Below are 72089 nucleotides of genomic sequence, written 5' to 3'. Positions count from 1 at the left end.
GATTTTTTTTTTAACTAAACTGACAAAACTTCAAATTGACTTTTCATGTTACTAAGATTTTGATTTGTATTAATGTTATTAGTTATAAGGATGTAATATATATAATTAATAATTGTTTGTTTGAATAAATTCATATATCAACATTTAATATTTCCTCAAAACAAATGTGTTGTATATATATATATATATATATATATATATATATATATATATATATATATATATATATATATATATATATGAGCAGAAATTTCACAACGTATTTATGGTCTTTACATCAACTGGTAATTTAAATGCGAAAAGCTATGTGAATTGATTATTAATATACTGTGATTCATTTTAACAGATTTAGATGTGATTTTGTTACGCTACTGTTTTCAGTTGAACTTTAGCAGACAGCTAGGGTTTGCTTTTTGGGCATTCGATGCATTTATGATTTCAATCTTCCTTGTTTATATTCGTTGTGGTCTTGACCGGTTGTGTTTGCTTTCGCAAATGTATCTCCCATGACCTATTTGTAGGTAGGTCACATGGGCATGCATTTCATTGGGTGAATAAAGTAGCTCCACTTATGATCATACCCGGCTGATGCATGTTCTAATGCCCTTCATCACGTGACAATTTCGTGACACAACTCACTGTTCTTTTTCTTACACATTAATCCTTTGGAGACTCTGTTGAAAATAAATGTAAAATACCATTCTTATCAACACACTATAACGCAATTGTGTCTAGCAGTACATTTGACTTGCTTTTGAATAGCTAACGAAAAAATTGGTCTGTTCCATCCGAAAGTGGAATATGGCATTTTTAATCTTTCTAACAAAACTACTAAATTCTTATCGTACTAGATAACAGCGTGTTTGTCGTCATTCGCGTAATAAATTGCGTATGAACTTTTATATTTATAAAAACAAAAAGAATTACTCTGAAAGTATCTTCTTCATCTCCAATACTGAAAAGCCGAGTTCCGAAACCGACCGGTAGGGATAGAAAGGGTGGGTAGCAATACTACATATGAGCTCTGATTTGTCAACTCGGTGCAACTTTGTCACATGTATCTATTTGTATCCAAAAGGTACAAGCCAACATTAATTGGATGAAATAATGATGAGCAAAGTTACAGGCGAATCCGCCCTACATCTAATTTAGTGGTGTTTAGTATACAGAGGGCATGTGCAACTTCTACGGCGCTGGTCGGATAAAAGAATTTCAAACCCACGCCATTTGACACGTATAAGGGAATAAAATCGGGTAGGATGCACATGGTCTGATGTATAGCTTCACTTGTTAATCACTGTACCAGGAAGCAATCACCCAAGCCAAGCAACCACTTAGATCCCGATAAAGGGGAACTGGTCTCGAAGGCAGTTTAGTTTGGACCGGCCCATTTTGAAATTGGCTCTGCATAGTGGGGGGATACTGTGACGCGTAATTTCCCAATGTAAAGCTACAATATTATACAGCCAAAACTAACCAATAATCTAGAGTGCAAATGAAAGTCACGTGCTCATTATTCTGCTCATAACACTAACATAATTTATCAATCAAAGGTATCGATGCAGTTGGAAGATTTGATGATCAGGTGCTGATTTCTTATTCCTAATAAAGGATACACTCTTCATCAAATTGAATAAACAAAGAAAAATATGCAAGGAATAGCAGTGCTCGAGGTCTTTAGATCTATTTCATTGAAATTATACTGTTGGTTGGTGTAATGGTATGAACTATATTCATTTGCTGATAATGTGTTTGAAATAATATTACTACTCTTTGATTCACAATATGAAACAGAAAAAAGCAAAACCAACATGCTTTGTAAAATTCAACAAATAATTTATTTCGCTAGAATACAAACTGAAACTTGAAAAGGAACTTATAGTTTTGTGAATTAAATCCCAAAGAACCCTAAAAGTTCTATCACAAGTCCAAATGTATGGAGTGTTTCGAATGAATTCGAATATGCATATGTACCAAGGTCTTGATGTATCACAATAATATGCACCAGGATATCTATGAACAACTTCATAATAATCTCAAAATAGTGCTAATTTAGTCAATGAACAATTTAGTAATTCCAATGAATGATTTAAATAATGATTCATTTCACATTACACCTGAAGGCAACTAAAACTAATCCCAAAGACTGAACTTCAAATAGAAATAAATAAGTTTTGTTTATATCTACCTAATATAAAAATCAAAGACACAATACGATGACCAGGATGTGAGTCATGAATACGCTTCCAAAACATTAAAGAAAAGAAAGACAAGCGGTTCGGAAGAACTGACACATGAGCGACTACTGTGTATGCCTAAAATATATCATCAAAGAGCTACATATAATGGTAAAACAAAACTAAAAAAGACCACCTCCTGCCTCGCAGGTTCAACTTGAACAACAGAAGGAAACAGTCATACGCAGATGTAAAGAGAGCCTTTGTCTAAAGTGTACAAAAATATCGACAAATATAATTTAAAGGGCTCATCTACGGGAGTTACAAAATGAACTAAAGGTTAAAGTGTGACACTAACAGTCTCATTTACGTCTGATGGCCACTAATAATGGAAGGATTGACTGGAGAAAAATGACGTATCAGAACAAAATGAATACAAAATATAAGTACTCTGCAAAGTCGGGCACTGTTCAGACACTCGAAAGGCTACCCTTTGCGTATAATGTTGGATGGACTGGCGATAACTATTCTCTCTTGCAAGAAAAGAAAATATTGATACTGGACAAGCTAACAGCTGGCAAATTTGTCTTAAAACGTAAGTTCTTTTCTACAATTCTATATTTCCATGTTTGTCTTCGTGAGGAATGAATTATGCGAAAAATTTCAAAACATAACAATTTGTAATTGAAACTATCCTTTTATCAGATTTGTTTAAAACGCAGGTCAAACTTATACTTATATGTGCGAAAGTGAAATGTATCACATTATCTATATCTATTTAATGGTGCATATGCAGACACTAGGCATTGCATTCAAATTAATTTATTTGAACAGAGTGTACCAATGTCGTTTTAAAATAAAGCATAAGAGACTATATATATAAAAGACGTTACTCGTGCTTGAAATAGTTTTAGAACGGAGACATTTATAGAATAATTAAGTTGTATAATATTTGTCGAAATTTATCTCTGGCAGTCGTTTTATCGTCAGGTCAATTTATGAGATATACATTTACATTTTTTAAACATCTACTTTTTTAGCGCAACGTATGCAGCCTAAAGGTTATATTTGTTTAGTATTTCATGTGAAATAAATCTGTAGAAAAGAAAATTACTAATATTATCAAACTATCGCTTATTCAGCATAAATTATACTCTTTACATAAATTGCTGTAGTCACATTATTTTGTTGTCTCTATGTTTGTATTGAGTACAGATGTCGTTCCATAGAAATTTGATGTGAGAATTGTATTTTAACGAGTTTTTGGGAATACAAGTAATAAATCCTTCCTTCAGAGTTGTTGTAAGACTATCTATTTTATAATTAGAGTTAATTGACCAAACTAAACTTAAGAAATTCATTAGAAGTCCAGTCAGAACTTGGACTCTTACTACAAGTTTTCTTGGTTTTTAGGGTAGCGTCAGTATAGGATATCTTGCCCTATAGGTCTTGATTCTGCTTTTTATTTAATTAATCGATTATTAAGCGTAAATCGATATTTTTAACATCTGGTAAGGTATATGCTTCTGTGTCACTTCAATGATGTATTTGTGTTTGGTTATGAGAGTGTCGTCACTCTTTATAAAATGTTTCATATATTATGCAGATAGTTTCGACTATTGTTATCCGAAAAAAAACTAGACCGTAATATAATTGTACATTAAAACTTAAGACAAAACTACAATATATTCGTACATTTACCTTTCACGTAGCAAAGAACACAATTACTAAATGGAAAAGCAAGATATAGAAGAGACAAAATTGAGAAGAAGAGATGCATATTATGTTTTTACCTTTACCTCAATGTAAGGGGATATGAACACTTTAGAAATTCATATATTTCTAATATGTTTACAGTTTCTACAAATACTTCCTTAAGTATAGTTAGGCTGATATTAAAGACCAAACAGTTGCAAACGTCAAAAAGAGGCTAATGCTACATACATAAATATATTTGCAACTAACATACAAGACAGCAAAAAAGCATAAGACCTTAAATACCTTAGCAACAAAGAAAGCAAGCAAGCAATAATACAAATCATATAGCATGAAAACAATAAACAGGAATATACAATGATAACAATGAGTAAAGACTAGGACTACAATTTGATGTTAAATAGGTGTCCATATTCAACATAAATTGGGCATACCAAATCAGTATTAATTCTTTCATTCGATTTTTGTTGTTCTTTCTAAAAGAAGTGGTAAATGAACAGAATTAATAGATTCATATAAAATATTAATTCTGAGCAAAGATTCAAAACAAAAGGGTTCCAAATGAATAAAAGAAATTAATAAAGACACCTTTTACAACAAAAGAGAGGAAGCAAAAGGTCCAACAGGTTGCAGTGCACAAGAAAATACAAAAATGAAAATAAAATACTAAATACATGTTCAGGGAACAATTACACATTATAGCATCAATACAAGACCAAGATCCCAATTTACTGTTAAATAGTTTTTCATAGCTACCACAGAATGAAAAAGTGATCGTAATCTATTCACAAATTTTATGTTCTTTGACCAAAAATAATATACTTTAACTGGTAAAGAAATTTGCGACCCGAGAAAGTTGATAATTGTTCTTTGTAAAAACAAATTTAAAAGACCACTTGGCAGAAAAGAAACAGAAACACAACCAATAATTTGTTTTCAAAAATTCACCGTCAAGTGGGACACTTTATGCAAAATGAAATGAAGCAAATTATTCTGTATGGTAAGGGATTAATATATTCACCGTAAAGTGGGGTACTTTATACAAGGTACAATAAAGCAAAATATTATGCATAGTAGTGGATTAACATATTCAACGATACATTTAAAATGTTTTCTCCCCTTCCTAAATAGAAAATAGATCCAGTATGAGATCAATAATTAACTTATTTATATTTACACCATACTCATTTCCTGACACGAGTCACATCAAAATATTTATTAAAGTTATCTTCCATTATATTCACAGTCAATGCCTGAGATTTATACAAAAATCTAACAGAAGTTTAACACTCAGATTGCAATATCTTCTGATATGCTTGAGAATATTCAGGGAATTTATTTTCCATTGCTTAGGAGATTCTAAAACCAAACATCAAAATCAAAGTGAAAATAACATTAGAAACTTGCATTTAAAATATTTAATACATATGTATTGAAAATGAAAACGGTCCAATCATTTAATCTTGCAAAGTAAAACTAGGCTCATCCAATAGGTTTATCTTTGTCTGCCATGGCAATATTATTCGATATTCAAAATTACAACTTCATAGTTGTAAGGCAATTTGCAATCATTATGTGGCGAGACTTTAAAACAGCTTTACTAAATTGCGATAAGATAATGTTGTATTTCATGCATATGTTAAGTTCAAAATCCTAAGCATGATTTCCTGTTTCAGTATCTAAAATACAATCATACGCATCAATTTAAAAGAAGGAAACATAAAAGGAATTTCAAATTCTATTACTTAAAAGCTTTCGTCACCTTCCATATTACTCTAACAAGTATACCCAAGGGACAGGATCAAAGTATCTCTTTCGCTGAACACAACCTGTCTAGCAATAAAGACTGTACCTTCTGAAACAGGCCAAATTTTGGCTCTTTCAACAGCAAGGAATGAAAAAAAGTGTCAGCTGGATAAAGAATTAGCATGTATGGAAAACAAAACAAAAATAGCAATATCTCCAGCCAAAGCAAAAAAATTCAATAGGTATTCACAATATCTATTACCAAAGACAGATCAGGTAAAATCAAAATAAAGAATAGCTGTAAAAGAAATCAATGAAAACGAAATCGAAAGGCCTTATGAAATCTTTTTCAGTGGCAGAGCTTCATAATTTTTAGACCATTGTCAGATATAGTAATCTACAATGTGATATCAATGATTAGCAAATATTTGCCAAGTGACAGCTTAGACAATTTACAGAATGAACCGAAAGATAGTTACAGGACCTCAAAATGACTTAGATACTTCATAGGATTTGTATCATTTAGGTTAGGTTTGCCTCTATTTTGAGTGCTACCATGAAAACGTTCAAACGAATCTTTCTTTTTTTGGGAAAAAGCTTTCTGAATGAGATGTTTTGATAAGGACAAATAAAATAAATGTGTACTTGTCCCTTCCTTGACGCGCTTGTTACTTTAACCACAATTGCTATGTCAACTCTAATTTTAGTAGTGTCCATAAATCATGCAATAAAGACAAACATAGAAAAGACTAAAAATACTCTTCCAAAACCATGCTAGAGGCAATGTGTGTAGCATTCAAATATAGTTTGCAATTGCACTTCAAATTTACATTGGGTTACTTTCCCTACTACATTGAAAATAAATGGATAGTGAGCAACACAAAATGAAAATAAAAATAAAATTAGCAAAGAACCTAAAAATTTTAATTCATAAATACGAAAAAGAACGATAATCTAAAAGACTCTCATGGAGGTGAACTTACAGAATCGCTTGGAAGACGATTTTGAGAAACCTAAAGGTAATATAAAAAACATTAGAATGTTTAAATAAGGAACAATAAAACTCTATAACATCCCACGATACAACCACGTATCATAACAAACTACATGAAAAAAAATGTTACAAGTCCAAAATACTCGATATATTATTTCGTAAGGGGGGGGGGGGTGCAGCTGTTTGAGGTATCCTGTTTATTTCACCTAAAAGTACAATTAGTTTTGCTTTAAATGTCATGAAATGGCAAATAACCTGTACAAACACACAATGTTAGAGACAATGAAAATGAATTTAAGTATGAACTACAGCAAAGCCCATAAGAGATTCAGCATGTCAACACTTTGTATAAATCCAACGATGAAATCAAGACCTTGTCTAACTCAGTCGGCGATATGCTTCGACTATTCAGGATATAAATATCATAACCATTACATGCTGACACATGCTGATTGAGACAATTCTTTTTTTAAATCTGGTGACCATACATCACCTGAATCTTCTTTCTCTGTAGCATACAGTGTGGATTTGAAGAAGTTTAAGATGTCAATAAGTCTGCCATCAAACAGGGTTAACGGAAAAAAATAAACAAAATAATTAGTCCATTTTAGTTTAGCTTACTATTGACTACATGATAGCACATTGACATTTACCTTACAAAAGTGTTAACGCCGTAGAGGCGGAACAAAAATCGAGCTTACATTTAAATGCCCAATTATTTTCTCTTATAAATAGCAGAGCTTTCATCTGCGGACAAAGGTCGACTAAAACTTAAAACATCATCAATGCAATTTATCATGCAACATCAACAGCACATACGTTACAAGATAAAATTGTTATGAAGTCAGTATCAAAGGGATAAACAAGTACTTCTGGATCAAAGAAGAGCTACACTATACCCTTGTTCGCCTTGATCAGCATTGACATTTTCGCTTTTTCTGATGCAGGCCATTTTTTCTTTTTGCCCATATCATCCGCATTTTTGTGGGTTGCTAGAAATACACCAATATCAATTCATCTTTTTCTGTTTATGGCGGTTACGGCCTCAAAAAATGTCACACATATTAATACAGTGGAATTCACTTATGCTTATATTCGCTTTCTTTTTCTCTGACATAACTTGAATACATCACATAAAACTATTGACGATCGCGTAAGGACAGTTATGTGAGGTTTGATTGGGTCCATGTATTATCACTGTTAAGGGCCAATGTATTTAAAGTTTTAGATTATTTGTTCCGCCCATCCAATCCCAACGTTTTCGTACCTGTTAAGCGTGAGAAATTATCTGCTAAAATCTTTGGCGTCAACAGAGAAAATATCCTTTTTGGGTCGAAACGTGTTGTCTTTTCTCTACGAGTTTTCCCAACCTCCACCCCATCATAATTCCATGCGCACAATTTCTTTATATATTATATCATCTATCAGTGATCTCAGTGTTTTCATGTTTGTTCAGATTTGAGACAGTATCATCCGCAATAGCCTTTTTATAATGATACGTGGCGATTACGGTGTCAAACATTTCCTTATTATGCTGTATATTTCATTGTTCCATTTGTTACAACGTTTACACAATAGACCTTGTAAAAATAGTGGTGGTTGCAGCCTCTAAAAATTTCTTCATAATGTGATATGTTTCATTGTTCCATTCGTTAGTACGTTTACGCGATAAACTTTATCGAAATAGCTTTGTTATGCTGTAAATACATAATTAATTTATGGGTCATTGCATATCATTCATGGTCGATGCAAAGTCACGAAAGACAAAAGTGGCTAGCATCAAACACATCGTAGGGCTCTGTTGTATGTATATACCCAAATATTTTTGACTTTATATTCTTGTCTGACTGATCCAGTGACCGATTTCTGCCTTTGCTCTATCTTTCTTCCTTTCTAAACTATCGATGTTGTAAAGTGTATGCTTGTGTATGTGTTTCTGTTTTTCACTATCCCTTCATACAATTTACTACTATAGAATCCAGCTCAACTTACACACACAATTTCTTTCTTTCTGACATAGCTTGTAACATAACACACACACATACATACATAACATACACACACACATAGATATATATATATATATATATATATATATATATATATATATATATATATATATGTGTGTGTATATATATATATATATATATATATATATATATATATATATATATATATATATATATATATATATATATATACTATTAAATGACAGAATTAGCAAGTAAAACAAATTCATTAGTGCCATTGGTGGCTTTAGCTTTAGGTGTGTGTTTTTATCAAAGTATTATTAGTCCTTGTCTTCTTTGTCTTATATATATATATATATATATATATATATATATATATATATATATATATATATATATATATATATATATATATATATATATATATGCTTTCCTCCTGCATTCATCCATTTTAATCTATCTATTTGTTATTACCGATTTAATAGATCGATCGATCGATAGATAGATAGATATATAGATAGATAGATAGATAGGGTTAAGAGTGAAAATTCACCAACTGCTCCACTCATATCCTTTACAATTGGCTTACGATGCCATTAATTGTATAATGCGAAACATAACGAGTTAAAAATAAAATTTGTTACATAGATCGAACACTATAGAGGTGTTATAAAGAAATACAATGCAACTTATAGAGTGTTAAACGGGATAGAAAGTATATTGGAAAAGAGTTTTGCCTGACGTGTGTATAACAACAGCTGCGTTGGGTGTTGCTTGGATAGCTACCGGCGTACTTACTCCTTTGATTTTATGGCATTAGTGTCACATTAATTTGATTTGTTGTAGACGTTTTCAAGGAAAAGCTGATCTACAACAAAAGTTTAAATTGTCTTTGACCACTTGCACCGTATTGAACGCGGGACTTCTGGCGGTTCATCCGTGTTAGCGTTTTCAGGTTTACGTAACATTCCAGACTGAAATGAACGTGGAAATATGCATGAAGATCCATTATATATGACAATCGGTGGATTAAAACAGGAAATCGGTAATAACAAAAAGAAAACTAAGACCTGGATACGTATTGCTTAATAATTGTACCGAGTCGAAGTTATCATTGTCATTGTGATAGTGTTTCAAATTTTAATTTATGAGTTGCAGTTAAAATAGCTAAATAAACAACTCTTCTTCAGTTCAGAGATCCGAAAGTGTTGTTGGACGTTTTAATTCTGTCATTAGAACACAGATATTAGTAAACAATTATGGATTCATCCATGCGCCACCACCTTATTAATTGTTCAGTAGTCCCCTTTCTTTTTAAGTTGCTTTCCTCCTGCATTCATTCATTTTAATTAGCTGCCGCAAAGTATTTATTTTGTTTCAATTACACATTTTTAAAGTTTCTGAGCAATCACTTAGTCATTAAAAAGACTGCGTAAATTCCCTTGAACTCAATAATTCTCTCTCTCTCTCTCTCTCTCTCTCTCTCTCTCTCTCTCTGTGTCTCTCTCTCTCTCTCTCTCTCTCTCTCTCTCATTTGTAATAAGTGAATATAATCAAAGTCCAAATAAATACATTGTTTGATAAATAACTAAACCATGCCATACCAAAACCATTAACCTAAAAAGAATCACAAGTGCTCTAAATCAAATATTCTGTATCGGTTTACGTAATATATACATTACTGTGCATGTGAATGGAACAATACATGTGCCGTCCGTCTTTAATATAAACCTGTTTAATAGGTCACCTTGTGAGATAATAGTGAGGGTGCTTGGCACACATCTTCATGTTTGAACATTAATTGTATTAAATCATGAGTTTCGTTTAAGGCGGACACACATATAACTCTATCCAGGTTAGAACAGTTGAACCTTCGTCAAACAGGAGGTAACCATGTCCCAATCGATCCCCGTAACCGTTTCCAAGTGACAATCTACGCACTCAGACACCAATTTACGGCGTACGCAGAGAGTAATGTGACTTTCGCTATACCTTGGTATATGTTGTGCTTTACCAATCAATATAACACATATTTGGAACAGAAACTTTCACATTTGGGTTGAGAAATGTATTTAACTTAATGATATTTTTTTCAAGGAATTTTCACATGCAAATCCTATTATAGGTTGAGATGAACATATATAATACATGTACGTTGCAAAACTTTTATATATAGTTTTAGCAGTTAGTGAAATCTATGATATACGCAACATGTATAATGTATGATAGTTTACTGATACGGGTTAATTGTATTGACTCCCTCACCCAGATACACACACACACACACACACACGCACACACACACACACACATACACACACACACACACACACACACACACACACTGTGCTATAGGTTGTGATTAATGATTACTGCAGTACAATAGTCTTTTAGGGAACCCATACGTAGAAATGTTTTGAATACGGATTAATATTGTGAGAATACTTTCAAATAAATTATTTTAAAAACTGGAATGAATGTTAGGCAGTATAAGCATAAATGGAATTTATATACACTTACTCAGTTAATCCCATGTAATACATATTAAGATTTTGTACAATATAAAAAGAAACTTTGGGGACGGGAGAGTCAACGCATATGAATATAATTGTATGAGTTGTTTCCCTTTACTGCACGTAAGTCGATGCACTCGGTTAAAATGAAGTCTAATGTCTCTAGTGCACCATAAGTAAATGTATCGTACATAATCCTCTGGTACTGATTCCGGGAATGCGTTCATAAAAAAAACACGGCTAAAGCCAGTTTAAAATTCCACCTAAATGTTCATTTGTGGATTGTGGGTACAAAAAGGCAAGCTAAGACACATAAGTCGCCAGATTCTGGTAGATATTGCCTTTCGTACCGATTTTTAACTTGATGTTGGAAGTAATTCGAGTTTGAAAATGCCCATGACATCACTAACTGGTTCAGTTTTTGTCAGCACGTGTGTGGCTGATTATGCCAAATCGTGCTTTAAACTGTCTATAGTACACTCGATAAGCTGCAGATCAACAGAGGACGTGGATTCCAAACTTCTTTTTTTTCGATTTGGCAGGTCGAAGAATGTGTTGGTCATTGTGAGGTCATGTCCAGCGCGTTTCATGACAAGGAGGAGTCCATTGTTGTTGCATTTGCCAAACCCAGTTTTGCCGATGATGTATGGTGATCTACGCTAATTCTAGCATTACAGTCACCGGGGATTATATGCTTATGTTGTCCGTACTTCTGGTTAAGAATCTCTATGTCTACACATATTTTTTCCTGATTCTTGTCTGGTTTGATCATAGTGGGTGCTGATGCTAGTAGTATGTCTTTTTTAATACAGTCCGAGTACCTTTTGCATTAGTGTGTTATTCATGCCCTGCACGAGATTTGTGAATTTGCTGACTGTGATCAGATGGAATATCCAACATCAGCAGTTTCAGGACGTTCTTCTTTACTTCGGTCACCAAAGAAGAACCTATGGGCGTTTCTTACTTCGAAGCATTGTCACTACTCATCCAGGCGAGTTTCTCTTAGGGCCAATATATCGATGTTGAATCTGGCATTTTCTCTACCAACTAAAACCGTTGCACGCTCTGGTTTATTGTGTATGCTAATTCCAGAGACCGATGGTAAAGAGCGCCTTCCTCTTAGATTTTCGACCGCTAAACGTGAAATTAGAGGCGGTATTCTGACTAGTGTTATGTTGAAACAGGCAATGTTTAAGGCACCTTTTCTAGTCCCTTGATCATGCTACGGAGGTGAACAGCGTGATCTTAAATAGAGCTTATTCGTAGCCGGGGGGGGGGGGGTCTGCCAAGTACCACAGTTACTTCTGTCCAGTGAAAAGCGACCATATGCTTTTGAATTTCATTTGGACAGGACTGCGGTAACAGCTCCCAGTGTCTTTACACATGCTGTTTTGCCGCTAGCCCATGGACATAGAACCTGCAGCTCGCCAATGGACACAGACCTTTCGGTGGGGGATAGATGGGGGTGGTGTGGATAGTGTCATGACGTATGCTTGAGTTGGATTTAAGTTATGTATCTGTCTGAAAAGGTCCAATATTTATATTGTTTCATTTTAATAATAATAATAATAATAATAATCATAATAATATTTTATAATGAGCAAAAATGTAGGAAATTAGGATTTCTCGGCGTTCTTTTCCGTTATTGTGTCTCAACATGATATTATTAGGCTCGATTATTTTTAATTCGTTCTATTTCGATTAAAAACATTTCGACTCCAAGCAGCGTCTGCAAGTTACAGCTCCCAATGACTTGTCTATTCGAGTTCAAATCTCAATAAATGATCTCTGTATATAAACTATGGCCTGAATAATAATTTTATTTCTCCATATATGGTATTATTTGATGTTACCAGTTTCATCTTGGGATAGCATTTTCAGCTCTGTCTAGTGTATATGTGTAACTGTTTATATTAACCTCTATAGGCCTATAACTTGATTTATCCATTTATATTCGAATTGATTGGATTCTAAATGATTAATTCTTCCTCCTGGAAATATTTGAGTGCTCATACAGAATTCTTGAACAAAGATATTAATTTAAATTTTGTTCGGAGATTCAAACACCAGAATATTATTGACTGTGAAAAAACAAAGAACTGTAGACAACAACACAATACTGACTACAGAATACGTCATAGCCTTCCATTTTGGATTCTTTGTCGGGACTCGAACTTGAATTCATTAGAACATTTCATTACTATGACTTCTAAAATTTAATGCGTTGATTATTCTTGGATTATATTTGGATTTGATTCTTAAAACCGTACGTTCTTATTTTTTTATATCTTTTATGGTGTTTTTGCAGGGAAATACAATATTCGTTAAATTTTTTAAAGCTTGTTGTTTTCACTCTTTCTTTTGTTACTGCTTATTCGAGCCTAAACAAGTAACATAAGAATAGGTATATGCAAAGGTAATGTTCTACTTAACGTTCACTAAAATGAACTTTCGGAATCCTATTCAATGGAAGAATTACAAACGTTTTTTTCAAATATCCACTCAATTATAACTCCATGAATATAAAATTCACAACCTACTGAGTGGAGAGCTCCATTACGGTACACATGAGGCATTAGCGAAAGATGATTGGTTCAAATGTTCAAACTTCTATTTTTCAGCAATTATATTGGCCAATACCGTTTTTATTTTAAATCTAAACGGTATGCATTGAAAATCTCTCTGTCTTCTAACTTTTAAGCCATAAGCTTTTGCCACTGACTTCTGAACTTTGGATATACGAGGGATATATGAATATTTTGCAATAATATGTTTGTTTCTTTCAACCTTTGTATAAATTTGATGTATATCGCCAAACCAACAAAAACAAAACGTTCTATAAAGTGATCTGCAGCTGCAAATACGGCATACCGGACATCTGTTTGCCATGAGCTTCTTACTTAACATATTCAAATGGCAGGGATGTAAACATTCCGGAGTTGAAATAATTATGTTCCTAAGCGAAAAGTATGCTGTTAATCCCATGTAGTTCTAATTGTATTCTCTGATTTATATAAATACCGACATAGACAACGTTTACAATGTAATAATTTGTCTAATCCTACAATTTTGATGTGGTTTCATCGTCTCAAAGATGGCTAAGAAACCATGGGTGATGACCTAAGTTCTAAAAGACCGTTGTCTGCGAAAAGTGAGCGAGAAGTGGCTACTTTGGAAAGGACAATCGATAAAGATGCTCGTTAAACAGTGAAATTATTTCTATTATCAAACCGATTCATTCCTCAGATGTTTGTAATATACTGTAGAAGATTTGTTTAAGATGGTTTCAGCATTTGTTGCATGTTGAGCAACATGAGACTCGGGTTGTAATCGCCAAACAACTATTTGCCAAATATGACAAGAGTGATCAGAGATGTTTGAATGCGATTGTGCAATGCGATGAAATATGGATTTAGGTTTTGAACCCCACTCGAGTGAAAAGACAATTTTGGATTTTTAAGAGAGTTTAATACGCAGCTCAAAAAAAAAAAACGGTCTCCGGATTATACAGCTGTTTATGTCCCATTATGATCTAAGACACCAGAACAATATCATTAAGTATCGATGTAGAACCTCTCTGTTCAAATGTTGCATCAAACAACAATTTTCGACTCATGAAACGGTCTGTCAAAATCCCCTAAAAACGTTTCATGTATACTAATCTTCATGAAGACATTACCGAGCTCAAACGATCTGCTTCCAGTTTTCTAGAATCTAGTAATATATGAATTTCAGGGTTATTAAGCATATCCAAACAAAAATGAAGTTCGATCAATTATGGTTGATGTTGATATAATCATATCATCTATCCTTTCTGTTCTTGTTGATTTCCAATAGAAACGATGTCATTTTCGTTTTGAATGCAGACTCTTTAATAACGCAAGAAATGAGCTTTTATCGCAGACCAGTATAAATGAATATTAATTATTAATTGATACTGATTTTTATACACATTTGTCTAGCTACGAACTACACTGCAGAACAAAATCTTTTGATACAGAAGAAAATGCAAACATTTACCTAAATCTTGCCTTCATGCTTATTGATTAATTAATTAAGCTTATAGCAGAGACGAACTTAAAAGTTTAAAACTTGTTTCCAACTCTTTTGCCTGGCGCACATATCTGTGTTCTTCATGTTATATTTACAATAACGAGACATCGATTTTTGCCCTGGTTTGTTGCTGTCTATGTAAATCATTAACATGAGCAATCATAAGCCTAGTTGTTGTTCTTGGTCTAAAAGAATACATATCTCCTAATGCATCCTAATCACTGAAGAGTACATTTTTGTTATGGGTTCCCTTTCTGATGTAATCTTACAAGAATTTAAATATTAAAGTGAATGATAAACGAACGTCATGGAGATTATATGATTTATTTCCTAGTTATTCTCACCACATCCTTCTCGACTTTTCATTTTTAAAACAATTCAAATGACATCATTATCAGAAATGTTCCATTTGTTAGCATATACAAGATTATCCCTAGATATAAAATGTTTGTGGTTAAATTTAAATTTCATTATTAAAGTCTTTGGATGAAAATGTGACTGACCTTACTGGTACAACTATTAGGTTGAAGTTCATTGTATCTATTGTGTTAACACTAGCCGCGTCTCAGTCTGTTCATGACATTAGCCTTTCTTACTCTTACGCATCGTAATTAATTTCTTTTCTCATTACAATTTCCAGGAATCTAAATGGCCAGGCCCTTTTGAATTCCTTTTGTTTATACCTACAAGAAATTTATATAACAAAATATTGCCCCGCCCACTGGGCCTACTGTCTCCATCAGTTGTATACGATCATGTTTACAATATTTGAACGCTACATCGACGTAATCATGCATTACATGAACAATGAAGTCAAGGTGATCGTATCGTGTTTACGGTGTATAATAAATAATGTCTCGAAAAACAACAACAATAATACCATGAAAACGATTCTACTTAGTTTTGACTCTGAGCATTTTCAGCTAAAAGCTGGATCAAAAATGCAGTTAATCTGAGAGAGAGAGAGAGAGAGAGAATCAGTCGCGGACCTTCTTTTGAAAATGTTCTTCCACGTTACATTCTGATAGGTACACTTTAACATTGTTACACATGATCAAGCCAAAAATAAGTCGATTATATGGACAGAACTGATTAGCAGATATCGCCTCGCGATTAGACAAGATAGGATCTTGGCCTATATTCATATTGTTATGTTTTGAAAGAAATTGGAACCTAGAAGAAAAACTGAAAGAAGTTACGATTCTCGTTCAGTTGTAAATTTGATTTTAATTAAAATCAGGTATATTTTAGTAGTTAGGACTTAGCATACTCACCAATGAAAGCAATGAATCTCTTTAAGTGTCGTAGAAAATTAGCTGCGGTGGGGATCAGCTGAAAGTAAAGCTTGTACTGGAATTTACAGAGATGGCAATCGTTCTTCTCGGACATATATCTGAATAATTCCTTGCCGTAACGGACGTGCTTTTAAACTAAATCAGCGCAACCCTTCTTTGAGGGTATTCAACGTAAAAAGTGTTTTTGAAGCAGTATGATCTGTGCTTTTTAAACCTGTTTTTGCCATATATTTTTTTTCTTTTTTCCTAATTGTCTCAAGCAGGGTGTCAACTAATTGTATGTTTTTCTTTGTGTGGTATGCAAGTTTGGTACGATAATAAATTCAAACCAGAAGAGAACATTTTTAACTTATAAATATTGTATCTGCTAAAACAAATGTTATATACACGTATGAGTCTATTTAAAACGGTACAACAGAGATTGGTCATGGGTTTACAATGCGCATTAATTAAAGGACAGACTCGATAGTTCCAGGTTAATATGCCCTTTCCACAATATTACATCTACCGGCCTTTATTTCTCGCGAGATAACGCGTGGTTTCACAAGTAGAGACATAGTCTCAGCGAATCATATTAAGAGAACGAAGCAATAAACAGCTGTCTAATAAATGAATTAACATTTTATCAAAACTGATAAATGAATTAATACTGTTGAGATTTATCAACCAAACACGACCAACAAAAATAACAAAAACAAAGACAACATTCATATGACTGAATCAAAATAAGATTATAAACGAACAGAGAAAAGTACCAATCAATTTACCCACAACATCAAATACGATTCAAATTAATACTTTATCACTTTCAAAAATATACCTTATCTGCCTGAAATTTGTATAGTTCAGTGAAACTGGCGTTAGTGAAACTTTAATCTAAATGAATGTCGTAATAATTTATTTAAAGACAAAATCTTAGAAGGCTCATTAGATAGGTACCATATAACTTTGCCTGTATATGGGCCGGACATCTTGAGACGGCATTATTGTTGATGAAAAACAAATTGTTTTCTTTTTTTCTATCTGAACATCACGCGTGTGTGTGTGTGTGTGTGTGTGTGTGTGTGTGTGTGTAATTTGTGTTTTTAACGTAGCTTGAAATTTTTCAGCCAGATTGTTACGATCTATGCAGTGTGGCATTTTATAGTGTCTAGCACAGTGGCATCGTGCCTCATATGTTTAGTAGCATGTCCTTCCAGTAACATCATCCTGACACCAGGCCAACCATTCTTAACACAAACAGCTTAATGATGAGCGCCAAGCGAGGCAGCTGCTAGTTTCGTTCTTATAAGTCTTTGATATGAATCGGCCTGGTTTCGAACCCGGGACCTATTGCACTGAAAATAATTGAATAAATAAATAAAATTCATAATAAGAATAAAAATAAATTTCTAGGAAGAGTTTCGCCTACGAGATTCTTAAATTTCAAATATTTTAAAACCATAATGTATTGTCAGATAGGTCTTGTAACGTTTCTGAAATCATGTAGTGCAATACGTTTGCTTTGAATAAAATAAAATAATAAATTATATTATGTTGTGGTGTTCTTATTTGTCCAAGCAATACAGACAATTATCATCTCAGTCAGTCACCCTCGGGCGCACATATTAAACTTTCAGAATTGTAAGCAAATACGTCATACGCCATGATAAATGGGTTCGAGAGAAGAAAAAGGGACTTCATTTGATTATTTCCTGTATGTGGCATTTGTTTTAGCACAGTGTACACTTTATATGAACATAGAAACATGCATGATTAATTAGATCTTCGAGAACTCTCAGGTGAGATACTACATAAATGTCTTAATTAATATTGTCCTAGGTAAACTATAATACGCTACTTACGATATATCGTTGATCCCTTCTATTGTTATCATTTCATTCAAGGCAATATAATCATTATTGTATATAATGAACGTGAAAAATAGTAATTTCTAAATGGTCTTAAATAGTTTCATAGGTTTTCCTCCTTCGAGCAAAGCATTGCACTTTCTAGGGGGATTTTCAAAGACTTGAAGGATCTTGGTCGTGCGCGCGGAGAATGTGAATACGGTTTAGTCTTGGAGCCGTGATATAAATAATGTTTATTTATGGACAAGGGCATCATTTCAGATAAGTAAATAAATTCGGCTTAATTGGGGACCATATTTTTAGCCAGCCTTTAAATTATCAGATATTACAGTAAAATAATTTTTACAGTATGTTATCGGATGCTTAGATGTTAACATTTGATTATCGATTGGTTTTTGTTGGTTTAATTTATTGACATACATGACAAGATCAAGCGAGTTAATAATGATGATTGCAACTGGAAGCAAAATTTATATTCCAGTGTAAACACAATAGAGAGATGTATGGATCCGGAAACGTAAAAGAACAGAATGTTAAACACTCGACGATTTTCGATACGGTAGATACTTAGATTCATAGCTATTGAAGCGTCTTAGAGATTTTGATCGTAGCAGAAAGTTCCAATTAGTGAAAGGTAAAAGCATTTATTTATTGAATTATTACGTAGTAGAATGTTTTAAATGAGTACAGAGAGATAGAGAGAGGATTTTTAACGTGTTTAAAATATTAAATGTAATCGAACGATCCGCACACATGCACAGACACACACACACAAGGAGCTATTATTGTCTGACATTGTAAATGTTATAGATCCAAGCGAACTTTGAGAAGAGAGAAAACTTAAAGTACTGGTGATTGGGACATAAATATATATATATATATATATATATATATATATATATATATATATATATATATATATATATATATATATATATACATAGAGAGAGGATTTTTAACGTGTTTAAAATATCAAATGTAATTGAACGATCCGCACACACACACAGAACAAGGAGATATTATTGTTCCGTTTTGAATCCTTTCCGTCTATGGATCCTTGACGTCTATTAAATCTTTATTTTGGTTTTAGCAACGTATGATAAAATACGATTGAGGAAACTGTATTTGTCTAGATGAAGTAGATTAGTTTTAGGTCAAATAATCAAAGTTTGAGTCTGCACATTGATTTTTCAACCGCCCTTCACCCTACACATGTACATTAAAGTACCCATACGGATCAGCTTACTAAGGCATCCAGTCGCTAAAGACATCGAGTAGGTGATGTTTAAAGCATCGTGCTAAGACCTCCAATCACTCAAGACAGTGCGTGGGCGATGCTGAAATCAACTTACTAAGACTGTTTAATTCATCGTGTTATGACATCCAATCACTAAAGACATTGAGTGGTGGAAAAATCAACTTACTGAGACATCCAAGCATCAACAAAATATAGGAACTACAGCTTAGCGCTGCTATTTAGTTTAATCTGTAACTGAGCCATTTGTTTCCAACATCATATGAAATATTGGCATCAGGCGACGATTGATCTTAGCCAGGCAAAGCTCTAATAAACCTATCTACACCTTGCTGGATCAAATAGTTGTATTGGGGCTTTGTCCTAGCGAGATCTATTGGATATCATGTGTTGCCTCCCTTAGTACATAATACCAACTAACCAATAGTGTGGTGCATTGGACATCAGGAAGAAACGGTGGTTGCAATTGACCTGTAAAGGATACTTTGTACGTTTAGCATCGAAAGTATTACTTTGTACCAGAGGGAAGCCATTCAAGGTCTATTTGAGTTAAAGATATTTGAGCAAGCACGGATCGACACAAAAATGGCTAATTTATCAGTCCATTTAAGTCGTGTACTCCCCTTGTCTCGATCACGTAGAAACAGTGTTCAAATTTGAACAACCTAATTTTGATTGGATGCAGTGGCTTGCCGCCGCATCCAGTGAAATTCACATACCTGAAGTACAGAAATATATGCTCGATATGCCAAGGTGTAGATACTTGATCTGTTAATTGCAATATCACTTGATTGTTCAGTACTATTGCACAATCAAGCACATATCCACCCCCACCCCTTCACCCCCACCCATATATATATATATATATATATATATATATATATATATATATATATATATATATATATATATATATATATGACCTACTTGACGCCAAACAGTCCATGGGTGATCTGAAAAACCTTTAGGCTAGAGTTGCTCAAGGGGGTCTGTAATGTATTTTCCCATTGAGGCTATACATTTTGAGGCCAAACAGCCCCGGGGGGATTCTGTAATGCTAATTGCCATTGAGGCTAAACAGCCCCACTATACTACTAAGTCTGAATGAATGGATGAAATTGAGTAGGGACATATATCAAATAGTTTTGATTCAGGCATATTTTACTCTAAATACTTCCAAATTCGCATATGCAAAAGTTAACAAAGTTATCAAAGAGACTCAGTGTTATAGAAAAGTGCCGCACAAGCAATACTACGTATTTACTCCAAAAGCATTATATTTAAGTAAGACAAAAGATATAATATTTTGTGCAATTGCATGCTATTACATAAAAATGCAAAACTATGCTAAATATAAATTTAAAAACAATTAGTTTGTCAAATGTATAATCACTGTCACATCTTAATTTGCGGAATATGTTTCATGTCAAATGAAAACAAAGATTGTCATGAAATTATGATTTATTAAAATTTGGTAAAAACAAAAAAGACTGGAAAAAGAATATGACTTATAAACTACAGCAGGAAAGACAAACTCGAATAAAAAATACTTTGAAAAGAAAACTACTGATATATCAGTCAAAAATGAATTTAATCGTAACTAAATTTTGTTGTTTTACCAGTTACAGCATTCCAACTACAAAGCAGTGCCCAAATCATATCAATGAACATGACTGCTATATGACGACTACATCTATTATATATAGAGTGGTTTTGTTTTACTACCAACAACTGTTTAAGGGTTGAATTCACTGTCGTAGACAAAATTCTCGACATCTCCGAACTTATTTTCTACATTTAACTGCTACATCCATTTACCTGTGAAAGAAATATTTCTTCGGCAATAACATAGGATGTTGATAGTGTTTAAAAAACGTTATGGCGATTAGCATTAATGATTTGACCCAGCATACAACGTAGTTTTGCTACACAATATGTGTAAAATGTTGATGCGTGATAATTTATTTCAAAAGATACGTATTTAAATTAATTTTGTAAAATGTATCTCTGATAAATTTGCACTAAAACCACACAAATTTCAGAAATTTTCTCTTTGAAAACAAATGTATATTTACTATTATGTAGAAATCATTCAGCTATAACTGTTGTCAGAGCTTCAAGTCCACATATGAGCTATGACAGCTGCTGTCATATATGTCTGCAGTAATTGTAGTCTAGACCCTTCACAGAACGATTTTTTAAATATATTTATATGACTCCAGGTCATTAGGTCGATAACGAGGCAAAGCTAAGTGCATGCAGTAACAATTGTATCGTTGACAGTTACTGCTGAACACTTCTAAGAGCAAAACCGTGAAGATTATTGCTTTCTTCCGTTTAGTCGGATATGCAAGAATCCATAAAACGTAAGCTTCATGAATATTCCATCTCTAAAGAAGGAGATACGAATTCAGTATATTGATGCTATATGTCATGTTGAGGCTCGGCACATAAAGATAAGGAACACCTTTTTTTGGACGATGATCGGCCATTTTCTTTCAACATTAAACTTTCTTAATATGTGGTATTTGTCAAGCTTAGTTACGTTAGTTTAAACATAATTCATTTGATAAATTAATCAAAAGGATACAGTCTACAAGTTCTCACAACATTAGATACACCCTTCCTCATATAAATATAGTAGTACAGTTTAATCAAGCATGATTAACGGCAGGGAAAACACCAATTTAAATGTCCTGATAACTAAAATATAACGGTTCGAAATCTTTCATTTAACGACGAACAATAAGTCCAAGAATACTGAGTCCGGTTTTCTAATTCTAATTAAAAATAATGAATAATAACAAATTGTCCTCGCAAACTATTCAAATCACAACATTAAACACATCTGGGGACTAATGTTAAAACAAGAACATATTAAATAGGAATCCGAAATAAGTGTAAGGATGCAAATTTCTGTCAATCTATGAAGAGCACATTAATTTGAGCCAGAGAACAATTAATTAGATTTCTGGAGACATGTGCTTATTAAATCTCTCTACTGCAATGATGTATAATGTCTGTGTCGGGAGAGGAAGTGATTCTTAATTAAGCCTTCAATTATTTAACCGTTAGATGACTAGAAAAGGGAAGGTTAACTTCGATTTTATATCGGAGCTTTCAGATTTTAGTTTTTCCAGAATCAGTTGTTTTGAAATCTAGAAGTCAGGCTTACCGTAATTTTGGCGCCTAATTATAAAAGGCGGTAGATATATTTAATCCTCGTTGGTTACTCTGAATAAGGGGGCGTGTTTCCCACACGTAATTTCCTAGATTTAAATTTGCCCCATCGAAAAATCTAATCAGTCTGCATTTTGTTCTGCAAGAATGAAAATATAAGGGACTCAGAGACTGAATTTGGGAGAAATTCTCCTGTAAAACATTTATCCATGGGACCGGATGCCTTGAAAGTCAACGGACACAATTCTAGCGGTAGAAGTGAACAAAGCTTGAATGAACAAGGGGAAATAGCTCCACAGACGTATCCACGTACATACTGATCCAACTAGCTACGTATCTACGTACTTACATATCCACCTACCCACACAAAGTTTGAGGGCCAAAACGAGGCGAGACAGTAGGTAGGTTGGAGAATGGAAAAAAACGAAGCGACCTACCACAGTGAAGTTGGAGTGGACTGGAAATCAGCAGGTTATGAAGTTGTACAAGGCAATGACTTCGATTGTTCACTGAATTATATGATAATCCAATTCTGTCATTTAAAAAACATCGGCTATTTATATAAATATATTTGTGTTTGAAATTCGGTGAAAGATTTATTCCAAATAGAAGTGTATCTTCCTAATGTAATGTATTGTCACATTGTTTATGTAATTGATTAAATCGTTGTTTCTTTTCATGTACGGGGGCCCGTGTCATGCTGTTCTGTATATCTGCTAAGATCTCTATTTATTCCGCCAATAAGTTTCACACTTTATATTAATATGTACTCGATCCGGGCAATAACACCGAGGGTCATCATCTCCTAGATAACGAGAACCGAATAAAGCGGACACCTTGTAAGAAGGTACAATCCGCCAACAACACTACCACCAGTAGCACCGCTACAGTAAGAATGAATTACTTATTCTGTTCTCACCTTATCACTATGTCACATTTCGAAATTGCCCACGTCGTAAAAGAGCATACCTGATTTATCCAATCGGAAATAATTTAATTCCTGTAAGGACCCACCTGATCATTCTTTGCAATGGAAAATAACGCCAAACTAGTAAACTGGTTCAATATATATGTTGAATGTAACTTTTAAATACCGATTCTTAGCTCAATATCTTTAAAATAGAATTGATACCCATGGACAAAAATTAGCTAATCAATACCTTGTTTACAAATGATCACTACAATATACTGTCACGAACAGAAATTTACACACAATATCGATACGGTCATGTACCAAAGGTTACAAAAATATAGATATACATAACACCTTCGTTAATAAGAAGAACGATGTAAAAGCGTGTTTATGTATATAACAAATGATCAAACACGCATATGAGAAATTAATAATACATTTCACAAAAAATATCTAATGAATGACACAAAATATGTACATAGCTGAGCATTATAGCACTTTTATGCACGTGAAAGTGCATCTGCAATCAAATTTATCTTTTTCTTAGATGTACATAATGTCGATGTTGTATTCTTGCAGCATCAAACTCAATCTCAACAATCTCTGATGTTTTTTTTTTATTGTGTTGATGAAGGTAAATTGGTTGTGATCACTGAATACTATAAATAACCGGAGAAGGAACTGAATGACTATGCACTTCAAAATTTTATAAAGCCAAACACTCCTTCTCCATAGTGGAATATCTTATTATTGTGTCAATAATGTTTAATAGATCTGAACTCTTATGACTGGTTAGAACAAAGTCAATACATTCCGACTGCGTGCAGTCATCTAAGATCTCGGTGTGTGGGAAACCCACAGTGTTATCTTTATCGAAACACTCCTTTGTTATATTTATATGGCAGAGTTGTTTCTGTTTCCACCGCCCATAAGTGTTGATGATATAATTTAATTCACTTTCTTTTTAAACCGTATAAAGATCATAATACTTATCCTGAAGAGGAATTTGAGTTATGGGTGAGAGAGCCAGAACTTTTTCATCAGGTTTAAAAGTTATTACTTTTTGTAGTTTCGTCATACCTTAACCATTTTTGACTGGTTAGAATGAAGATGTTTATTGTTACTTCACCAACTTTAGACAACTTATATTTAAAATTAGAGACATAATTAATACGATTCATCTTTGAATTGTCTGTTGAAAGAATGTTTTCTTTTAACAACATCAATGGTCTTCAAAGTCTGATGAAATTTTTCCATCAAGTGATAGTAAGAAGAATTACATTGTTTTATGCCTAATTCATTACATAAATTGCTGGAACTGCAGACATCAAATTTGCCCCTTGATCAGATTGAATTTAGAAAGGCCAAATGGCGTCAAAAAATTATTAAAGCATTTACTATGGTTTTAGTCTTTATATTCCTTAAAGGCATTGCCTCTGGAAATTATTGTTGTGGAAGACATTTTGGACAATACGTGTTGGTTGCCTGACTTGGTCTTTGGTCAAGAACCGACACTGTCTACCGGTATTCTATTAAATGATTCGTCGAATGTAGGAATATGTTTCAGATAAGTCTTAGGTATATTCACATTCGGATATTTATGTACTGGGTTAATAGGACGTCAGCATAATCATGGCTATATAATGCCAACTAAAATATGAAAGTTGTAAGGATTCAAATAGAAGAATTGCACACACAAAACTTTATGAAGATTACATTTTTCAATGTGGATCGATTTTCAAATAAAATTAACAATCAAAATGCGCCGAAGCTGCGTGAAAACGTTTGGATTCACTCATATGCGTATCAACAAAACTTAAGTTTATGTTTGTAATTGCAAGTGAGAATTCGTAGAGTTTTGACCGGTATTATGTGCTGTTTGGTTTACAGATATCATATAAAACTTCAAAACATAGATCTGACTCAGCTTTGAGTCCAAAACCGTGGTAGCCAAGTTGGTAGAATGTCTCATTATCCAAGGAGCACATGTAAGATTCCTGTCCCTGCCAACCCCGATCGGCTCCCTCGGTGTTTACTAGACAAACGCACTTAGTTCCACTGCATGATTTAGCTAAGAATGTGTTAACAGTGCCGTTACACCAACAAGAAAACCTGGAGCTATTAAATAGAAAACCAATAGGAGTGATTAAGACCACAGATGACAACTGATTTACATTGTGCATAGAGTTTACAGACTGAAACCGCTTGATGACATACATGATTTAAGCAATAAGTCAGCAGCATGTTTAATAAACTCGTTCCAACAAGAAAAGATATATTATTGCTTTCTTTCTATAAGTGACTCGATTTTTCTTCCTTAACAGGTTTACATAAAGGCTAAATTCAGTCATTTGCTGATTAAAACACAACAATTGTTCTGAAATGTTCTTTGATGTTATGTTTAAGATAATCTGTTCCCCAGTACATCTGCTGATAACGTTGTAGCCAAAACAACGACAAGAGATCAGCCTAAGTTTGGACGACACTTAGCTTGATTATTTTGCTTCGAAACAACAACCGGTACGACACAGCGCAGGACAATTTGTTTCCTTCGCCGATTTGCGGTAAAACAATATTTTAAGGCCCCAACACACTTACACTCGGGCGAGACAAAGGCATATGTTTGTGTCCAACACAATCAACCGAGAAACTTCCTAGATAATTTCATAAGGTATACTTTGACAAATCTGGCATCTGTTACGATTTATCCTGACAGGTTATTCATTACTTTTAAAACCAATGACAATATTATTTTATTTACAGTATATTGGCGGCAAAAGACCAGTAGCGCCATGGCAAAGCCATTTTCTGCTCAGCTGTTCCCGTTTCGCTTTTCCAGAGCGATATCTAAACAGTTTCCAATGCTACCAATAGTTATATTGCCGTGAATTGAAGTGTAGTATAAATACCCACCTAAATATGCGAACCAGTTCCAATAAAATGACCCAGCAAAGAAAGTAATTTAAAAAGTAATCAAAATATGAATATATTACCCAAAACATAGATTCCAATATAAATGAAGGAACTATGATAGGACCAATTGTCGTTATCACTCAAACTGTTACGGACCTTAATAACCAGTATCGAAATGCGCAAAAAAGACTTACTTTTTACAACCTGTTATGTAAACCTTTGTTTAGCCTAATAAGCTAGTGACTTATAGAAAACTAAATAAAAGAAATGTTTACCTTATCATTAAAACGCGGACATGACGTATTAAAACAAATCTCGATGTCATCGCATGCTTCTAGTAAGTACATTGTATCCGGATAACGCGATAATATGCAAATTATGTGTGCTCGCTCTCGTAGTGCTGTCTATGCATGGATTTAATAGAAGTTTTATATAAAATATTTTTAAAGGCACATCGTATCCGCCAAAATGCATCAAATTCTTGACTGCTATAGCAAACGTAAGCTTAAGTGTTCCATATATATACATAGAAAAATACAAAACGGTTTCACGCATCTTTGCAGCAGTTTGCACTTTTGCTTAAGTTTACATGCACTCAATTGTGAACAGCGTAGACCTAGATCTTCCAGTTCAGTAAGCCAAGGCACATCAGTGTCAACCCTTATCTAGTATAGTTCCGATCGATCGATTGTAATGAGAATAATTGATTCTCATTTATGTTATTAATTTTGATCAAATTTTAATTCTGCGATATTCTTCTATTGATCTTCAATCTATTTTAGTATTCGAGTCTAAGCACTGCTATGGTATTAGCAGATATTTGCTCGTTATGCCCGGGTTAATCCAAGAACGCGCGTTAACACCAATTAAAGTCAAGGTCATGAGCCTACCAATATGAAATAATGATAATGTGATTTAGAACTCTGTCACAATAGTATCTGTACTATCAACAGTTTGTTTGAGCTTGTGTTCTTTCGCAGGTGCTTCCTCTACATAGATACCTTTACAGCAACCACACTTTCGGCAGCAAACGCAGTTTCCTGTAGCCCTCATCATAATCCTGTCATATGGTTCAAGGGAGCGTAAAGCCTCTGGTAACCATTTCCAATTTTGCAATTTTCGCGGAAGAATGTCTGGCTTCTTAGTCTGTATGCATTTTACGACAGCCACGACCAAAATTACCACGGCAATTGGAACTAAGACTGCAGTCAGGGCTATCCATGACACTTCTGACAAGGCAAAAATTATAGCAGGGTTTACGAAGAACATCAAGATCAAGTAGACGAGAGAAAACCATCTGTACTTAGAAGTTTCTGTACCAAGAAATTTCGCCGCCCCTACCGGTGGTCTGAAAAATGGGATGGGATAAAAGATCAAAATACCCGATATGTTGAAGAAGAGGTGGCAGAATGCGATCTGTAATGCATGTGGGACTTTGTCTATATCTTGAGCCAAAGCTGCCAATATTCCTGTAGCTGTTGTGCCAATGTTGGAGCCAAGGGTCAAAGGGTACATCCTATCTAAAGAGATGACTCCCATTCCTACCAATGGAGTCAAGGACGATGTAAATACGGAGCTTGACTGAATAAGAACGGTGAACCCAGCCCCAATGAGAATGGCCAGATATCCCGTAAAGTAACCAAATACTTTACCCGGAAAGTTGGCATTGACAAATTTCCTGATGGTGACGGCCATCTGACCCTTGAGCAGAGAGTGGAGGAGTTTTACTATGCCAATCAGGCACGCACACATGATTATCAAGGCAAGCACAAGCAAAACTGCACCGACCGCTGAGTCGCTCCACACGTTTGCCAAATCTCTGAACAAGTATTGACCTGTAAATGGAAATAATGATACTAAAAATAATATATGTAACACCAATAACATAAACAAAATATTGTTATCATTAATAAAATCACCATCACCTATTGTTGTTAACAATAAATATATACATATGCCGAGTATGTGTTATATATTATTTAGGCATCATACTTTTCTCTTACACTTGCATGATTGGATACGTTTTAATCGCTTTTTCCAAACATATTATACATATTCAGTGCATAGGTTCGTTTGGTAAAACGCAGATGAGGAATGTAAATGGAAAGAATACGAGCAAAATAAAATAATTATACAACAAGCATCATGATTGTTACCCCCTGAAACCTACATGGTTTTTGACACGAGGCTTGAATTTCTTTTGATGAATTTACCAGAGTTCCATTAACCACTTCCGACACGGTTTGATTGATGTACTTTTTTGTCTTGTCACAGCAGGTCTTTAGTATACTTTGGTCCATGTACTCATTCATCCCCTTGGCGATATTTTCAATGACATGTTTGTCGATCTACAATGGGAAGTGCTTGAATATAAAATGAACATCTTGTCTATGTTTTGTATTTCATTATTATGTTGGCTAATTTCACTGACATGAAAATTAATTGTTCTATTTTCAGTGAATTAAAAGCGTACTAAATTATTAAATTATGTGCAAACCGTCGGTTCACGTAGCATTATTAAGGTCAATTACTAAAGTGTTTGAGCCAGACTTGCGCCGCGAATCTGGGTATATTCAAATCGCACTTGACTGCTAGGTATCTAAAGGTACAGGCGACAAATGTGTTAATACGTCCTCAATAATTCAGACTTTTTGGAAGCTATGTTTAGGTAAATGTGTTATTACCTTAATATTTCGACTGTTTAGAAGTTTGGTTCAGAAAAATAGAACGAAATCGTTCGGTACAAATTAAATTCCCATTTTTATATAAATCCGTTTTCTGTAAGAAATAATTTTAAAAGTTCTACTCATTATGAGCATTTTTCCTAGTGCTCCCAACCACCTTACGCATGGTAATTAAGACCATGAAAACTTTACAGTTGGCTGAAGATTATAACAGTTCTCAAACTCAGATTCAGACCCAACTAAATATTCTGACGTTTGATGGGTCAGTGATTTGACCTGAGTCAATCAAACGACAGGATTTCAAATTGGGTTTGAGCGTGAAAACGTTTATGAAATTTGTGAGTTCTTATATTTAAACCACTGAACACACTCACCTGGATTATAAGTTTTGTAAATGGACCGATGATGACCTGCAGAAAATCCTTGTCTGCTTCCTTGTCTGCCTGTAGCTGTAGACTTTCCACTAGCACACCACTCAGCCATTCCAAATAACCTGAGATGCCAGAAAACTGAGCTTAAGATGATTTATTACGTGCGTCCACTACTTAGAAATCCCCGTAGGTAAGAAATACAGACTCTGACGTTTTCTTTTTTCTCCACGGTTATGCGATTCTTCGAAGTTTCTTATGATTGCGTGATATACTTTGTGAACACTTTTAATGTGAAAGATGTTTAAATAGATTTATTTTAATAATTCTATTTATTAAGATAGTTAGTGAGAAAAACAATATTACATGTGATTAACAAAATCTTGCGTTCAGATGGAAAACGTAATTATTCCTTACCGGATATTACCTCCAAAGGCAAAAGGACCAGCACGGTGAGCCAGTTAAACATGTCGTGGACTGTGGCGCCAGCAAAAGCCCTCCTGAATTCGTCTTTATTTGCAATATGTCCCAGAGATACAATCGTGTTGGTAATGGAAGTCCCAATGTTAGCACCCATCACAATAGGTATAGCCAGCTTCACCGTGAGGACTTAATAATAGTAAGAAAATTATAATAATAGTAGCAATAACAAGAACAACAACATACTGTAATTTGTTGTCGTAATAATTCATTTTATCAAATAATTATTACCTTTAGCTGAATACTTTAACGAACATATTCGTCTTGTGTTAAATCCACTTCTACTCTGTCTAAAAGAAGGAAGATTGTGTTCACATACATACATTTTTATATCTTAGATTTACACCTTCAGACTTAATGAAGTTGCTAAAATAAGAACATTATGGACGAACTGACATCCCTTACAAAGTTTTATCATGCATACTTCAATGGCACTCATTCATTCCAAATCTCACAATAATTTTAACAAGGGTTACGTCAGAGTTATACCTACAGCGTATGTGATTTTCCACAATGTTACGGTTCAAACAGTATATAGGTTTAAAAGTGAACTATACACATATGCCCACCTTCCTCAGCGACCATACTGACAATAATAGTGGTTGTTGTGGAGGAACTCTGAAGAAGCACTGTTGCTAAGACACCGATCATCAAACCAGCAACGGGATTTGATAAAATGTTACTCTCCTGAAAGGCTTTACCGGCAGTTTTACCTGGAAAATGTAGAAGAAAACAGTAGAGAAATGATGTCTGTTGTTAGAAAGGGAAAACTTGCAATCGACATATTTCTTTTAAAACGTTTGTTTATAGATCATGACGTTGAAACAATATAGAAGACGAAGAAGATCTCGATGATGACGATGATTATGAAACGAACAATGAGGATAAGCATATCAGGAGGAGGAAAACCACACACACAAAAAGAAATCGACACATTTATTTAAGAAAAGAAAACAATACGACATAAAGAAAGAATACCAATGCATACACAAAAGATAGATATGTATATAGGAAGGCAGGTAGATAGATAGATATATTACCTCCCAGAAGCTTGAATGCGTCCCCCATGAATCCCAGAGAACAGATAAAGAGGTATAGGGCTGCTAAGAGGAGTAGAATCTTCAGGATGTAGTGCAGAATCAACCTTTTAATCTTCTGCCAACCATTTAACTCTTTCCGGTAGAAAGCAGAAAACATATTATAGACTGAAGTTAGTACATGTATGTAGATGTATGATCGATAAGAGAGATATATGCTTGCTGAGGAGGTAACATACATGCGTTGTCGGCGAAAATGAAGAAAAACGGTGAGCAACTTTCATAACTTTCATTAAAAAACAAATGCAAACTCTGAAACGTTTGCTAATAATCATTAGTTACCATAATGGTAGTTCTGACTCAATTTTAAATGTTATTAAAACTTTTATTTTTGCAAATCTGTTTAATTGAAAATAATTTTTACTTTTCAAAATATATTGTTTTATTTCATAAAAGAATAAAAAATAAAACATATTTATTGTCGACTTATTCAAATGCTTTTTATATCTCATTTCAAAATGGAATCTGATGTTATTCCAAAGTGTTATTTCATAATATTCTTTCAAAAGTGTTATTTTATATGTCATTTGAAAGGATTATTTTATGCTAATTCGAAATATTTTTTCAAATCGTTATTATAATTGTTTTATTTTGGATTCACCATGTTCTAATATAGTTCTAACATCAATACAATATGTTACATGTGGGTGCAGTTTATCATAATCATAAGTTCTAATTCATCAAATGGTTCAAAGTGTCACAACTCTTGTTTAGTTAATAAACTATTATCAATCCTTCTTTTCAGCAACTTATTTAACTGAATGTCCCTATCAGGATTTTGACACAATTGTTTTTTTTATTTTGTCTCTAATTTATAAACTATTTGCATAATATATGTAAGCTCTCTATTAGAAACTGTTAATACATAATTATATAATATAAGTGAGTTATATTTATTTGGAAGAGTAGCACATTCTAGGGCAGATTCAAAAAGTGATACTACATTTGCAATAAGACAATACTTGAATTTGAATAGTCAGTTAGATGAACATGTACAAAGATGTAACGGTTTGAACCGAGGATGCAGTATAATTGACAATATGAACGAAAAAAAATGCCTAACTTAGGTTAACATACAAAGATCAAGTTACGAGATATAACAAATACACAGACGATAATATTAATTACATTATTAAGCATTTTCGAGGTGTTACTGACCTTATAACAAATCGATTTGACAGCGAAAGTGATAAATAAATTATTAATCTAGACAGACAGATAAACAAGCAACTCTTTGATGTTTATCTCTTGTAAGGTGGCATGAGAGGACAGGAGATTTGCTTTTGAAGACTGGGGATACTAGAACTATGAGCAGGAATAACACGGTTACACTAAAATTTAGTAACAATGAAAACATAGCAGTTTATAAAACTGAAACATCTGATAAAATAATGTTATTCACAATACACCGCATCCGATCACTATAGGAGATTCTTTTGTTATCATTTTGATAAAATAAAAGAGCTGCAAGACAACCGAAAATTATCTGGAACCATTAGAAACATCTCTTATAATGGTTTTCATGAAAAATATATTTTGAAGTTAACCAAAATAATAACGTTTAATTTTGAAAAACATACAAGAAGCAAGCATCTATTTGGGCTCCCTGTCGTTATATTCTTGTAGGTAAAACTCGACCAATCTAGCAAATGTATTAAAAATCTTATTACTGATTTATTTCATTTATGATAAAGTAATTAAATATTTTGTAAATAATACACGATCGAAATGTAAAATACTGGACACTTATTTGAACAGACAAAAGCGACAACATATGTATAAGTTTTGTCTATATGTATACTATATGATATTACTCTATTTAAATAAATGAATGAAGATACACATAAAAACTAATTGTGTTTGATGGTCATAAAACTGATAAAATCTTCAATAAATTAAAAGAGTACTTTTGCTTTTAAGGAGAAGCACATAATTAAATTTGCATATATTTTACAGTTATTTTGACATTCTCAAACACATTAGTTATAATAGATAATTTTCTGTTTTATTTAATGGACTTGCTAATTGCTAATTCAGATACGAGGCAAATTACATGCTACCGTTTTTATTTCGATGTGAGGTAAATATAGTTTTTTTCAAATTATATTGTGAGGTGACGAAAAGCATACAATTTCTTAATGTATGATAAATTAATTTCCTATCCTTCAATATAACAGTGGGTTTGACCATACTGGAAACACTGTTTAATTAGTGAGCACTATTTTACATTGTAAGATAATACAAGATAATGAAAGGATTATTTCGATAACTATTTCGAAGTGTTGCAAATAATGTAAGCTAAGTTAATAGTACATGACACAATATATAAGTTGTTTAAACAAGCTTCATGCATAGAAAAACGAAAACAAATTATTGATAAACGTTTTAACACATCCACTGCCGGATGAAAAATTACTTAAATGTTAGAGATAGCTTAACCATTTGCACAATTAGTTACAGAAAAACTAGCAAAATTTCAGAAAGAAAGATATTAAAAATATTCAGTTGATAACAACAACAAAAAAGCAGGATTGGCTAAAAGAAGCTTCATCACAAGCTGGTCTACAACTAAACGCTAGTCTACAAGAAAACATTTCACAACCAGCCCACATTATGACAGGTATTAAGAAACGTGATATGTTATACGATAAAATCTTAAATTTACTAGAAATAACCGAATTATTTTAAACATGAACATTGAGGAGTTAAATTAACTACTTCTGGAGGTCACTTATGCAAGCAGCATATTCAGTAAACATAAAGGAGGAGCATCAACATATAAAACAGAAGAGAAGCAGAGCTGTTAGAACATATTTAATTAATTAATAAATACAAATAAACAATTATTACAATTGTGCCATTATGTGCATTAGGACAAAAAAGATTATTATCCAGGAAGCCTGATTAGGATAGAATTGATATGATATTGAAATGATTTAATTTTCAAAACAATGTTATAGTTAGATGGCTATTCGGGTAAGGACGAGTTTTTAAAAGTCCGCAAAGTTTGAGACAATAATAAATATTATTAAATTTGAAAGTTTTAGTCTATATTACAATTGCTTTGTGTTAATAAAAGGAATTGAAACAGTTTTTAAAACTGAGTTACAATGAGGTTATATAAATATTGTATCAATTGTGTAATCAAGAGATAATCAATAAATCTGAACACACATGTATAACTGAAAAATATATAATCATATATTACCTTGAGATGGCATTTTAAGGAAAAGTATTCTTTGACTGTGCAAATGCAAATTTTGGAAACGTATAAAAGTTTACAGTTTGATTATTCGTCACAATTGTTTTAGGAACAATAAATATACATTGTTAACAAACAACATAAAGGTGCACTGAGCTCGGATGTTTGATATAGTAGGTTCAATATTACATCAGCAAATAATATTTTTTGATATTCTGATGGTGACAAAGGGTATCAATAACAATAAATCAGGATAAATAAAGTGCATTGGATATCAACATCACCACAATAAAATAATTGTGAGTAACAGCCATAATAGAGCCATTGTACGGACAACAAAGCACTATGTCTAAGATGCTCAATAAAACCCAAAGAAATAACAAGGATGTTTTACAATCCCAAATAGTATGCTTACTATTCTTAGTGCTAAGTCAAAAAATTTACATAATGATTGAAAAATTGGTGACTGCCAGGTAGTAATAAAAGAATTGTTGAATCTCGATTTATTAATCTTGGCGAAAAAAAGCTGTTAAAAAACATTTCATAAAGAAACAACGCCCACATTAACTCCGGATATAAAGCAAATCATACAAGAAGTTTTTCAAATGATAATATTGTCTAAAAATGTAACCTATATGCAACAGAACTATAGTCCCAAAAGTCAGAAGAAATAATTTCTGATTTAATACGTGGTAGTAAATCTGCAAGCGGTACTAAAAGATTGAAATCAGTCTAAATCACCTTGCAACACGTTCATACGTATTCTGATGCAAGGTCTGACACTGTTTTGTTTTATCAGTAGCTGGAAGAACATCCTGCTCCGATTTATAACAAAACATATTATATCTACTGTATCATTTGTAATATTTGTGATAAAATGGTGAAAATATCTGAGCGCAAAAGAACTTAACAGCTCCCCAATGCAATAACATTAAACGGCCAGTATCACAAAGCAGATTAAATTCTATGCGTATTTTAACTGAATTAGAAGTTGCAAACTAAAAGCTATAATTGCTGATGAACCTACACTATAGCTGACACTGTGAAAGACATCGAAATGACATTAGATAACGTATTGCTAAACATTTTAAATGTTGCTGCAGAAGACTACAATTTTTTAGTTACACTATCGACATTATAGGCAAGGAAAATCGGAGCGGGATGCCTTCACCGGGCAAGATATTTATCAGAGATGACCAGGAAACATAAAACACTTACTCAACAAGCGAGAAAAGCTTTAGTGGAAAATCGGAGGATGATTAGCAGCCGTACAAAGGACGAAATACAATTCATACATTCACATACTTTAGTAAATAACTACAACATGATGTGTGTTGATTTGCGTTTGGTAGTTTATTTGGTGGTTGTCAGTTAGAAAACGGTTCCGAAATTTGGATTTGGACCGAAAATGTTTCACAACATTCAATTTGGCTACGACTTTGGCAAACGTGACACATGTCAAACATGTGATTAAAAGATCGTAATTATAATTATATTTGTAATATTTACAGCCAAATTGTCCATTCTCCCGAACGCGAAGATATAGGAATTCACTTGATTAGCTGGTAAAACTAGTGATTATACTAATGACATAGGTCACGCAAACATACCCCTAAGCGGTCGAGGTCAGATCTTAACGTAGGGTAGTGAAGGTCTGACTTTAGTCAGATTAAAGCAAATGCAAACAAGCCAGCAAATGATAACAAATGATAGTGCGAATTATCAAATTGCATTTGTAAATAAAACATGGTTTCTCTTTCATAGTACACAGTATCTTAATTATGATAAAGTGATTGAGCAAATATTTTTATATCTGACACAAGCGATTAAAATCATAGGATTAGTATCAGATAGTAGTGCAGCAGTATGTTTTAGCTTAAAGGTGATGCTAGATGTAATGATGTATTATTAAAACTGAAGAGCGGTGCTTAATTAATATGAATTGTTACTATAGATGTTGGTTAATACACTGATCTCAACCTTATTTAACACTACACAAAAATTCAAAACAGCGACTAATATATATATATATATATATATATATATATATATATATATATATATATATATATATATATATATATATATATCTGTGTGTGTGTGTGTGTGTGTGTGTGTGTGTGTATTAATGACGGATTTTGAAGACCACTTTAAATTACTGGTGGAGAACAATTGTTCATTTTACCGTTTAGTAGCATATTTGAAAAATATAGAGAAATAAATACAGTATTCGATGGTGTATATCACTCCATAGTCAAGCCACATGGATCATACGTTAAGTTAAATAGCACAAAAGGTAGGGGTCGGTGTGTAGATTTAAATTTCTCATTAGCATAAAATTATTATAATGGTATTGGTTCCTCCTTCGGCTGGTGTGGCTGATAGCTGTTTGCATGGTTTATTTGAGAAAGAAAGTGTTTTGCGTGCGAGGTTTAACACGTCCAGGTAAAAGATGTGGTGGCCTTATAGCTAATGGTTGTTTTTAACAACGGATAAAAGAAGAAATATCCCCTGTTAGTAATATTTAAATTGAAAAAAAAATAATAAAGAAACATATGATAAATATTTTATTGGTTGTTTTAATAAGGACGTGCACACAATGAAAATAAAACCTAATGCAAACATTATTATTAATCTTAAACACTTTTTGAAAGTGATGGCAGTAGTTCGCTGTTTAAAATCACCCTAAGAGCAATGAAATTGAATATTTTTATTTCTTTTTCTTCCACGTGCTATTGTAAATATTAAATGATGGGTAGCGAAAAGAAATTATTCAACTCTTTGCAGATACAATATACCGATAGTGTCACGTGTGGATAGTATTGCTCACTGTAATTATGTTATGTTACTATAAGTAACAGTGGACGAGACTACCACCAACTATTGACCCATAGCGGACAGCTACACATCACTCCCTCTGGAATGTTCTCTCAGGTGTATCACGCAGACGAGCAGATATGGTCGTTACTATCCCAAAGGCAGATAGCGAGAGCTAAGAGGACAACGCAGGGCATAAGCTTAGTTGCAGAAGGACAAAATGGTCTTGTGCCAGTAGATTTAGAAACGTCTGGTCGAGAGAGTGAGGGTGACCTTCCCTCACTTGAACACAACAATCTTGGCATTATTCCCCTCCACAACCAACAACGGATATATTCAAGTTCTGTGGCGATGGCGAGATGCAAAACATCAGGTCCGGATATAGAGGGGGTTGTAGCTGCAGACCTACAACAGGCAGGTAAGTGCATAGAGTAAAATTTCACAAGAAAGTAGCAGCAGTGTAACTATGCATCCCCCTGGGAGATTGAGCATCTTTTTTAAGGATCACATAATGCTGCCTTCGTAGCACTAGAAAGAAGAATAAGTATGTCTGGTTGGTAAAGAACTGAACGGATTCAACATGCATATAGTAGCCCAGAGTGAAAGACGTCTATCTAATGATGAACAGCTCATCGAACTATGATTACACTGCACCTTCTTCTGGAGTGACAGATGCATAGAAGAGCAACATGACGCATATGTTGGGGTTACCATCGAATCATAGCTAGTCAAGATCGCACAGATCGCAAAGGCCTAAATGACAGACTAATGCAAAAGATACTCATACTGTCTGGTAAAAGATACACTCCTACCATACAACCGCATGACCAAACTAGATGATATCAATGAAGTATTTTGTAAAGACTTGGAGACTCTTATCGGAAAAGTAATGAAGATATGATCATCGTCCTTAGCACCTTCAATGTCAGAGTTGGCACAGATCGACAAAATTGACCAGATTATATTTACATAAATGGCTCTGACAAATGCATGATCAACGAACTCCTCCTACTGAGGACATTTCCAAAACAGGACCTGCTGATCACAAACAGACAAAGCACAACAAGACGTAATACATGCATCCAAACTTCAAGCACTGGCGTCTCCTCGGTTATGTCATCGTCAGGAGGAGAGATAGGCAGGATGTCCGAATGATAAAGGTCATGGGAAGTGCATAATACTGGACTGAACACAGGTTCATAGTCTTCAATCTCATCCAGGTTCACCCTAGTAGACGACCACAAGGCAAAAGTCCTCAAATAATTCATTGTTTCCAGATGTAAACAGGAGAATGTCAAAGAACTGAACAGCTGTCTATAAATAATAAATGTCGAGAAAACCTAGGACTCCTTCAGGGACTCGATATTGTCAGCTTCATCCAAAGCCTTAGGTCCCACCACATGTGAAGATCAATATTGTTTTCGTTAGGACTATGCTGCCATGCAGAGACTGCTGGGTGCAGAGCATCCGTTACAAAATGTATGTTTAGAAGACACTCCTTTATGATCTAAGAATGCAGCCTGCAAATACTCTAAGAGTACTGTCCAATGCAAACTATAAGAGTTGCATGACTCATGGCTCAGCAGGAAGGCAGATGGGATTCAGTCTACGTAGACAGGGAGAACTTTTATGATACTTTGAAGATACATCTACGGGACACATTGATCAAGAACTTCTCCATCACTAATTGCTGACCGCACCGCACTGCTCACTGACAAAGAAAAGACTTTACACCGATATGCAGAACATTTCAACAACATCCGCAATCAGCAATCATCTGTCAGGGTTAAATTTCAACAATATAATTGTAAAAGGAACACCATCACTTAGCAACATTAAACTAAATGGTAAGAAATATGTGTTATTGCTGATGAATCATCCCGATGTTATTTATCACGATATTGCTGGTGATATTACATAACCTCTATTAAACATCAATGACATTTCGCACTATCTGAAATAAGCAGTAAATTATTTTGGAAAATTTCCAAATATATAGGGTTTTGTAAAGTTTTAAGTGCAGACAATGTATGATATCTTTAGAAGCACGTGACCACAAAGTAGATTTACCCCTTGTTTAGGTGTTAAATTTCGAAACATGATAATAACTAATTAAAATATATTAACCAATACATGTTATTTAAGAAGAACATTGTTGATATAGGTTGTATTACAAAGGGAAAATATGAATCACCGTGTGATATAACTATTTCTTATAATAAGAAACGAAATTCGATCAAAAAACCACGAAGAAGTTTTACAGACAAAATTCTAAAGCATAGAATATCAAAAATCAAAAGCAACCTGAATAATTAATGGATATTATAGCGAAAATGTTAGAGGAAGAAACGAACTTAGTAATATGATACTCTGTTCAATGTCTGTTGAATTAGAACCCTTAATCCCAAAACCAATACCAAAACATGGACCAAATTAACCTATTGAAAATAAAATACCAAAACCACGATCAATTGTTATAGAACAAGCTATGGAAACTAATTACCAAAACCAATCTAAAAACGAACACAGCAACCGGGAACAACACAAACAAAACAACCAATCCTAAAAAGTTAAAATATTAAACAAAGCGAGCAAAAAATACAATATTACCCAATTGTAGAAGATGAAAAGCCAAAATGAAAAGATTTTGCAGAAAGGAAGACTGATGCCCACCAAAATCCCATCCGAAGAAGAGAACGTGAATGAAGCATAGTTTTAGGAAACATGACCAATATAATGCAGGTAGTGTAAAATATAACATTAGTCTTCAAATTCGTTTTTAGAAATTCAGTTCTGAAAAATGGGGGTAAATAAATTTTGCAGAAGTTTAGCTTCAAAGCCGATGCAACATTTCGTTCAAATGAAGACATTAATGATAGCTTAAATAGTGAATATACCGGACTAACTGACAGAGTCTAAGCTGTTCATTCATTGTGAGAACGGGTTTCATTGACGATATCTAAAAGCTCATTCTATTAGGGAATAAACAAACGGCACCCAAAACGCTTGTATAAATATAAAAATTAAACAGGGATAATAAATGTTTCATGTGGTGTATATTAGCTAATTCATATAATCAAAAACGCAACTGGGAGTGAAATATGTGAACAAAATATGATAATGGATTAAATTTGTGGGAGTCTGAATTTCTTCTGGAATTACCTGATACTTGTACGTTCTTGAAAAACTAAAATGCTTGATTATGTCATTGTACTTGTAATGGATAATGGTTTATATCCTTTAATTATTCTTGATATCAGATCAGAAAAATTATCATTACGTTTTGCTCAAATCGTTATCAAGATTTTTGTGTTAAAACAGCAATTATCAATATCAAAATTATATTGTACGAGCAAGAATACCTTGATACATATCCAAATACAATATAGGAATGTTACAATCAGATGGCAAAAAACATTACTGTCTAATAAAACTAATGATATATTAAAGTTTATCAATCCTCCAACGGAGCAAAATGCCCCTTACAGTACAAATTACAAAACAGTTATACAGTGCGAAACTTGAAAATAATAATTTATTGGGCTCAGTTTTAAGATGATATAAATGACGATTTTAGAAAGTAAGGAAAGTATTCAAGACACCTCATCCAATAAACATGACATAAGAATGTGCAATCAACTTTAGAAACAAAACACATTATGTGTGTGAAATGAAGTTTGGAGACTATAAATGTAGGGATACTCTGGGACTACAATGAATTATTCAAAAGAGTTCTGGACAACGCCATTTCGACATGTCAGGCCTAATGGCGAACCAGTATATTCGTTAATCTGAAGTTTATATTCGACATTCATTCTTAATAAATTTATTAAAACTTGTTCAGGATTATTTGGATTCAATTCTTGATACTGTAAGTGCCTCTAAAAGTTTCTTTTTATAACATTGAAAATTTTATCGTTTATGTTACTTAGTTTATGACCATAAAGTCGTATCAGTATGAGAAAGTATACCTTAGATGTTGAACACTATTTTAGTAGCGCTGGTATTAGTTGGCCTAAATTGTGAATGATGAACAATAGAGGGGTTCTTTTCTAAATCAATGAAGAACCACATAAATCATATAAATGTTGAGGTGGTTATAGTGACAGAAACAGAGAGACTCCGAAAAATGATTTCCGACCATTTGTCATAGATAAATATTCACTGATAAATTTATAGCTGTTCATAGAATTAAAAGAAACTAGCATCTGAATAGACCAAATTATACGGGGATGTGTGTATTTGATTTGAATACGTTGTGAATTAATGATGTTTCTTTTAACAAACCGAAAACATTTATGGCGATAATATTGAGTTAATTTATAAAATATATAATTTGATAATATTGACTAGATCATCAATGTAATTTTGATTTGTGTGATACATCTGACGTTTATACGAGTAATCTATTAAAAAGGTAAATGAATATTATTATGTGGTCCTTGAAAATATCAGGATAAATTGAATGGAAAATACTTAGTAGCTCCATTGATTAGCGGAAAGAAATGTATTCCAAGGAGTCAGAAACATTAAACCTCAATACAAATAGGAATGGTGTCTTGCAAAATTCCCATGCAAAATAGTCGTTCTAGGGGTATACCCCGATGTGTTACAGAACTATATCTTCCACAGGAATAGTAGCATGAGTGGTTATTCAGTGGTAAAAGAAAACAACAACAAAACACACCATTACACAAGAGTTTTATTATCTTAAGCATGAAAATCATCGACTAGGTTTGTATCAGCTGAATAAGATAACACTGCCACTGTATGCTACTGAAGGATACATCCTAGATGATGGAATAACCAGATTCACCTATGAGCACTGTAGTACTGAGAAAACTGATATTAACACAAAAATGGAACTTCTTTTAAATAACATACACATAAATTATTTAGAATATAAACCTTATCATTACTTAATCTTTATCTAAAAATGTTTATTAATAACAATAGAAGAACTGAGCCTATCAAAAGGTTACGTACAATATCATGTTTATTTTTTAATTTAAATTGTTACAATCATTGTGAGCATACAGAAATGAATAATTATTGTGATTTCGCCTATACGTCAATAGTTTGTATTATGTTGTAACCCTCCAATTCACCATTTGTACAGCCAACAGAAACAATATATAATATTTTGACATAACATATCAAAGAACAGTTTGGGAATAATATTTTGTAATAATAGCACTAACATCTTAATGCAGCATAAAATAACACATTAAACAATAACTTTAAATAAAACATGACAGTATTTTGAAATAATAATTCAAAGTAACATTTGGAAATAACAAATACAAAAACACTTTAGAATCAAACTTTAAAAAACATTTAGAATAATTTGTCCATAAATAGTTTCTGATTATGTTTTATAAAAAATATAAAAGAATTATTTTTTGGATGCAAAAATGAAACTGTAAAAAAATTTGCCAAACTAATTGTTTTCAATAAAATAAAAATTCTGCCAGAAGCTCCGTTATATTAATATAATTATTTGAGAGTTTTTTTTTTCTTATGCTGACTCTGGTTAGTAAAAGAAATAATACATTAAACCCGGTCGTCCTGGTGGTTATAAATTAAAATAATATGTCAGACTATGTATATGTAACAGCACTATTTTTATTCCCTTTTCCATTCTTTGCATCACTTTAACGTACAGGCGGGAAGAAAGAAAATTTCAGTCTTCGACTAGATGTCTTTATAAATAATTAATATACATTACCAGCATTGCTGCATTAATATTTCTGTGACAATCGTGGATCCCCACATTCTTTAACAATGCTATTCTGGTCTGAGGTATCCTAACCATCCCCAAGCACAATGTACTACTGAGGACTAACAGAAACCTCAAGCATAGAGAGGCAGAATAAATTAAACACACAGATGGAAGCTCTGACGCGACTGGTTTCGTTGTTCTGCCCCATCGGCAAAACGGAACAAAATGAACCAAGACAAATTTATATCATACCGGACCACTGTGTGAACTGGACATTCAATTCCGGAAGGGCCCAGGGGTCAATTACTGCAACTGAAACCTTTTCCTGCAAAGACAAGAATGGGGGCAAATACTCGTAATACTTAAAACTAGCATATCGATCAGAGATTTCGAAGCGTCTCAAGTCACGCTTAAAATCAATTATTACCACGTGCATTATTGCCAAGTGAACGTGTGACTCGAGATGAGAAAGAGAATTAAGTAAAATTAGGTGTTTGGTGCTTTGATCAGAACACATTTTCACTTTTCCATGGCTGGATCAAGGAATATGTTTTTTATGGTGAGAGGGAGTTAAGGATATGGGTACGGGCTCTGTGGGATGGGAGCACTGGCCACTGGTTTAGGCTCAGGGAACGAAGCTTCGGGAGGCTTGAGCATTTAAATTCTTACTTATCATACCTTTAACCTTCTAATTGTATATCTAGGAAACGTTCCCATTATTCCCCGCATATTATTAATGATCTGGAGAGTTTACATCTGCTCACCCGATCTCCTCCCACAGTTCAGACGCTGCTTTTTTATTGTACAGGTATGCTAAGGTTCTTTTTATGAAGAAAAGAAAATGGTTTTAGAATTCACCCGAAATAAAGTCCCAAGTACACCTGATTCTTAGAAAGCTATAGCCCCTGTCACAGCAACCAAATCATACGCTGACCCACTACTCGCTTCCGTAAATAATATATTCCTTTCTAACGCGAAATAGACTGACAAATACCGTATGAATAAATGATCAAATTAAAGAAATACTAACATTGTTTAAAACCAATCAGTTGTATTATGAGAAAAGGAATCGAGCAGAAATGGTATATGTCGCGATATACAATCTTTACATTGTGTCGTTCATTTTCCATGACCCAATCGATGCAAAATAATATATAATTTATACCTTATATCTTACAATGCAAATCCCTGTAGCCTTTCGTATGATATTGTTTACTTACGTCACTCGAGTCAGATTTTCCATCACCAGTTTCGAAAGTTTTGTTCTTGATTTCATGCTCCTGAAAAATAATTTTGAAAAATGACTTATTGTTAGAAAAATCAAACCAAATATATAAAAAGAACAAACATAAATAAATAAATAAATAAATAAATAAATAAACGGGAACACAAAGTTAAATGTGAATATGGATGCTTTCTAGAGCGATTCGTTGCGGGGGCGATGGCGAATCATTCTGAAAAATTGAGTAAAATGTTTCTTGCAGGTGAAAGTGCATGCGTGATAGTAACATGTGCGCTTCACTAAATAGTTTTGACTATATTACATTACAATAAGGGTTTTAAAGTTAAATTATCCCATAGTGCGAGGGAATGAATCAGTTCGAGTTGTTTTTCCTGGTAATAAATGCAGAATAAAGAGAAGTGGCTTGTACTTTATACAGTTGTACCTATACAACATGTGATCAGATAATATTCTTTGCAAATAAATGCTGACTTTGTGAACTGCAAGTCAAGCGTGAATAATTTTAAATTTGCTTCTAAACCGCCAAACGTTTCTGGGAAAATAAGTGTCGTCTATATCTGATGTGCTTTTAAAGTTGTTAATGGAGTTTATTTCACGAGTATCAATAGATAATGTATTGCATTCTCGAATGGCAGTAGGAAGAAACGAGTTGTAATAAAGACTTCTTCTTACATGCACTAACTGAAACGTGTTTACATTGCGTACGTGATATCGAGTAATATCACTAACAGATGGTGGAATCAAAGATGTAAGATAGAGAGGACTTCAAGAATTTCCTATTCTATTTCTTGGTGTAGCGCTTCAATAGATAATAATGTTGTTGCACCAGTCACAATTCTGGCTGCCTCATTTTATATTCTTTGGAGTTCTCCATTTTCGAATAATGTGCATCGTCTCAAAAAACATTACCATATTCCAGGTCGAACAAAAGACGTTAATATAATTTCAAACGATTTCCTGCCAATTTTGGAATTTAATATTTTGCATTATATTGATTATTGACCATGGCTTGTCCATTATATAATCTATTTGCTTGCACCATGAGCAGTTATTTGAGAGAAAAACTCTGATGGTGGATGCAAGAGTTTATTAATTTTCCAAACGATTGTCAGGGATTCAGTTTTAGTGTGTGTGTGTGTGTGTGTGTGTGTGTGTGTGTGTGATTAGGACTTTAAACGTAGCTTTAACAATTTTTCATTCATATCGCTACAATGTCTGCAGTGTGGCAGTTTATAATAATGTTTACCACTGGGGCATCATGCCGCGGACATATAGCATGATGCCCCACCCCGCCACATTATCCTGATACCAGAACGACCAGTCCGAACACTAACCTCTTAATTCTGAGCGCGAAGCGAAGCAGCAGTTAGTACCATTTTTGTGAGTCTTTGGTATGACTCGGCCGGGGTTTGAACCCACGACCTGCCGCTTCCAAGGCGTATGCTCTAATCACTAGGCCACCGGTTCAGTTTTAGAATGGTTGAAAGGTTTTCTTCCAATTCAGAGTTAAAGGTTATGAACCGTTAGCACGGGATTATCGACGATTAGAAAGAAACTCTTATCATCTGCAAATGAATGTATATTGGAGTGTACAGCATATGCAGTATCATTTATTTATATCAGGAAAGGTAATGGAACTAAATCGGATCATTAGGGCACAATAATTCAGTACACATCCACCCTTAACACGCGCCGGGAAGTATCACTCGTTGTTTTCTGCTTTTCAGATGGAGAACTCTTTCATAAAGCTTCCTTTTATGTTATTAGCTTTCAATATGTAAACGGGTAATTTATGCCACACTCAGTCGAAAGCTTTACTTGTGTCGCAAAATACAACTCTAAGTTCCTTACCACGATCTATTTCTTTGTAGACCGTATTACAGAAATATGCTAATTGATTAACTGTAGAAACATCCCCAATGAAACCAGATTGAAAAGGTGTAAGAATGTTACTTTCAGGAAGTAATTCAATATGTGTTTTAAAACCTATCTTTCGAAAACTTCGCCAAAATTACTAAGAAGCGGTATTGGTCTTTAATTAGATACAATGGAAGGGTCGCCCTTCTTTAACATTGGACAAACGTCTGCTTCATTCCAAATGTTTGGAACAGTTGATTCTCTAAGAGACTGGTCAAAACGGGACCAGAAGCCTTTTCGTGGGAAAGGTTTTCGAGAATATCTTGCACTTCATCAGGAGTTAGTTCTATAGAATCTAAGTTTCTATCCATATGTAAAGGTATGTCAAGAACATATCATTTGTTTCATCAATTACAGTTTGCTAGATATAAATAAAATTGTTAAATAATTCAGCTTTGTCCACTTAATCGGTAATTATCGCACCGTTACGTTAAAGGTATCGAATCGAATGTGTACTGTGAGGGTTGTGGAATGAAAGTGACCACACTGACCACCAGCCACCAGGTGATGCAGTGCTTGATTTCAGCTTTTGTGCGAATATGTCAATATTTAGCTTATTGGCTTTTCAAATCATACACTTGTTTTGTTCCGCAGGGAACGAAATTTAGTTCAGTACGCTGATAGGATGGATCGCGATTTCTCGATAGGTTCTCTTTTGATTGACGTTATGATCCATGGCTTGACTTTGTTATTTCTGTCACGATTACATCGGTCAGATAACAGGATGATTTAATCATTGATATTCTTTTGTATTGTTGTCGATATTGTCAATATTGTTATATTTCATGCATATCTTGTCGGTAGTGGATGCTTTATGTCTCAAGAGATTACAGTCGCCTCGGCAGTATCCATATAAATCTTGGAAACGAGTCAAGGTTCTTAGGCTTTCTATAGTTAAATATCCATTAAAGGTGTTGATGATATATAATATCTTGATGTAAGAAAGAATCTCCAGAACAACTGAAAATAAACCTTATTCATTATAAATAACAGATTTATCAAGGTTGAAGAGATTTCAGGGAAAAGAGTGGACTGATTAATGCATTGGTGAAGTGAAAACTCATCACACCGTGGTTGCATTTCTGGATCGGAGAGTGGATTTAGCATCTTGACGTTAAAGTCGACTGCTTCAATTATATCGCTAATCCTCGTATCAACAGCACGGTGAAAGGAGGCTTCTGTCATCGAAGTAAATTGTTTGTTTGCACCTGGTGTCTATAGAATAAGCCTACCAGATATGGTATCTGTCTTAGTGAAAGTTCAGTCCATAAATGTTACGATTCTATGTATAAAACAATGCAACGTAAAGAATGCAAAACCAGCAAGTTTAGCAAAATTCAATAAATAATTTATTTCCCTTGAATACAAAGTGAAAATTTAAACGCCACTTTCAGTATTGAAAATTTCGCTCGCATCGTTGATCTTTTTGATCTTCAATGATGATTTGACATACATGGGTAAGTCCGTGCGGAACAGCATCAATAGATGATTCAACGTTAGTCCACATACTGTACCAAGAACAGATGCAGGGAATAAAGTGAAGTGAATCGAAACGGATTGAGGTTTTTTTACCAATTCTAGCACGCGTTACAAAATTCAGTCACTGTGTGGAGTCTGTCTTCCAATCCAAAAATAGCTACCTTTGACGTCCCATTCTGTATATAGGTACGCTAGAGTCTGTGCGCAGTGAAGCAATGCGACAGAGTTTTCAAACATAACGGAAAATAAGAAGATTGGGGGTGCACCGGCCGTGGAGACGAGAAGCGATGTCATAGAAGCGACTACCAAGGTAAACACAGTTCTACTTCCAAAAGAGACCGATTTTAATTGGGATTTAGTGGATATTCTCTCTTCTTCTCAATAATTTGTACCGGTACTAGTTCCTTAGCGACCTATTCCTTCCTTACCACATGTCGAGGATTTTAAAGAGAGACAGAAGAAGAATTCGAGAAATGTTTACAGCAGCAGAAAGAAGCAGAACAAACTTTTCTACTTCAAAACAACAGCGAGAAGAAGAAGAGGCAAGAAGAAGGAAACGACAGCAAGAAGAAGCATCACAGAAGAAACAAGGTCTAGGAGAGAAGGAGGACAGTGAAAGACAACCGTGACGGTACTATTAGATATTTTGGCAGAGTTGAGGAGTCTGAAACAAATGTATCAGACTTCATTAATACTGCAAAAAAGAGAAAAAGACCATCCAGAGCAAAACAGCCCAACCCTGTTACTACGCCTGAGACACCCACCCAAGTGATTTATACCAAATCATCGACAGGAACAAGTCCAGAAATAGGCCTTGGCCGTGGCAAAGGCTTAAGGCAGATAAAGCTGATTACGTCCCGTTCCTGAGTCTGTTTGTTTTTTATAAACAAAATAAAACAGCCAACGGTCCTTTTCAGGGTCAATCACCTCTCTCGAAAAGAGATAGCATTCATTTTGCCAAAATCAATTAAAACTCAAAATCCCCTTCTTGCCCATGATGTACGTGTGTGAGTGCGTGGGTGTAAGTCCATATTCTAAGAATTCAAAACCAAGAGACACTAACGTTCTCTGTCTGGTCTATTCTTGCACAAATTTTACAATCCAATTAACGTCACACTACTTAACAATGCTTATTCTTTGTCTTTTGTTCAATTTCTTTATTTGAATTTCTTCACTTTCACAGGTTTTTCCTCCTCTCCTTCTTCACTGTCGTCTCGTCTTCTTTTCTTCTCTTTTTTCTCTTTCTGTACGTGTCAACATACTTCCTTTTGGGACGGTACTGCTTCTTCCCCCTATTTTCTTCTTGCTGTTGTTGATTTGTAAGGCTTTCTGAAGACCAAGGTCCTTTCTCTTGACAATGATAAGAGGACTCTTGACTTTTGTCTCTTTTGACACTTATCATGCTTTTGACGGTCTGAACACTCCGTAGCCCAATGCCATTTCATCTTACAGATATAGCAAATATATTGAATTTTATCTCGAAAGGAGTGGTATTAGTCCGTCGGCTTCTCTGAAGGAACCTTTTGTATGATACCTCGCACACCTTTGATCAGACGTTCGATATATGTGGGTTCCATTGTTCTAGTCGGTTTGAGATTGAATTGAATACTAGGAGGAAAGACACTGATCCTTTATATAGGGAAGACATTAATTTGACATGGATACAGAAGACCGTGGCGCTAAAAATGAAATCATTTGACTTTTGCAGTCAAGATGAAAAGATCGCATTATTTCGTGGATAAAGGGAGAAGAATGTAAGAGGCAGAAACGTGATTTATCGCCTTGCACAGTAGCTGCAGTGTTGGCTCAAATTCATGCCAGTGAATTTGAAGATGACATGAGTGTGCCAGAACCTAGACCCAGAGAATCTACACCCAACCTAAGTTCTCCAATAAATCCTCAAACGTACTACCACATTCGAGAGACGGAAAAGCGTTCCTCTAGAAAATTTAGAATTATGGCTTACGGTGAAGTTTAAAATTTCAAGTCCGATGAGAAAGCAGAGGAATTCATGACCAAGATGTGGGATTCTTTGTTAACCACACTGAAAAAACAATGTGAAGCCAAAGAAGATGATCGCTTGAGACTTTCCATTCATCGCGACAGTTTGAAGTCTCCTTTTGGATCGACTTTAGCAGCCCGACAGAACTGACGCGTTCCAAAGTCCTCGACAAGATTCAACACGTACAACAATTCAACGACAAGCTTCACATCATCGATGGAAAAGCGACACTGTTAAAGACCCACGTTTCTCTTCGCCAAGAGACAGGACGCAAAAAGGTGTTTTTGCTTGACGACCTTCTCAGCACCAAAAAGAGCCTCGTCCAAATTAACAACCCTCAGAACAAGATGTGTTTAGCCCGTGCCATCGTCGTAGGACGAACGTATGACGACAAGAACGACACGGTGTAATGGAAAAGAGACTGGAAATCTCTTCAACGATCGGACCATGCCAAACAACAAGGAGAAGCAGAACTCCTGTTACAGCAAGCGGGTCTATCCAAAGACACACTGTGGCATTCCTGAAATGCAAAAATTTCAAGACGATTTGGCTCCACGCTACACCTTAAAAGTACACCCTCAGGAAGCGCGCAGACCTCTGCTGGTTCGAGGAACAGATTTCAAAGACGGAAATTACATTCACGTCTATAATCACGATGAACATTTCGATGCCATTACTAGTATCGACACATTCCTGGCATACGGTTATTACTGTGAGAAATTTGACTATGGCCATAACAGTCGAGAGCAACACAAGCATTGCGGATGGTAATGTTAGGTATGTTTGGCCTATAAACCGTATCTGGACAAAGGAAACAACAGCAGCATTGCCCGGCTTGTCAGCGCACTTTTGTCACCCTTACCTGTTACCAACAACATCTTAAGACACAAGGTTCACAGAAGAAAAATGTTGGTCGACTGCTGAGAGTGTGCCCTAATTGTAGACAAGGCATATATACAAACACTGCCAAGGCGCACGTATGTCCATGAAATAAACGATGCCGCATTTGTCGCGAAATCGTGGACATGAAACACGAACCTTTAATTCAAAAATACCAACCCAAACAGGTGGAGGATGAAGATGACCAGAAGAAAATGAATTTCATCTTTTTCGATTTCGAATGCATGTAGGACACTGGTATTTACATTAATAATTTCTGCGTGGCTCACCGATCGTGCGAGAAGTGATCCAAGAACCTATCTTTAGTATTGCTCAAACTGTAGCAAGATTACTGGAGGACGTGAAAAAAATCTTTCAGGAACCAAACACGCTAGCTGATATCGCCCAATGGCTCTTGGACCCCATCGACGAGACATGGAGCCAGGAGGACATCAAACGTTACGGAGATTTTCATCCCTATGCCACGGTGATGGCTCGCACTTTATCTGAATACTATGGACAGTTTCTTTTGAGATACTATACGGAACAAAGTACCGAACGTTAAAGTGACTTTCAACGGAGCAAAAATCATTTCCGTGCAAGTGGGGCAAGTACCTACAATCGTGGCGACAAATATTTGTTATGAGCCATCGACGTCTTTTCCAACTTTGCCTGGGTCATGCCATTGACTTCCAAATCGAGCGGTGAGTTAGTGCGAGCCTTAAATCTGGTGTTAAAACAAAATGATTTTCACCTTCTTTGATGGCAAACCGACAAAGGTACCGTATTTCTTAACCAAGCTTTCCAAAAGGAATTAAAGAAACGTGACATTCTTTTTTACCACCGAGAATCACAAAACCAAAGCTAGCATCGTGCAACGTTTTCAACGCCTCTTAAAAGAACGCATGTGAAAATATTTTACGCATCAACACACTCTCAAGTATATTGACGTCTTGACATACTTGGTCCGAGCGTACAACCAATCTTACCATCGAAGCATCGGATGTGCCCCCCAAGAAATGACTCCCGACAACGAAGTGACTGTTTCTAAGCGCCTGTTTGGTTTGTCCCCGACGGTGAATATCCCCAAGAAACGTGGAGAGTTAGCAGCAGGAGATTGGGTGCGCATTGGCAAAACCAAACGCACTTTCGACAAAGGTTACTCACCCAACTGGACCAAGGAATTGTTTCCTGTCACTGAACGAGTGCGTGACCGTCATCCTGTCGTCTATAAATTGGTAGACATGAGCGGGGAAGTGTTAAAATGAACGTTTTACTTGCCCGAGTTTTAAGGTGTGACAAAAACAAGAAGACGAAGTGTACGTCATCGAAAGCGTTCTCAACGAAGAACCCGAAATGTGGGAAAATGAAGTGTCAAAAAGGTCAAACTACTTTGACAAGGATATCCACCTAGTTTTGATTCTTGAATCGAAGATTCGCAAATCATCGACTATAAAGAGAAGCGACTATCATGCCGTTCAACATAGCCTCCGCTGCCACTACAACCGTGACCACTCCTTGACCCAGTTCTTCTCTGCAAGATCTACAAAACCAACCCTTGTGAGTGGGATGTAACGAACGTGTGCCTAAAACGTAAATAGTCTTTTTCTGCCAAATATTTGTGGTGTATTGTGTCATCGGTGCTGCCATTGCCAATCTGAGTTTGCAACAAGGAGTCAAACAATTTTGGACCATTTTACTGAGCAGTTGCGTCTGTTACCTTCTTACCAATCCGTCCTTGAAATACTCCTCAAACGGAAACAACGAGAGACTTGTGTTCAACGTCAGTCACCACCCCAACAATAGCCACCCCAACAACAATCCTCTTTTAGTAACTCCCTTTTAACTATTCTGCATTGAAGCACAGCAAAGAAGTTCTCCAAAATGTCATCATCGAAAAACAAAGCCATAAAGAAACTTTCTTGAGAGCAGGCACAATGTCTTGCTTCAAACGGGTAATTTTGGGTCGGCGAGAAACTCCTATAAATGCCCTGGACGATACCGAGTCAGGTATTCTTTCTTCCCTGACGCCACATCACATGTTTTCCTTCACGTCCATGATTCACACGTATAATGGGAAGCGTTCGTCATTCTGGCTACCCTACGTTGACGTGTCAACTTCAAAAAACTAAGTAGCAGAATAGCGAATTGTTGGAGCTTCAGATGCATCAGGAGTATTCCATGTACATACTAGATGAACGGACCATGGAGGCTATAGCACAAAGTGCTAGGATAGATGAGGAGGAAGAGGAGAACAATAAAGAAGAGGAGAAGGAAAAAAGAGAATGATACTGCCTCAGCTCATGCTGAGACCAAGCCTGAGGTGAGGAAGCCTCTATCACTATAACCAGCACGACAATTAGCACCACAACCACAACAACGTCAGCTACAGCAACTAGTGTCAGTGCCAGAGATAAAGAACCTCATCATCCACGACTGCAAAGTAGAAAGCAGAGGGAAATCTTCGCTATTCCACAAAGTGAAGACTGGCATGAGGAGGCCACTCAAACTGCCTTTGCACACCCAAGAGCAAATGCCAATAGTTAGCAGGACTGGAGTAGACATTGCGTGTGTGTGGACAGGTCTGGGAGATGTCAGCATTAAGCAGGTGTATCTGAAACAATAAGATACAGCCCTCCTGAGGGCTAACCAAGTCTCTAGAAAAGATACTATTCAAGTTACCGATTTGTGTTAATGTGGAGTAGTGTGTCTATACATATTCATTTGCTTATGTGATTGTGTGTATGTGTGTGTGTGTGTGTGTGTGTGTGTGTGTGTGTGTGTGTTTTGGTATGCCTGTGCATTTAGAGTGTGTTTTTATGCGTTCGCGTACGTTTGTGTGGATAGTACATATTGTGTTTGTATGCGTTCGCGTACGTTTGTGGAGATAATAGATGTTGTGGTTTGCTTTTTTCCCTTCCCGTGTGTGGATAGTATATTTGGGGTTTGTATGCGTTCGGGTACGTTTGTGTCGATAGTAAACATTATGATTGTATACGTTCGCGTACGTTTGTATGGATAGTAGAGTGTTTGCTTGTATGCGTTCGCGTACGTTTGTGTGGATAGCACATACTATGTGAAATTAGTGAAAAGAATGTGTTCCTGCACGTCCGTGTTTGACAAATGTGAAGTCAAGCGTTTGTCATTCGCACCATTCAACATTGAATAAGCTAAGATGACTAGTAACCACCTTGATAAAATGAAGAAGATGCAAGACGTTCTGGACAATTTGGGAATGATAGAAAAAAATGTTAGCCAAACTGGATGAAGATTTGTATTATATAGTCCCCATTGAGTCAAGATGGAAATCAATAATCTAAGAAAATCAAATGACATTTTAAAGGAAATGATTAAAGAAGTAAAGGAGGAGAAGGAGGTTGAAGAGAATATAATAAGAATGAGGGAATGGAAGAAAATATAGAAAAGGAAGAGACGAATGTGAAGTGGAAGAACACGGCAGAGGAGAAGGAAAAATAAAAAAAGAAGACAACAGCAATAACAAAACTAAGAAGATGGTGAAGGAAAAGAAGAAACTAGAAGAAGACAACAAAAGCCATTTTCAAGACCACTCCACTCTCTCGAAAAGGCATTTATTATCTTGCCTTTCAAAAAAATAGTCGATTTTATAGTTTAGGTTTGATAGCTTGATATTTGTCAATCTATGTATGTATGTTGTATGTGTAATATATGTCTACGTCCCGACAGTCCCTTCCCCCCCCCCCCCCAGGATTCTAGTTTTTTTCTTTCTTTTTCTCGCTGTTTGGTCCGATTGAGGTCAGCCGCTTGCAACATTATTACCAATGTACAGTACTGTGAGGTCACCTCACCTGTTCCATTCCTATTATCCCTAAACAATAACCCAACTTTCCCTTGTCGCTATACAGTATCAGTCTTCCCCATGTTAAATTCCTCTTGTCGCTAAACGTTCCCAGAGTGATCTGAAAGGTCTTGTCGTAAGGGGGGGTTGTAATTTATTTTCCCATTTTCGCTATCCTGACATACATACATACATACATACATGCACTTTTTAAGAGGCTATTTAAATAGGTTGCTTAAATGTTTATGATTTTCTAGTAACTTAGCATCATTTCACGACTTATAAAAGCCTTGATGTAAGGAACGTGTCTTCGATATGGTCGTCAACGTTATGGTAACGTTTTGTAGGCCCCGTCAGCAGTTATTTCTATAGTTACTAACAATTAGGCATAATGGATAACACATTGGCATTATCTGTACAAGCATGAGAAGTCTTTACCTTAGGATGCTTTTAACAAATGTGTTACAAACTTTACAAATCGTTGATGATTAAGTCATTCCAGACTTTCACACTTTTGGTAAACTTTTTTGCATATTTTTAAGACGGAACAGCTTTTTGTGTACTAAAATTCATGGCCTTAATGTTAGGATATTAGCTGTTAAAATTAGTCACCATTAATCGAAAACTACGAGGATTTTTCTATGTTAGTAATGATTCCCCCTTTTCATGATCGGTAGGCATTTTTGTAATACTTTAAAAGATTTCGATTCGAAGATGGTATTAGTCATATATGTCAAAATTGAAATTATATACGATGCATTTTAAATGGTATTTTTTTTTAGCAAAAGCGGCAAACTTGAATAGTGAATCAGTATATTTTCGACGGTATTTAAGCCACAGTATTACATTTTATCCGTTTTAGGACTAAGCAATCATAAGATGGTTATTACGCTTTTACATACCTTTTCATAACCTGGCAGCGAATCGGCAATACATATTGATTTCATATCCATTACTTCTTTCCCCTTTCGCTGTCTCCTTTCTAACAGTTAGTAAAAACTTATTTCTTCACTCCGCCTCTAATCCTTTTTCGAAATTCACGTTACGCCTCTGCCGTATAACTCTAGTTTTCCAACGCTTTCAACACAGCGTTTATGTATTCCTTTACATTTTATAAGGACTGATCTATCTCATAAAATAGGGATGTCAAGTTTGCAAATCAAAACACGCTTGCCACTTTAACCTATTGCAGTGGTGCAATCTATCATGCTCTGTCATCAGATGGCGTTTGCGCACATGTCAGTAGCAATCAAGTTTAAACGAACTTGCCATCACTCTTAACTCACAAACTACAACTTCAAGAAACATGCTGTCTTAATAGATGACATGGAGCCCAGTGCTTCAAGTACGTTACGACATGCTGAATATGCTATGTTGTAAAATTTGAATCACAAGGAATTTGTAAAGATTGAAATTTTAATTGACTAACAAGATCTTTCACTTGTTTGAATTACGTTTCGTCTTTGCTTAAAAGAAATCCCAAACTTAGTTATAAGTCATGGTCACAGTTCTTGTGCTTTCTAAATTAAGCTTTGTTTTATCAGTCTTTCAAAACCCTAAAGATAAAGTGATAAAATAGAAATTGTCATCTTGCAATATATTTAGACAATAAAGTATATAGTGACAAGAACTTAAATGATTTGGGATTACACGAAATGGAGGTTGCAAACTGAGCCGTTTATTATATGTTTCAAACAGACTTAAATTAGAACGGACTTTTCTTCAAATTAATCAAAGTGATCGTAGATGTACTCTGAAGTTAGCCACATTTGGCTTTCCAGAAGTAAATATATTCGCTTTTTCTACGTTGCCGCATTGGCACAATACCACACTTACGAATGATAATAAGCCAGATTTTAAAAGCATTGGCCAGACATGGGTAAATTTTATCAAGGGGTTAATTTAACCAGAATTGTTGCCTTTTGTTACATTAAACTATATGCAATGTATAGTTTCTGTTCTCATATAAAATACCTTCATTGTTGATACAAGAGAACAATACTATGTACTTACCAACATGTGAAAAATAATACTTTCCAAATATTGTATCCTTTTCTTTAAAATTTATTGGAAAAACTCGGGATGGATAAGAAATGGTTACGTTGTAGATCTCGGCTTGATTAATCTCATTAGCTGACCCTATTTTCGTCTCGTGGTATCGTACATGTGTAGCCGTGTTTTTATACGTTTAGACTCACTGACTGACAAGCAAGTCATACATTATTTAGCTTAAATAATATGAAATGTAAAAATCTAACATATCAGTGCGGATTTAATACGAACTCAATTTCCAATCACTGGATAATGCTGACATACCAATGACTCGTCTAACTGACCTAATCAGAATACAGTGAAGAACATAGAAAACGTGATGAATGACCAAGTGTGTTATAAGTTTGAAACTGCATTTTTCAGTTTGGTTAAAAAGTAACCTTTGTTTGTCGATTCTAGCATAGCACAGTTGTAAGTTATTTAAAAAGTAAAGTGTTTTATGTTAGGATACTTTGGAGTTTAGTCTTCTTTGGAGCAAAAACAGAAGAAGTAATCCATTATTCGATGTATTTTTTTTCTGCACTGCGCCGCCTATCGTGTACTTATCTTATGTACACTATCTGACATAACTTCTTTGTTCTGCATCACCGGTTGATTTCGGGAAAATGTTGGGATTGCTGACGAGTATACCATTTTAAAAATACGCACATGAATATCACTGTTTCTAAATAATGGCCATACCCCATGCCCATGTTCTCAAATAAAATCTTTATCTTCTTAAATTGATATCACCGCAATAAATGGGTAAACCAGTTTCTCCTCATATAACGGCCAATAATTTTATACAAGTCAGATTAAACGAATACCGTATTTGTTAAGAACCAAGCGATGGTAGCATCTGTGGTAGCAGATAAAAGTCAAAGTGTGATGTATGGACGGTGGTTGTTTTCCGGTGGATTTCGCAATGTACAGGTGTTGACTTTAAAACTTTTTTGTGTGCGATTTATTGCTTTTTATTTTGAACACTGGGAGTTGTTTAAACATTCTCAAGTCAACATGTACTTTTACGCTCATATTGGTGGATAATTCTAAGTTATCCCCCTAGTCACTTGTGGTTACATATGTTTTTCTTTAATTCTCCCTGATAGGTTTCTCTTGGACGGCACAAATGGCAGAATGTGTCACGATAGTAGCATTCATTTTCAACTTGATTTACACATGGTGCATCATGTACATCAAGTGCCCAAAACTGGGACAAGTACTTGCGTACTAATGGGACTGGGGCGGATGGGGCGGTTGCAACGGGTGCCTAAGGTCTTGAGGCGCCAAAACCCCTTGTGCCATCATCGTCATCCCGGGCGCCATTTACCCTTAGTACGCCACTGAGGATAAGTATATGACATCCTAAAATATTTTTTCTATATCTGCTTCACCATCACCATAAACAATTTGTATTTGTACCTACCCGCATATGTATGTTGTTAGAGATGAAAGGTTTTCTGTGGTCTTTGTCATAAGTTTTTATTTCTTTCCCTTACCTGTTTGTCACTTTAGTGAAGCAGGGAATTTGTCTTTCTTTTCTCATTGGCAACTCCCTTTATCATTCTCCATTTGTGATGTAATTGTTCGGCAGTTGTTTTACGTAATGTCCTAACACACCTACCCAAGCTACTTCATGGTTCTCCAACCCACGGCTACCTACAAATCTGCAGTTAAAAACAAAATGTAGTATGTTGAAATATTCAAGTGTGATTTATTCATTTGTGACTAGAATTGAAACCAGCAAGCAGTTTTCAATCTGATACGATATACAATCTCAAATCACAGAAAAACATACTTGTCCCAAAATTAAAATTCTTCAAGGGGTAAAGCAGCAATGTGTTCACTGCATGTAAACAGGTTAATCGAAATACAAATTTTGTGTAGGTAAAACTAGGTTTTATAGCGTGACAGAATTGTTTTCATACTGAACTTGGAGAAACCTTAACATTAGCTATCCATTTTTATTAGATTTCCTATTTGTAATAATGCTATCGATTACAAGGATATAGTATATATAAAGAATAAGTAATTTATTTAAAAATACTTAGATATAAATCTTTGTACATGTATTGTTAAATAAATGTGTTATTCATTAAGCAACAGAATCTTCATAATTATATGTGATCATTATATCCAATGGTACTTTAAATATAAAAAGCTAAGTGAATTGTTTATTAATATAATGTTATTGATTTTTTTAATGATTAAAACCTGACCTTGTTAATCTACTTTCCTAGTGGAGCTTTTTCAGAGCGTTATGATTGTTTTATGGGAAGGTAATGTTTTTTATCCGGTGTGTAATGTTTTTGTATTACATTTTAAATGTTTCCTCAACAATTTTCCTAGGAATTCAAGATAGTTGTCAGTGAAAAATAAGAGCACAATAAATAAATTCAAAAACAAATTGTATAAAAGCTGGAGCCTGAGTTGCTTTAAAACTTGGATATTATTTAAAATATCTGTGTAACAACAGCACATCAAGTGAATTTTAGACCTAGAACGTAACGTTCCAATCTGCAAAGCAGATAATTTCAATATGATTTAAAATAAGAGAATTTAACATATCATGACATTTTCCAGCTTGAAAGATAGTAATCCAACTATTTTCAAACCAGATTGTTCTGTCATGCTGTCTTTGGCTGCAAAATGTTTGTTTCAGTACACTCTATTGTCAAACGCTTCATGGGTTTCTGTAGTGACAGTTTCTTATAATTGCCACCATTCGACAAATTAATGAATGTTCTTATCGATCATACTTGGTGACTTGTTGGTCGATATTGGCGAAGTCAATAAAAACGAACATTAAGAAATCCAACGTCTTGATGCTTAATGTTGATACTCCAGGCTAGATGCTTAATTTAATGTTGATAATCCGGGCTTGAGGCTAAATGTTTATACTCCAGGCTTGAGGCTTAACATTGTTACTCTAGGCTGGAGGTTTAGTGTTCATACTCCAGGCTTAAGGCTTAATGTTGATATTCCAAGCTTGAGGTTTAATGTTGATACTTAAGGCTTGAGGTTTAATGTTGTTACTCCAGGCTTACGGCTTTATATTGATACTCCAGGCTAGAGGTTTAGTGTTCATACTCCAGGCTTAATGCTTTTTATTGATACTCCAGGCTTGAGGTTTAATGTTGATACTCAAGGCTTGAGGCCTAATGTTGATACTTCAAGACTGAGACTCAATGTTGGTACTCAAGGCTTGAGGCTTCATTTTAGTGTTCTAGGCTTAATATAGATACTCCAGGCTTGAGGTTTAATGTTGATACTCCATGTTTGAGGCTTCATGTTAGTGCTCTAGGCTTGAAGTTTAATGTTGATATGCCAGACTTGATGCTTAATATTGATTCTCCAGGCTAGAGGTTTTATGTTGATACTCAAGGCTTGAGGATTAATAATGATACTCCAAGGTAGAGGCTTAATGTTGATATTTCATGTTTGAGGTTTGATGTTGATTCTCCAGGTTAAGGCTTAATGTTAGTACTCTAGACTTGAGGTTTAATGTTGATGCTTCAGGGCTGGCGCTTAATTTAATGATGATACTCAAGGCTAAAGGCTTAATGTTGATATGCCAGACTTGAGACTTAATATTGATACTCCAAGATTGAGGTTTAAAGTTGATACTCCAGGCTTGAGTCTGAATATTGATACTCCATATCTGATTAGTATGACATAATTGTGCATTGGTTGCTTTGTTGTTTTGTTCCTGATGCGTTGGTGCCTGTAATCATAATTGCTGTGTCAGCCTTAACTTCAGAAGTGCTTGTATATCAGGAAATAAAGTCAATAGAAATAGACTATAATCATGACAGAGGCAGTGTATGATTGCAAATTGGAATAAGTGGCTCTAGTGTGCCCATTTTTTTTAATTCAGCTTACATTATTTATATAGTTAGCATACCTGTAACTATTGACCTGTACAATCAATATTTTTTTTCGTTTAGGGTAAGAAATGTCAGAATCGACATATGGTATGACCTATCGTATGACTCGATCATCTTCAGAAACAGGTTTTAAACTAATTAGCCATCTACGGTAAACGTAAACCTATGGTAAAACAAATATTTTTTAAGTCATCTCAGATTCTGAGTTTCCCTTCGATGCTTGTAAAATTCTGAATTAATATGAAGCTTTAAACACCATTTCAAGCACTCTTTGTTTTATTCATTTACGTGTTCTGTTTACTGTATCCATTTTTTGTCTGTATTCTACAGAATTCTTTATGTACAAGTTTGCACAAAACACCGGTCCTGTAGACATCAGTTTGTTTTACACTTTCCACAACTAGGATATGTATTGAAAAATCCGTTAGTTTTATTTATCCAATTCAATTTTATATCATCTTTTCACTATTCATCATATCGTTCAGATATAGTTTTCAGTTAATCGTTTGATTTATAGTGAGTTAATGCTCCAAACTTCCTTGACAATGATAAATGGAAGGTGAGCAAAAAAGGGTGAAAAGGTAAATGAAAGGTAACAAAGATCTTTCGTAAGGGGTGATGCAGCTGTTTGATGTATCCTGTTCATAGGGTCTAAAATTAAAGTCATATTGTTTTTAAATGTCATAAAATGGCAAAAACTGAACAAACCACAGTGATAGTGAACAAGAAAATAAACATAATTAGGAAAAGCAACAAATCCCATATGAAACATGACGTCATGTTATGTACTTCCAACTGCAACATTTGGACTTCTTCAAACTCAATCGGCGATATCCTTGATCTATTCAGGTCATAAATACCAATGCCATTACATACAGACAACGCTGAGTGAAACAAAAATATTTCGAACTATGGCGACCACACAGTAAATAAATCTGGCCTAAATGTGACATAAAGCATGGTTGTCAATACGTTGTTTAAAGCCCCAATGCCGCCATTACGTTTACAATTTCGTATCTGCCAAATCATCGAAATAATCATCGTTGGGTTCCATTACAATCCGATAATATCGAAGTTTCATCACATTATGAGCCATGGAAACCCGGCCATTTTTCACGTGTACGAATTAATCCGATACTGTTCATGCCAATACTGTTCAATCCGTGGGACAACCGACTTCAGTCGAAAGGTGGAACACAAGATTTGATGACGTCATTGTTGTAAACACGTTAAGCCAACACCAAGCTATGTCAGATACAGTAGATGATCCTTATGTGAAACGCTATTCTCATTTTGCTTTTGATATGGTGCTGTAATCGGCCTAACCGACGTATGTTATTCTCTTGCAAGTCCATGTCGAATGCTTACCAATTTATAACTAAACTAGCAACAGCTCTGTTTGTCTTCAACTCAAGTTGTCCCTTCAAAGGATTCCATTGTTCAAGCTGAGCACCTATATTTACCCGAATCTTATGCTTATTTAAAGTACGCTTTTCCTCTCAGATCCGCTTTATAAAAAAAAAAAAAAACGGTACATCTCTTCATGCCCTCTCCAATTAATTTGTCCGCTACCTGTGAATGTTGTTGTTATTAGATTAGTCACTGACAGAATTTGTCGAATGCAATACGTCACTTCTTTTAAAGCGCTCCCGAAGAAGAACGGAACTACGAATGACATCTGTGACTGAAAAAGGGGTGCCACCTATTAATTCTAAAATGACTATTTGAACGTCGTTTATACATAAAATCTTGGTTATTTTAAAGAGCGGTTTATATCAGATAGCTTTTATAACAAATCATCTCATTCCTTCCAAACTTTATTTAGATTGGAAGAATGTCTAAATTTATGACAAACGGTGACATTAAAGCTGAAGATGTCAATCAGACCATCATCAAACATGGATAATAGAGAAACATCGATATTAATTATGCCATTTTCACTCAGTTTACAATTGACAACCTGATAGCACATTGAATTTTACTTCGAAATATTTGTCACGCTATGAATGACAAGAAAATCAGACTTACATTTATAAAAATTCCAAAATTTTCTCCAATAAATATAAGAGTTTTCATCTGAAAACGAAAAATGAAACAAAATATAGTATTAATACAATTTATCATGCAATGTCAAACTCATCTCTTGCGATAGTCTACAGAGTTTTACATAGGTTCCACCGTCAATCATTGGTATTGAAAAAATGTGGAGTTAATTATTCCAATGTCATTTAGTCATTTAACATATGAGGACATAAGATGACATGGGTTAAATTGCTACCAAATAAATATCATAAGAATAAGTATTTATGGACCGACATCTCTGCTTCAAACAGCAAGCCACGGAAAATGGCTAATATCAGAAATATGTACGCAAAGTGAGAGACGATAACCTGGGCTTTTATTTTCATAGGATGTTCATAAAATTTGGTAAATAGGCCTATGTCATCAAAATCTTGGTTAAGTGTGATTAAGAGCCAAAATGCATGCAAAACTGTTACGTGTGACCTTACATCTAATTGACTGAGTTTGTCTATAATCGTATAAACTTTTTGATTTGTAAGGTGCGCGGTCACAGGTCAAGGTTATTTTGTTTTTATTTTTGCTATTCCTAAGTACAGCAACATAATCATTTATATAAGATTGTTATAAATAGTGTATTGTGACATCGTGAGGCATGAACAGTTGCTCATCCGATCCGTCTTTTCGTTACGTACAGTAATTGAGTTTTACACCATCTACCGTTGCGAATGTGTGCAGATAGTTTGCACAGGGGTTAAGAAAGAAATACTAAAAACATTTTGGTTACATCTCAGGGCCATTGGGACAACATGGTCCTCACGGACATACAAGTCACTTTTATGCAATATGAATATAAACATTTTAAGATGACAGGTGAAGCATCGTCACTACACCAATATTTTCCTTCCTTTCTGAAGACTGTTGGAAATTATATCGTATAGAAAGGTAAATAACTGAAATTGCATGTAGTTTATACATGCAGAACTACTTTTGTGTTTTGTTATTAGCCTGCGGAAAGAATGAAATTGTTACGGCATAGGCATGCTTCTATGACGTCAGGTATTGTCGTATTCATAAGTCGTATGGAACGAGTTCTTTCCTCCAACTCAGTATAAACAACGAATTTGGTTTTGTTTCATTGCATATATATTTTCAACACCTTATAGCTTTTCTGTGCGAATGAAATTTAAAACGAACTGGGGTTTATGTAGACTGACTGACTGATCTTATATTATAGTTGTATTTGTCCACTGGAGCATGTGCGATTGATTACAACCCACGCCGTAGGCTTCTTAATTTATCTTGCTGGAGGGAATTAGAGCCTCACTCCCTCACAAGCAAAAACTGCAATGGAACCAGAATTTCTTATACATTAGACAGAACGATCTCAAACTACATGTAAATAAAGCACGTCCCCACTTTTACTGCAGCGGATAAAACATTTTGTTTTAATTAAATACAACGAACTAAAAGAAAGTCGTTCATTCAAACACATGTGTCTAGTTTTTATGTATTACTCGTGGGTTTAGTTTTGTAATTTACTGTTGTTGAGAAAAGCATTCTTAGTAGTGAATAGGGGCGATTCAGCGTCAAGGGGACTTACCATTAAAAACATGGTCCCGGCACTTTGGCGTCTATGTAAATTTGACATGGGGAAAACTAGCCCGGCACTTTGGCGTCAAGAGGAATTAACATGGGAGATACAGGACCGGCACTTTGGCGTCAAGGGGAATTGAACATGGGAATATATTTTGGGTCTGTTTAGCGTCAAGGGGAATTGAACAGGGTCGGGACCCTATTTTAATACGGTCCCGACCTTATGGGTCTATGGAAATTGAACATGGGAAAATTTAAACAGGGAGGGTCTCTATTTTTTATTTTTTTTAAATGAAAAAAGGGCTAGGCATGAAAGTCAAGGTCTTATCGAGGCCTATGAGTGGCCCTGAATGGCCTTTGGGTTTATGTTAACATACCCTATTGTTAACACAGAGGGCACCGCATTGGTCTTCTTCTTGTCCTCAAACTACGTCTGATTTCGGGGCCGTAAATGAGAACCCTCTTTAGGCATCCTTGCCTCCCCATGTAAATCCTTCGTATCCATAGGCTGGTTTCTGTCCTATGGACAATAGTCCACTTGGATCGGACGTACATCGGTATGTCCGTCCGGAACATCATGGAAGATACAAGAGTTGATGATTCCACTGTGGTCCACATGTTGGGTGCCGAGAAGAGATGAATGAATGCAGTGAACTGCTCTTATTTATAGGGAGAGGACGGATTGAAACGGATTGAGTTCATTGACCAATCCAAACACGCGTTACAAAATTCAGTCAGCCCACGTCCAATCCGAAGACAGCAGTCTGTGACGTCACATTCCCTATATAGATTCGCTAGCGTCTGTGTGCAGCCAATCCATGCGACCGTTTTTCAACATGACGGAAACTCAGAAAACGATCAGTTGGGGTGCACCAGCCGTGGAGACTACCCAAGGGAACCCGGACTTACTTTCAGAAGAGGTGAACTGGGATTTTGTGGATTTTCTTACCTAGCAAGAATTTGTTCCGAAACCTTCTCCACCTTCTCCTTCATTACCGCACGTGCAGAATTTTAGACAGAGACAGAAAGAAGAATTGGAGAAATTTATACAACAGCAAAAGGAAGCAGAACAAGCTTTTCTCCTACAGCAACAACAACAAGAAGAGGTAAGAAAAAAGCAACAAGAAGAAGAAGCAGCAGCAAAAAAACAAGGGTGTGAAAGTCAAACGGTCACGGTACTATTGGACATTTTAGCGGAGTTAAGAAGTCTGAAACAAATGTATCAGACTTCTTTATTACGACCGAAGAGAATACGACCTTCCCGAGATAAACACTCCAACTCTGTGACTAAGCCTACCGTACCACCCTTAGTGATTTCAACCAAATCATCATCATCATCATCAACATTACGCAGTCCAGAAGTAGGCGCTAGCCGTGGTAAAGGCTTAAGGCAGCTAAAGTTGATTGTTTAAACTCACCCATACACCAAAAAAGGCCCTTTTCAGGGCCACCCATGTCTCTCGAAAAGAGATAGTCTTTCAATTGCCAACATCCATTCAAACTAAAAAAAAGCCCCATTTTACCCCTATAGTACGTGTGAATGATGGAATGTTTGAGTGCAGGTTCTTATTTTAAAATCAAAACCCAAAGACACTTACCTTTTATACCTAATTTATTCTGTTATAAATATTTACAATCCAAGTCACAATTCACAACATAGCACTTTAAAAAGTTCATAGACTTCTGCTGTCTCTTTGTTCACTCTCTGTGCTTTTTTGAATTTCTTCACCGTCAGTCTTTTCCTCCTCTTCATCCTCACTTTCTTCCCTTCTTCTTTCCTTCTCCTGTTTTTTTTTTCTTCACCTGTCTGCTTTCTCCCTCCTCTTCTTCCTTTCCATCACTCCCCTCTTCTTCTTGCTCCTGTTGTTTCTTAGGGCAATCTGGAGACCAATGTCTTTTTTCTTGACAATAATAACAGGTATCTTGACTTTTGTCTCTTTTAGCCCTTATTTTGCTTTTTTGACGGTCTGGACACTCTGAAGACCAATGCCCTTTCTTCTGACAGATATAGCAAGTATCTTGACTTTTATCTCGAAAGGAAGGAGAGTAGTCCGACGACTGGTCTGAAGAAAATTTTCTAATGACCCCTCGCAACGCTCTGATGAAACGTTCGATTTGTGTAGTCTCTTCCATCGTTGTGCTCGGTTTGAGAGTGAAATGAATAGTGAAAGGACAAGACACATACCCATTATAAACGTTGGTCTGCCATGACTATAAAGTAGCCCATGGTGTTTAAATTTTAGTCATTTGACGTTTTGCTATCCAATTCATTCAAGAAGAAAGAAGAAGAAGAACGTGATCTATCGCCTCTTACCAGGGCTGAAGTCTTGGCACAAATTCATGCCAGTGATTTTGAAGAGGACATGAGTGAACCAGAATCCAAACCCAGAGAGCTTTCCTCTAAACAAAGTTCACCACCCTTAGTCAACCCTGAAAAGTACTATTCCATTCAAGAGACGGAAAAGCGTCCCTCTAGAAAATTTAGAACCACGGCTTACACCTACACGGTGAAGTTTAAAGATTTCAAGTTCGAAGTACCGTTAGAGAAAGCAGAAGGGTTCATCACCGAGATGTGGGATTCTTTGCTCACCACACTCAGGCGACAATGTCAACCCAAAGAAGACGATCGCTTGAGACTTTCCATACAACACGACGGCTTGAAATCCCCTGTTTGGATCGAGTTTAGCAGCCCTGCAGAATTGACCACTTCCAAAGTCATGGACAAGATTCAACACGTACAACAATACAATGACCAGTTTGACATCACCGATGAAAAAGCCACACTGGACATGACCCACGTTTCTCCTCCTCAAGGGACCGGACAGCGCAAAAAGGTGTTATTGGTGAACGGTCTTCTCAGCACCAAAAAGAGTCTCGTCCAAATTAACAACCCTCAAGACTAGATGTGCTTAGCCCGAGCCATCGTGGTGGGACGAACCTATGCCAACAGGAACAACACGGCAGAATGGAAAAGAGCCTGGAAAACTATTCAACAATCGGACCGAACCAAACGACGAAACGAAGCAGAACTCCTGTTGCAACAAGCTGGCCTGTCCAAACACACCCTGTGGCATTCCTGAGATGCAAAAATTGCAAGATATCCTAGCTCCCCTCTACACCTTGAACGTGCACCCTCAAGAAGTGCGCGGGCCTCTGTTGTTTCGAGGCCAAGATTTTAAGGATGGAAAATATATTCACCTTTATCATCACGATGAACATTTCGATGCCATTACCAGTATCACTGCATTCCTGGGATACAGTTATTACTGTGAGAAATGTGATTATGGCTATAAAAATTGAAAACAACACAAACATTGTGGATCGAAATGCTCAGGATGTTTGGCCTCTCAACCCTGTCTGGACGAAGGACAAGAACGAGTGCTTTGTCCTGCTTGTCTGCGCACGTTTGTCAGCCCAACCTGTTACCAACAACATTTGAAGACGCAAGGTTCACAGCAGAAATGTGCTTGTCAACTCCTGAGATTGTGCCCCACGTGTGGACAAGGCATATGTACCAATACTGCCAAGGCGCACGTATGTCGAGAAAAGAAAAAATGTCACATTTGTCACCAAATCGTGGACTTGGAACATCAATGCTACGTGCAAAAATACCAACCCCAACCAGAGAAAGAGGATGGTCACAAAAAGAAAGCCTATTTCATCTTTTTCGATTTCGAATGCATGCAAAAGACCGGCATTCACATTCCTAATTTCTGCGTGGCTCATCGAGCGTGCGAAAAGTGCATTCAAGAACCTATCTGCAGTCATTGCCCTCACTGCAGTAAGATTCCTGGAGGGCGTGAAAAAATCTTTCGGGGACCAAAGACGCTACCCGATTTCGCACAATGCGTCTTAGACCCCATCGACAAGACGTGGAGCCAAGAGGACATCGAACGCTACCGAGATTGTCATCGTCATGCCACAGTGATGGCTCACAATTTCTCCGGAGACGATGGACAGTTTCTTCTCAGATACAATACAGAACATGGCACCGAACGTCCCAAAGTCACTTTGAACGGAGCCAAAATCATTTTCATGCAAGTGGGACAAGTACAGTTTAAAGATTCGATGAGCTATTTGGCCATGCCATTGAGTCCAATGCCTAAAACGTTTGGAATGACAGAAATGGCTAAAGGGTACTTTCCACACTTTTTCAATACGGAAGCCAATCAACACGCCGTTCTACCCCATTTGCCTGAGGCTTACTTTTACGACCCTGACAACATGCGTACCGAACAACGAGAAGCTTTCTACGTTTTCTACCAGGCTCACGCCTCGGACCCTTTTGACTTTCAGGAAGAAATGTTAAAATATTGTCGTTCGGACGTGGACATTTTACGGCGTTGCTGTGGAAAATTTCGAGAACTGTTCATGGAACACGGAGGAGTCGATCCTTTGAAAGAAGCTTGCACCATTGCCAAAGCGTGTTCCTTAGTGTACCGGCAACGATTCATGCCTGAAAAGACTGTGGCTGTCATCAGTTCTCAAACGACCAACTATGTCAAACGTCAATACTCGGTCAAAGCCCTACGCTGGTTACATTACTTGTGCGACAAGGAAGACAAATGGATTCAGCATGCCCTCAACGGAGGAGGCGAAAAGACCATCGGAACGCATTCGGTCGATGGCTGGGATTTAGAAAACCCCAAGATCGTGTACGAGTTTAACGGTTGCTTATTTCACGGATGTCCCGTCTGTTACCCTGACCGTGGCACTAAAAATCAGTTTTTACAACGAACCATGGAAGACTTGTACCAGGACACTTGTCACCGACGCCTAAAGTTATAACAGCAAGAATCCCAAGTGGTGGAAATGTGGGAACACGAATACGATCACCGTTTGAAAACCGATCCCGAATTTAAATGCACCGTGGAAAGCTACCAGTTCATGGACCCCCTGAATCCGAGGGATAGTTTGTACGGAGGAAGGACCAATGCCACCTGTTTGCTGTACCAAGCCGACGAAGAGAAAGGAGAAGAAATCAAATACTTGGACGTCTGTTCGCTGTATCCCTACGTGTGCAAATATTGTCCCTTTCCTGCAGGGCACCCACAATTGTTAACGGAACATATCGACCTGAAAAACATTCGACAATACGAAGGCTTGATCAAGTGCAAAGTTTTGCCTCCCACCGACTTGTATCATCCCATGCTACCTCACCATTGCCAAGACAAACTGATGTTTCCTTTGTGCCGTAATTGTGCCGAAACGTGCAACCAAGACCAGACTTGTCAGCACACCCAGGAAGAACGTGCCTTGACGGGGACGTGGGTCAGCGTAGAATTGTTCAAAGCTATGGACATGGGATACCAACTGTTAGAAGTGTACGAAATTTGTCACTTTCCCAAGATACAACAATACCACAAAGATGACCCCACGCAGAAAGGCATTTTCGCCGACTACGTGGATGCCTTTTTGAAACTGAAGCAAGAAACCAGTGGCTATCCTTCCTGGTGTCACACTCCCGAAGACCAAATTAAATTCAAAGAGAAATACTGGGCACAAGAAGTCATCTCTTTAGACCACATCGAGAAAAGCGAAGGCAGGCGATCGTTTGCCAAAGTGGTGTTAAATTGCTTGTGGGGTAAAATGGCACAACGACCGTGTTTACCCAAGACGGAGTATTTGACAGAACGTTCCCTCTACTTTCAGATGATTCACGACAAAACCAAATTTATGAAACACGTGGACGTCGTTCCCGAGGATTTGATCTTGGTCAATTACGAAGAAGATCTGGACTTTGCAGAAGCTGACCCCTTTGGAAATGTCATCATTGCGGCTTACGTGACAGCTCATGCTCGCTTAAAATTGTACGAAGCTTTAGAACTGTTAGAAGAACGCGTCCTGTACTTTGACACGGACAGTTGCATTTACATCGATCACCCGAGTCAACAGCACCCTGACATCGAAGGAGACCGTTTAGGAGCCTGGAAAGACGAACACCACGACGACAAGATTCTAAGTTTCGCAAGTGGTGGTCCTAAAAATTACGGCTACGAATACCGGGACAAACAAGGAGAAGTGCACACGAAGTGTAAAGTGAAAGGATTGACTCTGAATTATCGTACCAGTCGAGTGGTGAACTTTGGGGTATTGAAAGAAGCCTTACACTCTGGAAAAGATGACCACTTTAAAGTGACCACCTATCAACCCAACAAGTTTGTACGTTTACCCACTCACCACATCGTCAGTCGACCCTTGGAAAAAGTCTATCAAATCATGTACCAGAAGCGAGTGCGACTTCCCAATCACTTCACCTTACCGTATGGACATGTTGGTATTGGTCTGTATATAAAAAGGGACAATGTCCACGATCGATAGTTCATTGAGACTACCAAGACCAAGCGAACAAGATGAATCTTTTGAAAGAGACAACATTTCAGTTTGGGGATTGTAAAAAAGTTGTATCTTCCCCTACTGTGACTAATATTGGATGGATAAGACCCATGGATTGCGACGGAAAATGTCCGGAAGGAAACTACAAGTGTCCATGCGGTTACCATTGTAATTGCGTAACGGAGTTTGCAGACGAGTGCGATTGTGAGCCTTGCGATGGGAACGATGCTGTACGTTGTGACCTTAGTGATGCCGTAAAGCATCATGGGAACTTTAGTGTCACTACCCCTATCATGGAAAGTGATGCTGTGCGTGTCAAACCTGAGGGATGCAAAATCGATGTCCCTGGTCATCGTGGACACTTTACTAGGTTTCATTTTAAATCTGGATGTCAACCTTCACGTCTATCACCCTACGGATGTCATCCAGCCCTGAGCAAACTCCTGTCCATGTCACCCTACCCTGATCGAAACGAACCTGTGAAAGACGAATATTCGTTTCCTGTGCGTTTGTCGGAATACTGCGACTTTGAAAATCGTCTTCAATCGTTCAAAGGAAAATGGCCTAAGTACCTGGGAGAACCGACCCCCGAAGAATTAGCCAGAGCCGTATTTTTCTACTTGGGTGAAGGGGATAAAGTCAAGTGCTTCAGTTGCGGTGTGTCACTTCACCACTGGGAACCACAAGATTCGGCCTACCTGGAACATGCTCGATGGTCACCGAATTGTCATTACTTACCCTTAGTGGGCCCAAGACATTGAAGTAACCTACTATGTCGTTCAAGAAGAAGAAACCAGATTGGCTAGGAGTCAAAGGTTGGACATCACCGAGACCAGTATTTAAACTTCATTTCAAAAATGATATTGAATCATTACCTAAAGAACTGCAAGAGAAGATTTACAAGGAAGGTTGGTAGGGGCTTGCCAGAGTGAAATCTCAATGGGTAACTGTAGAACTTTTGTGTCGAGAAATTCACAAGCGGAAAGTGAAAAAAGTCAACCAATGTGTTAGATTTCTCTGGGTCAAATGTGTATTCGTCCTATTATATCGCTTTAGACCGTTTACATCAAAGATTTCAATGAGATTCTTGGACGTTACCCTGAATGTCAGTGGTCAGAAATTACTTATTATGTGGATTACTTTTGTTCTAGGAGAAGATTGTGAATTGTACGAACTGACCTATTCATGGATACTTTACAAGAGAACATTCGTGCTTTGCCTGTGGAGTTGAGAGAACGCATTTACCGAGAACTGGTCAAAATAAAAGTGAAACGTAAAGAACAATTGCATCCGTTACATCACCGGTGTTTTAACCACTGGTACCTGAATGCAATACAAGGACTGATTCAGTTGAAAGTGTTCCATTGGACAGACATTGATTAACAACCCCATGGTTTATAAAAGGATTGGTCTGCTATTGATGATTCTATGTACTACATTGTATACTTACTGCATCGAATTCCAGAGGAAGAGTTAAAGACTTACAAACATCTTTTACACAATGTCAACTTAGTGAAAGAGGAAACTTCTGAACGAATTGTAATGTGTAAATTAGTGACTAAACGATTTAAATTCGACACTGAAGTAAAACCATGTCTGTGCAAACGGTACATTTCTTGTGTCAGACAAAAGAGGATTTAGTATGCCATATTCATGGATACTTTACAAGAGAACATTCGTGCTTTGCCTGTGGAGTTGAGAGAGCGCATTTACCGAGAACTGGTCAAAATACAAGTGAAACATAAAGAACAGTTGCATCCGTTACGTCACCAGATGTTTAACCACTGGTACCTGAATGGTATAAAAGAACTGATTCGTCAGAAATTGTTTCAGTGGTCAGACCTTGTTCAACACTTTGAGTTAGTGAATGATCGACATGTTCATAATTTTGGTTACTTCGAGATTCACCTAGTACAACGCATTGAGGAAGACGAATAA

At 35.7% G+C, this 72089-nt stretch overlaps 1 protein-coding gene across 3 annotated transcripts; it reads right to left on the bottom strand.

The window, feature by feature from the left end:
* Positions 1–21012: 21012 nt before the first annotated feature.
* Positions 21013–55419, bottom strand: LOC149804893 (sodium-dependent phosphate transport protein 2B-like). Of its 3 annotated transcripts, none has more exons than XM_089945638.1 (9): positions 55185–55419; positions 44166–44225; positions 43198–43270; positions 31148–31279; positions 30677–30820; positions 30045–30236; positions 29634–29752; positions 28746–28923; positions 21013–28410 (listed from the first exon to the last, which is right to left on the bottom strand). In XM_089945638.1, the coding sequence occupies exons 1-9, from the start codon at positions 55233–55235 to the stop codon at positions 27491–27493; spliced, it is 1869 nt and encodes a 622-aa protein (XP_089801764.1). In that variant the 5' UTR covers positions 55236–55419; the 3' UTR covers positions 21013–27490. The 3 variants fall into 3 exon arrangements, with proteins under 3 accessions (XP_089801764.1, XP_089801769.1, XP_089801773.1); XM_089945647.1 differs by having other exon boundaries at positions 28185–28410; positions 28789–28923; XM_089945643.1 differs by lacking the exon at positions 31148–31279.
* Between the last annotated feature and the right edge of the window lie 16670 nt (positions 55420–72089).

The sequence above is a fragment of the Sinohyriopsis cumingii genome, chromosome 2 (genome assembly GCF_028554795.1).
Source record: "Sinohyriopsis cumingii isolate HCF-2022 chromosome 2, ASM2855479v2, whole genome shotgun sequence".
NCBI classification, from domain to species: domain Eukaryota; kingdom Metazoa; phylum Mollusca; class Bivalvia; order Unionida; family Unionidae; genus Sinohyriopsis; species Sinohyriopsis cumingii.
The sequence above is the reverse complement of the archived record's forward strand: the minus strand, read 5'-3'. Positions and strand labels throughout refer to the sequence as shown.

What these genes read in the sequence shown, in the direction of transcription:
- LOC149804893 (XM_089945638.1), bottom strand. Translation starts at nt 55,235, where the DNA reads ATGGATATGAAATCAATATGTATTGCCGATTCGCTGCCAGGTTATGAA. An exon ending in GCCTTTGGAGGTAATATCCG is followed by an intron (nt 29,753 to 30,044) that starts GTAAGGAATAAT and finishes CTGGCATCTCAG; the next exon opens with GTTATTTGGAATGGCTGAGT. An exon ending in AGCCTCGTGTCAAAAACCAT is followed by an intron (nt 28,411 to 28,745) that starts GTAGGTTTCAGG and finishes TTCCATTTACAG; the next exon opens with GTCAATACTTGTTCAGAGAT.